Source organism: Falco peregrinus, chromosome 11 (genome assembly GCF_023634155.1).
Source record: "Falco peregrinus isolate bFalPer1 chromosome 11, bFalPer1.pri, whole genome shotgun sequence".
Classification (NCBI taxonomy): domain Eukaryota; kingdom Metazoa; phylum Chordata; class Aves; order Falconiformes; family Falconidae; genus Falco; species Falco peregrinus.
In genome coordinates this window covers 7053114-7125202 of record NC_073731.1, presented here as the reverse complement: position 1 = coordinate 7125202, position 72089 = coordinate 7053114, and the positions used below count along the sequence as shown (strand labels likewise).

The window sequence follows — 72089 nt, the reverse complement described above, 5'->3', positions numbered from 1 at the left end:
AGATGACAAAATTATCACACCTTCCCTGGTACTGGCAAGCAGAATGAGGGCTGAGTGCTTGCACATGTGGCTTACTTGCATTAGTGTGAAAACCAGTGCTTTGGGGAAAAAATACTGTATTTTATTATTCAGATTGGATCCTTTTTTCATGTCAATTCATAACATGACATCCATTTTTGTGAGTCTTTCCTGTCAGGACTGAAACATGCTCACATGTATCTTTGATATGGTTTTATTTTTTCAAATTGTCACAGGACAAACAGCGATGAATACCATCCATACAAATGTGCTGCGTTTATATGTGCTTACTTCACAGTAAGTGAGAAGACGGAGAAAACCAAACCAAACAGACAGAAAATATACAGAGCATGACTATTTGTAACATATATGCAAAGAGTTTCATATAGCAGACACACCCCCCCAGGCTCCTTGCTGCGCCTGTAATACAAATAAGAAATAAATAAAGTACCTCATAAACCAGCTTGTTGGATTTTATTGCAAGAAATCCATCAGGCGTCATATTACCATGCAAATCCTCTAATTGCATTGTCTGACAACAGCATTTCAAATACACAATAAAAAATAATAATAAAAAAACCCCAAACAAACCTAACAACCTGGCAATGAATTCATTCTTTCATGCGTGTCACCAGCTCCCACTAATAGTAGTGGGAGTTTCTCTGCAGGGGCCTGTCTAGGTGAGAATGGACCGACCACCCACCTCCCCTGCTCAGCAGACTGAGCTGTGAATTGCTGCATATAAATTCTTTTTCTCTGAGCTATCAAAGCAGGAAGCCAGGAATAAAAGATATTTTAAAAACCCAACCACCCAAGAATCAGGACACTTCCATAAAATAAAGGTGCAGAATTATGTATCTGCTTGCTCTTTGACAGCCTCCTGAATGAGAGAGACCAAATCCCCCCACTTTCCTATGCCCCGCGGCTCTCAGGAGGTGCCCGCCAGCCCACATCTGGGCGGCAGGACAGAGTTGTAGCTCGTGAGTGGAATACTGGAAAGTATTACAAAATTTGTATTCATTGCTTTTTATAGAAAAATGTAATTTCCCCAAAAATGTAATTTCCTGATGAAAAATTTCAAATCCTTTCCTCCAGTACAAACTTTCATAAAACAGCTCTCTCCTGAATTCTGCATTTAAATCTGAATCTGTCAACTCCAAATAGCTTCAGAGATAAAGGCTATTTGTGCTCTTTTCTCCTTTCTTTCTATCCAGAAGTCTTCATAATGCCTTTCCTTTTTAAAAGCAAAATAAAGAATGCCTGTCAACATGAAACCCCATCACTTAAATATTACATAAACTATCAACCCTAGAGGTCCTCTGCCTTTTAAAAAAAGTTAGTATTACTTTTTCATGTTTTAGAGTTTTCCTATCCTCTGCCATTACTTGAGACACCCAGAAGAATATGGACAAGGTTCAGTCTAATGAAAGAAGCTTTTAATTTCACTGAATCTCATAGTTCAAGATGACAGGAAGAGTCAATCCTACACTACTTTTCCCTTTCCACACCATAAAAGCAGCTAAAAAGTGGGGTTGGTCTCCAGGAATACAGCTTCTGGTGCTAAGTGCCAACATCAATTATAATTGGTAACAAAGATTTCATGAGCCTACAAACACCATGGGAAATAATCCACTAGCTGCACTGACAGGCTCTTCTTCAAATGGCTTGCCCCAAGCAACCTTTGCATGGATCTCCCTGCTGCCATGGTATCTTAGACCTTGCAGTCTCTGGCACGTATATCTTCACCACAGTGCTACAGGTCAGGGAAGTAACATTCTCTGCATTCTGCAAAGACGAAAGGGAGGTGCACCAGCAATTATCTGCCTCATGCTTTTGGAAAATCCTACTAGGAATTTAGGCACCAAAAGCAGTGACTCCTCTGTCTCTCAGAACTTTGGCCTCCACCACCAGAACAGATGGTATGGAGACTGAGCTTGGCTGAAGGGGGCATAGGGGGGTGTCACACAACCACTCTTATCCCCTCCACCTCCAGCAACTAGCCCCGGCCACAGATCTGGAGAACAGACGTGTGTCTCATTCCTTGGGCCTCAGCCGTGGGTATCAGTCTTCTGACAGAGAGCATTTCCACCTAAGCAAGACTAGGAGGAGAACTGGCCCTAGGAGAAGTCCACAGCCTTCCTCCTTCCTCCGAGCACCTACCCTGAACAAGCTGTGGCGTGGCTGCCACCACCACCAGCAGCACCTTGGCCGCTTCCCTTCCTCCCTGTGATCCAAACTGGCAGAGCTCCCCTGCCCCTGTCCTATTAGTGCTGTATGTGGAGCCTTCGTTAATAGTTCATATTTGCCAACTCCTGCAGATCTATATAAACAAAAAAGAGCTTTTTAATCCCATGCTGCTGAATAAACAGAGACAGTAGAGGAAAAAAAGGCTTGCTGCCCCCCCTTGAGTGCCTACGGAGCTAGAGACCATGCAGAGAGGTTTGGCTGTCAAGTGCATCACAGGGTTAAGCTGCATTTTGAATTTATCCTTTCAGTAGTGGCAGGAAGATAAAAGACAAAGTTATAATGTCATGTAAGATATAAGAAAGTTAAATGGTGCATAAACAAATGTGGTGCTATGTTTGACCTGTGGGGGAGGGGAAGAGCCGGATATACTGCATGCTGTACATCTTCTAGGAGACAAATGAATTGGTGATTGAAAACTTACTCATATACTTCTTAGGCTTCTGCCATTCGCTAAATGGTAGGTAATAAACCTTATTGGATTTCATATTTTGTGGGAAATGACTCTTTCATAGCTTTGTCCCTTTAATGGGTACTCATTTAAGAAAGTACTATATAGGTTTTATTGCATCAAAAGGAATAAAAGATTTTAAATGATTCTTAATGCTCTCTCAAAGTGCTAGAGTCAAGCTAAATTCACATCTAGAACCGGAATCTTTCATAAGCTTTTTAATGTACAGAAAGAAAACCTCGAGGATAGAAATATTTTATTTTAGTAAGCCTTAAGTCTCCTTTCTTCTTTGATTTACACAGGTAGCCTCTTTCACCTCTCCTCGGTTTTCCTTGTCTTCAAGTTTCTCTTAAGCCTCCTTACTGTCCTCCTCTTCCCCCACCCCCGACTGCTCTTGCCTTCTAGCCAGTATACCAGCTCCTGCAATGAACATACTTTTTTCTTCCCCTCCCATTTCAGAGTTGTCTCTCTGGAGCTTACTATTTGTGTATTCTCATGTATTGTTTTCCCCCACAGGCCTTTTATTGACACAAACGGGAATCATAAAAAAACCACAGCCTTTTTTTGTGGCATTATTGTTCCTGAACAATGGAAACGCCATAAAAGCAAGAAAAACCTTCTTGCTCCCCTGCTTTCTGAGGCTCACAACTAAGTTCCCTGAAGCAAGCCAAACTGACAACCTCACAAAGGTGTCCCACAGATCTAAAGACATGGTCTGCTCTAATACTGCTGACTACAAAGACACTGCTAGCGTCCAGAATTTATTTGCGTGTTTGTTACAATCTTATTTTTTGTAAATATATTTTGCACAGGCACCTACTTTCTGCACTTCCTTCCTTGCCGTGCCTGGGATGCTGGGAAAGACCAGGTATCCAACATGGATGTACCCTCCCCAGGTGGTGTCTGCTCCTCTTAGGCTATCTTATTTCCCCCTTTCTAACCTGATGCCATTTGTAATTCACTCCTAATTCCTTCTGCAAGTTTTCCTGCAGAAAATTCAATCCCTCATGTTGGCAACAACTCCACCTTCCTCATGCATTCACCTAACCTCTGGGAGCAGATCATGGCATGCAATCAGCCAGTACCTCTGAGACACACAACCTTGGGTAATGCACAGCTGAGGAAAGTAAGGTCTTTCTGTTAATTTCAATTTCTCAGGCCTGCGATGTAATCTTAAAATATGCTAGGTGCCTATGAAATGGGTTAATCAGAAGTGAGCATGCCTTGTAGGACTGAGACTAGTCATAGAAAGATCTTTGAACATGCACAACGTCCCTGGGATTTAATCATACAAAATAGCATTTTTCTGTTTCAAGATATGGGTATACAACCAAGAGCAATTTAGTCACTAAGGTGCAGCAAGTTACCATCTGTTAGATGAGCCTTATCTGTTAACTGAGCTGTCTCTGGAGTTTGCTCCAGTTAAGGAATAAAACATCTTCGCTTAAACCACTGTGAAATGCAACAAGTTCAGAGCACACACCTCTGCCTGTATATACCAACTTCACAGCTGAGTGGTTTTAAATGGCTCACATAAGCAGCTAGCAGTCAGCCTCCAACTAGGTGATGAAACTGCTGATTTCTGTTCTTGTTCAAATCTTTTAATTCCAATTCAGTAATAAACTTCCCTTTCAATGACTCAAGGAATGATTTGCTTTGTCTCGCATATCTCAGCATCTAAAGAAACTTTGACAAAGAGCATACCTAGAGTTTCTGATATAAATATATAATAAATCTAATGTTGTCAAGCATGGTGGCATTTTTATTCTATTTTCAAAGAGAATTTAATCTAACTTCCCAGGGGATTCTTCTCTTGTGTCATAACAAAGTCTGGCTTGTAATGGATTTCCCATTTTTCTTTCTATCTTGAATAATGACAAAATTGCTGCGCAGAGAAGTAGCGTTCTACAATATGTCACAAAATGCAAGGAGGAAGTGACAGTTGTCTTTGAACGGCTGGGCTCAGCCCAAGCCCTGGTTTCTAGAATGAGAGACACTAAGTTATTTAATATCATCTCACAGTCAGTCTCCAGCCACACTTGGAGCACAGGGGAAGTCTGTATGTAGTATGAAAGAAAACAGACGAGGGGGAAATACTAAAAAAAAATAAATAAATCAATAAACAGCACTTAAAGGCCAAACTTTCAAGTGATGTCATGTTGATATCAAACGGCCAAGAATTTGGTTCATAAATATCCATCTCTACATGTCATTCTAAATAAAAGGCTTTTTATATTAAATTTATGGCAAGTAATAGGATGTAATGGAATTCATGTATTCTTTGGGGAAAAAGGCCTCTATTACACTGCATTATAAACCCTTATGTATCAAAGGACTAAAAGCCACTTCTCTCTTCAATGCCACAATTTTTTCAACAAATTCTAGAATCCTTTCATTGCTATTGAACATCCTCATAAAAGACTAATATCTTCTACTGTACTTTGGATGACTGGATCTATTTCGCTAGCTCACAAATTGCATTGAACTTCCCTGGCAGAAAGAGCTGGAGCTCAGTGTACACAAAGTTATATTTGCCACAACAAAAAAAAAAAAAACCCAACCATTTTTCTAGTACATTTTGCACTGCAGACATCAGGCAAAGAGTTCAGAGCACAGTAGTACAGTAATTAGTGGGTGAGCAACCTCGTGCTTATGGTACCTTGTGTTCTGTAACATTTATTGTAGTGAAAAGTCGTCATGGGAACCTGGACGTAATACTCCTGCTCATGTCCCGATTGTGTTTCACTATGAAATTGCACAAATGCTGATTTGCTGTGTTGGCCATACCCTTCAAAGGCACAGACCTTTTATTTAAGAGTGGTCTCTCCCTAACAAGCCTGGTCAAGACCAGAGGTCCTTTATACGTTACTCCTGGAGGCTGCCGCCTTTTCTCCCTGCTTAGCATTGATGATACCTGCTGGTATCCTTCTCTGTAGCTGATCTCAAAGCATTCTGCAAGGAGGTTGGCATGAAGAGGCTGAGCCACAAACAGATGACTTGCCCATGCTCTGCCACATGTTGATGACCAAAAGAGATGCAGAACTCAAGCCTCTCAAGGACTTAGACATCTGCCCCAAAGCCCATACGGACAATGACAGGGACTTTCTCCAATGGCCTTTAATTAAATATCTCACTTTAAAAATTTCTAGCCTGTGTATCCCATTGATCAGGTCATGCATTGCACAGCTCTCCTGTCTTCTCTCTCCTCCACACGATTCAGCCCTACCCACCTGGTGTGTGAGCTCAGGGGCCCTGCAGGATGCCCCTGCTCTGCACACTGGGAGGACAGAGACTCCCATCAGAGATCTGCCACAAGGTGGTCGGTGCTGAGGCTCAGCAGCTTCACAGCTGAGCTGCTCTTGATGCTGTCGCAGAAAGCAGGAGAGGGAGTTGTGTAATTGTTCTGAAAGCTTGCCAAGCAGCTCGTTTACAGAATTAAACAGTCTGTAGTATAATTAACACAGGGAGAACTGTACAGCCTTTGTTACGCACCACACAAGGTAGCTCCTTTCTTCATACTAACAGGATAGGAGGAAAGAAACTGTGCAGACAAGGCAACCACCGAACACACCTGGACCTCTGTTCTGCCCCATGCCTCCTGTTATTCAGAAGCATTTGTGTCCTTGTATAGATACACAAAGTCTGGGCAGATAACTCGTGGGGCTCTAAAATGTAAAGAAGGAACTGGGACTGCAAAGCCAGTCACTGCAAGACCCAACTTCAACATGCCTCAGTACAGCAGTAGCAGTTTAAGAGCCCAGCCTCCCCTTCACCATACCATCCACCATCCTCCCCCTTCAAGCAGCACTGAGCCACCAATTACAGCAGCTCTGGGCTAGATTTAAATACTCTCAGTTTTTAGCATCTACTTCTGTAATGTTTGTGGCAGATTTTTTTTCTGTACCAAGGAGCACAGAGTTCTTCTGAAAATCCAGCTATCAAGCTGGTTTCTTGTTCCCAGGAGCTACAAGATCTGATATAAAAAGTAAGAAGGAACTTTCCACAGCTCTTGGCAAACACTGGGTCACTCTGAGCTCATCCATACACATCGTCCCTCTGCAGAGAAGAGCTATCAGGAGGAGGAGGAAGGGAAGCCAGCATTATTGAAAGGGCATCCCATCAATGTTTGTGGTCCACAACAGTGCTGTGAACAGAACAGTTTCTCTTCATATAGCCTCGCATTCACCACACCACAGTAAATTCTTTCCCTTTTCCCACTCCAGCTACTGTATCTCCCTGCCAGCTGCTCATCTCCCTTTTCCACCCCTTTGCTGGGAAGCCAGTCCAGCCACAGTCTCATGCTGGGCCAGCTCAGCAGCAGGGAAGAATTTCCTCTTGCCAGGGGCTGCTGGAAGATGCTGCTGGAAGATGCTGCTGCAAGTGGTTTCAAGCCCCCCTCCTCCTCCTATCCCTCCCCACCCCCCCCACCCCCCAATGTCTCTTTTTATTTTTGAGAGGCTGAAACATCACAGTATAAAGGGACTGCAGCTGTGTTGGGGAAAAGAAACCAGTCACGCCTCAGCAATTTATGGACAATTTCCCATTAATAAGAGATAATGGAGTGCAGCTCAATGGATTTGCAGTTGTAGACTCGCTCTCTGAGAACATGGAGGGGAATCTGACAGCAGTTTGTTCCTCTCAGAAATGGCATTACCACAATTTTGTATATCCCATTATACACAGGGAGATTTGGACAGTTTGAAATGGTTTAACAGCCTGTTCAGAAAAGCGCAGGTGTATCAAGTTATTGAAATGACCTCACATTCTGTTACTGTGAGGGAAACATCTGATATAAATTAGCCATGGGCTTACACCTCCCACCTGCACGCACCCAGTGGGCCAGGGCACTGTGCAGGGGCAAAGGTCTTTGTGAATATGGGACCCAATTCAATTCTCCTTGCACAGGAGACAAGGGAAACAACATGACAAGGGATGCTCAAGGAGACTTTTTAAGCTGCATGTTTCATGGCAGGTCAGATTGCTTGACTTCCATACATCCCATACAATCTTTAGGGGAAGGCTAGCCTGATCGCAGGCTCTTGCTACCCTATCTTCATGATGGTGTGAAGTTTTACTGCCACTTTATGCTGCAAACAAACAGGAGCAGCAAGACTCAATTACTGCAGGGAAGCAGAGTCCTCAGCTGGGAGAAACATGGGTGTGCAGAGTCACAAAACAAACAGGAGAAAACTGTACAAACTGAATGTTATCACTGAGTGCTTGATTCACCATACCCAGTCCTATAGAACCAGGGACCAATACTGCCAGATAAATCTGCTTGCCTATGTAAAAGGTTATTCCTCTTCAGAGTTTCTCTAGAGCTGTATACACAGTCCTGGAGAGTCACACTGGTTAATGGTGCAGACAGTTCCTCTCAATTTCAATTTGTTGTCCTCCAGTATAATTGACTCCCTCTTAATGCCTTATGAGCAAGGGCAGGCAGAAGAGCACCTTCCCCGTCACTCATATTTCTACACAGACCCTCGGATACATCTCCTGCTTAAAATTGACTTTTCCATCGCTAAGGCTAGAAACAAGCAGAAAATTTACATTTAAAATTCACATCTCCAGATCCTTGCTCATTCTGTAGTACTGTGCTATATTGGAGATAATATAGCTTGAGTTCCCAATGAAGCTATATCATCAGTTATTTACAAGGGTGTGATTATACCTCATGTTTTATTCTAGTCTCTCACTGTAGTAACATTCTGTTTGCTGCAGCTACATGACTGCTAAAACATTTCAAGCATCACTCCAAAGTGACAGCACTGAAGCACAAGACCCTTTTTTCCTGCATACTGATAAAGCACTTGGTTATGGAGACAAAAGTCCAACACAGAGGACTATCCAAAAGAAATGAGCCCCTGTTTCCCCGCCGCCCTGGACTTATTGCATTGACAGATAACAGCAGTTCACCCATTAAATTTGTAATGAACTGGAAGAAATTAGTTTCAAGTCACAACCTTCTACAGTGAATCTAAATTTTGTCAAAGTTGGCAGGCCAAAGTTTTTGCCAGAATCTTTAGAGTCAATTACTATTTTCTAGTTTAAAATAACAAATAAATAAGAATAAAAAAGAAAAAAGAAAAGAAGGAAAAGAAACCATGGGTACACCAGTACTAAGGAAGAGCACCAGCTCCCTATAGGACTTCCTTGAGAAATAAACCAGAAGCAACCAAAACAGCATCTTTTCAGATCCAGGTATAAGTGGAGATGCATGCACATGGTCATGCAAACCTTTAATTTGAAATCTCAAAGCTCAGGACAGATTCTCTTCACAATTTCCCAACACGATCTAAGTTCACAGCACAGCCTGAAATGAGTCACATTTTACACGGTGTCTGGTTTTAGCGTAGGTCTCTCACAGTTATAGGTTTTTTTTCTGAAGGACACAGACCATGGGCTATACCACAAACACCCAAGTGCATCTCCTGTGACATCTCATCCTTAAACCACAACACTTTCCTAGACAGAAACACTACCTTCCACTGGGAAAGTTAATGACCATAAATATGTCCATTTTCTCCAAACTGACAAGATCCCCTCCTCCTTTTTCCTACCTCCTGAGGCCAAGGCAGACACTGTCCAGCCACTCAGTGGGAGACTGATTGAGCCTTCCTAAGTCTTCGTTTTCAAAAAAGACAAAGGACAACAGTATTATCTTTCATGGTGTTGTGTTTTAACCCTGGCCACCAACCAAGCACCATGCAGCCACTCGCTCACTCCCTTATCAGTGGGATGAGGGAGAGGATCGGAGAGTAAAAGCGAGAAAACTTATGGGTTGAGACAAAGACAGCTTAATAGATAAAGTAAAACAAGGAGTTCATTCACCAATTCCCATCAGCAGGCAGGTGTTCAGACATCCCCAGGACAGCAGGGCTCCATCACTTGTGATGGTTACTTGGGAAGACAGATGCCATAATGCCAAATGTCACCCCCTTCTCCTTCTTCCCCCAGTTTATATACTCAGCATGATGTCCCATGGTATGGAATATCCCTTTGGCTAGTTCAGGACAGCTGTCCTGGCTGTGTCCCCTCCCAATTTCTTGTGCCACTCCAGCCCTCTCGCTGGCAGGGCCCAAGAAACTGAAAAGTCCTTGACTTCGTATAGATATTACCCGGCAATAACCAAAAAAAGTCAGTGTGCTATCAACATTGTTCTCACACCAAATCCAAAACACAGCACTGCACCAGCTACTAAGAAGAAAATTTACTCTATCCCAGATGAAACCAGGACACATGGATTATACAAAGGAGTCTGGTGATCCACCCCAGGACTCCTCCATCCCTTTGGAGAACTGACCCCTGTACTAGCCTTTCTTCAGCCACCCACCCACCAGCCCAGCCCATCCTTTTCCCATGCAGAAAGGGCACTTAAAAGTAGACCAGGATTCTAGGGCTCCCCAGTAATGCAGATGCAACAGTCCTGTTTCTTTCAGATCTAAAAATACCTAGCATACACCATTGCACAGAATTAAGCCCAGACAGGTTAAAGTTCACTGGGGAAAAAGATGTTTTTTGCATTTCATAACTTCCCTAAGACGTCTCATTTACTTCAAAAATAGCCAGAATTTCAGGAGGCACCTTTTTAGATTTTTAAGTAGCTCAGCTGAAAACCAGCTCTCTTAATGAAAAACAATAGCAAATTACTTAGTTATTATTAATGTCATGCACAGAGGCAATTATTTCCCAAATGAGACTTTTATTTAAGAAAATAATCATATAGATTATTTTGGAAAGATGAGAAGTCTCTTTCTTGGCCTCCCCTTCTCTTGCTGTGTTTTTAATTTGCATAAACATGACATTAAGAACTGAATCACTTGAAAAAACAATTACTCCATCAGCAAAACCTGACAGTGCAGAATTCAATGGCACCACAGAGATCATCCTGGTAAAAAAAGGTAATTTTTCCCCTTTACTGACATTAAAACACCTCTTGCTTTTTACAGGACTGCAGTTCAGATTTATGTTTTAGAAACCTTTCATAATTGAACATGTGTAAACATCATTATTTTTAGATGCACTGTGGCAGATAGTGAAGAAGTAAAAATCTCACACTGAGCACCTTGACAGGGCTGTTCAACCCAAGTCGGGGGAAGAGAGGAAGGTTTATACAAGATGTTGCCATGTTGAGAAGAGAAAAAGTAGACACCTTCCTATTATCATGCTGTGCTTGTCTCTGGGAGCTTTTGTTGCATTAAAAACTTGTTAATTGCTGCCTTAGTAACAAAGGAACAACGTGCTGTGGTGGGACTATTAGGAGTCTACATTGGCTTGTTCACCCTTAGAAATGCAGAGAGGTTTAATTGGCTATGTATTCTTAGAAAATGCAATAAACTGGGATAATCAATTGGTGTCAGCATCTAATAATGGAGATTCTTTACAAAATGGAAGAGAAAACCCAAACCCTAGTTAATCAAAAGCTATAGCATCCAGGGCTGTAAAGAGTGAACTGTGTGTAGAATTTATGAAGTTGTGCACAGCCAAAAACAAACAAGAAGAATTTTAAAAGGCCATCATCACTTCATCTATCTGATGAGGCTATGCCTTCAGCTCATCAGAAAGGAGGTCTGCAGACTCACATGCTAAATAACTAATTGTAAGTCAGTTTACTCAGAACACCCACTGCTCTATTATATCAGCTTGCTAATAAATAATTTCCCTACTACAGCAATGCAAGGACTGAAATACTTTTTCAGTCCTCCTTGGCAAAACAGTAGTTCCCTGTAGATCCCTTTTACCTAATGCAATATATTCAGAACCGATGTCCTTAAGAAACAGCACACAACATACTCAGAAAGCTTCAGACCTAAGTATCTTTAAGTTTTACAGCATGGTTTCATGAAAAGAAATCAAATGGCTCGCGCCTATATGGTGAGTTTGCATGAGGTCTGAAGTCTCCAGAGCTTTCCCCATAAACGTTTGACTCTGCTACCCTTTATCAACTCCAAATAGTACGTACCAATGCTGGTTTCCTGGAGTTCTGTTTCGGCAGAGCTCCATTTCCAAGTGGGCAGTTAAACTGGTCTTTAGGCACCTATGTCTTCTGGGAGGCTGCCTGTCTGTTGGCAGCCTGGCATTGCCGGGCTGGGAGAATTTAGTTCTTATTCAACTGCCTACATTGGAGTAGAAAGTTCTGGGGGGAAACAGAGTAGAACCATAACAGAAGGAATAAAAACCTTTAATCTATTGGACATAATTCTCAAATTTACTAAGCCAGCATCACAGAACAACTGACTTAAAAAAAAATAAAAAATATTCAACCACTGCACTCGCTGCATGGGATTGTGGTTAATGGTTCCTTTTAGCTTGTTTATGAATTACGTTTTGGCATCCAGAGTTGAGTGGACAACACTGGGTTTGCCTTGCAAACACCAAGTAGCCTCCTTCTCATCTTTACTAACGTATTATCTCACAATATTACAATTGCAAAGCAAGAGTTCCCAGAATTAGAGCGAGATAATCAGCATAATTTGTTTCACTGTTTTTTAAAAAGTATATTGGTTTTACATTTTTAAAGTAACCAATAGCCTTTTCAACAAGAGACAGCAGACAACAGATCTTGTGGCCTTTCCCTCACCCTTGCAGCAAGCATCCTCAAACAGAGAACTGTCAGATGGACTCAAAATTAATCCTCATCTTAAACAAATACCCTTTGTTTATTGACAAGTGGACTCTTTCCTTGTTTGTGTATACTCCCCAGCGTTTGGCATGCAGCAGGGAAGCAGAAAGGGATAAAGATGACCACAAGAACCAGCTTTTCTTTTTCCACAACACAGACCCTTTGTGCAAAGTAAATGCCAACTGTAACAACAGTTGTGATCACAGCTTGTTTGCGAACCCCCTTCTCCCCTCCGAGGCCCCGTGGGGTTGAAAGCCAAGCTGCAATATAGGTAGCGTTAGCTGGGTTGATCTGGAGAGACTCCAGCAGGACCAAAGGTACTTGCCTATGAAAAGGAGTCCAGATCTTTGGTGGGAAGAAAAAGGCAGTTCAGCAGGCTACAGATTTACCCTGCGGACCTTGGGCCTGGCACCTCCCGTGCATTACTGAATAGAAGGAACATTTTCTGTTTGCGTCCTCATATTAATTCAAATCAGTAATGAAGTTGGGAGCATCACAAGGTTTTAGCAGTATATGGGATTAGACCAGGCTTAGATAACTGAATAAATGAACTGACTTAATTAGCTCTCCTGAAACAAATTATTATACAGTGCTCATTTCCAACTCTCACATGAACTCCAAAGAGTTCTAGAAATGCATTAATTCCTTGAATAATAAATCTTATATTTTTGCATACCTACTGCAATTATGATGGATAATGAGATTTTAATTAATCAGACCCAGATTTTTTTAATGCTGTTGAAGAATGTAGCTACATTAAAGGCCTATTTATTTGCTAAATCTTGGAGAAAAAAAAAAAAGAATGGAAAGCAACAAGAATAACAAGAAAAAATTTCTATGTTAAACTAACATATATCTAACAGGCTTCTTAACAACATCCATCCTGCAAACATCCTTATCTTGAATATGAACTCTGTAAACTGTCAGATCCTGGTCAATGTATTAACTTCAGTACCTCTCTAAAGGCAAAACACAGTTATTAAATATTATGCCACCCAGAATACACTCTTGGTTTTATGCAAATAAGATCTTTTCAGCTGTAATTAGAACACTCTATGTACAAAGATTATTTTCTTGCTCATATATTCTATGCTTCCAGGACCTTATGAGGGAGAGCCACTTGTTATTATTAACATGGCAAAGCAGCCATTAAACATTTCTCTCATGGTTTTCATTTTTTTCCAAACCCTTCTGAGGAGATAGCTAAAGATCTCTCTCATGCAAAGGTAGTAGCATTACAGATGTCATTAATTATAAATCAATTTCTAATATGACTGAGAGCACAAAGATTGTAGGGGGTCTTGTTAACATGAGATTAAAATTTTCTTCAAGTGTAATTATTTTGCAAGAGAGTCTCGGGCTGGATTTATGACAACGTATTGCACCTCTGCACTTACTACATTGACAAGAGACATTTTTGTTCATACCAGGGAGAGTATCAATGCACACCACTTACCTTGCAGAAACTAGCACTTGGAAGGAAAAACCTGAAGGAGAAGGAACTAATACTAATGCCAGGTTTCTCACAGGTCCCCTTTCTTCTTAGCTCCTTTTTGATAAAAGGAAAGTTGTCGCTGGAGGTGGCTGAGCAAGTCAAGTGAACATCACCCTGGCAGTGCAAGGTCAACGCTTGCATGTGTTTGGAATGGGGAAAAGGGTAGCGCTTCCAGTTTAAACAAAATTGAATTTGAAGTCTTAATGTGAAATTAAGGTTTCAAATATTTTTCCCTTCTTCAGTGAACCTGAACAGCTGGATTTGACATGGGAAATAGGTTTGGGTTTCCCCTCCCTTTCTGCTCCTTGAAAGAACTCTGAACCATTTCCTCTGAAAAGCCACTTTCCTTGGAAAAATGAGGTCAAAAGAATTTTTTTATTAAACCTAGCAATTGGTAGTAGCTTATTCAGGCTTCCTTTCCCTCTGTTTGAACTGTTAACCATTGCACTTAAAAAAATGTAATCCTTACTGAGCCACAGAGAAGGGAAGGGGCTTAGCAGACCCCTCCATGGCTATGGCACAGCTGCAAGAGTCTGATCTCAAACTTTGAATTTACGGAAGCAGTTAGGTGCAGAAGTCCCTCTGGCTTGAGGAATTGGAAAACCAGGTACTTTCAGCCTAGAGAGGATTTTGCAATCTGCACCTTTTGGGCTCTTGCGTAACTAAAAATCCGGGCCCTGTGAGTGTGTGCCTCTTAGAAGACAGCCAGATGTGTTCACCTTGGCATTTCTGTGGGGAGAGCTTAGGTTAAAGGACAGATTTTCCTCTGTTCCTCATTTCCACAGAACTGCTCACAAATGAGAGCCAGCTCCTAGCTGCACTGAGCAGGTCCCTGATTTGAAAAGCGACCACCAAGCCCTGAGTTGCTGTCAGATTTCTGACTGATCTTCTGCATTGCTTCTGGTTCGGCAAATATTGTGCCCCATGCCAGAAAACCTGTGTCAACAAAGGGCCAGAACAACAGGGATACAGAGAATGCTAAATGCCATTTGACCCACAGCAACTGAGGACACAGTGGTCAAATATTGCTAGGAAATTTTGTTCTGTATTTGCAGAAATAGTTTTTGCTCATGTCTCTATGGGAAGAAACTTGCTATTTATTATTAGCATCAGTGCTGCTGCAACCCACCTTGTTAATTCAAAGACTCATTTATAAGCTGCTTTGATACGTTGCACAAGCTCTGAGTACTGAAATGCTTTTTTGCGCAGTTTCCCCCACTCTCCAAGTTTGGTTGCCCTCCCCACCACCAATCTAAATTTGCTTTTATGTGCTAGGAAAACAAACAAAAAAAAAAGTGTGAATTTGCCACTTCTGAACATCTTGTCCTCTTAATTTGTACAGTGCTGGTTTGTTCAGCACAGAAACAGTACTAGGAGCAGAATAAATTTAGCTGCAAGGCAGTGGGGGACTGCAGAGCCAGAGAGGGTAAGCAGAGAAGGGCTCTGCAACAGTGCTGCTCTTCTCCCCTTGCCCTGTGAGCAGGTTTCATCACGTCCCTGCCCTCTTCCTGCAACTTTGTCTCTGCCAGCTGCAGACATTCAGGTTGGAAATGCCACATCCGTGCACATCTTCCGCATCATTTTCCTCCTTTCTTCCCACTTTCCTCATAAATTTGCCTTTCTTCAAATCAGCTTTAGTTTATGATTCCTCCTGCCCCCCCCTCCTTCCAGCTCTCATTTCCCTGGACACCACATTCCTTCTCAGGGTCTCTCACCCTCCTTTCGCACCCCGTGCCCTCCTCCCAGTTCATCCTCTCCCTTCCCTGCTCCTCCCTGGGCACAGCTCCCTTGCTCTTCCACTTGGTTTTCTCCTCCAGACTCTTTCTTTCCCCTGTATTGCTCCATCCAGGTTGTCTCCCCAGAGTCCCCCACTTCTCCCTTGCTATGTACTGCTCATGCTTTATGCAGGAGACAGCCAAGGAGGTCGTTGAGCCTTAAGACCAGCGTTATTGAAAATATAAAATGAATATATATGCCAGAGCCCCTCAAAAAAAAAGTGGGGACTGAAGTGAAATGGAAAATTAAATGAAAGCAGAGAGCAAATCTCTGTGCTTCTGGGCCTAAAGACTACTCCGGGGAGCCTTGGCAAGCTGCTCTAGGCAACATACAGGCAGCTTGGAGAAAATGAGTAACAGCAAATCCACAAGTTAACCTAGGCAACTTCTTGAACCTCTTGCCCATTCAATTTGAACCAACATTATGGTTGGACTAAATAGCAAGTTTTCCTCTTTTGAAATACAAAGGGCAACTGGAAACCTGATGTGATTTCAGAATATCAGGTCTTAACATTCGGTAATATAATCAGTTGATGGCCTTTGAAAAGGAGAGGAGGAATGGCCAGCTTCATCTTTACTTCATTTATTTTATGTAACAACTTCCTCAGCCGAGATGAAGACAGAAATGAACAGATCAGACATTAGCCCAAGAGTATCAAGTCTCCTTACACTTATGGAATAGAAATGGGCATGCAAACCATGATATCTTCAGCTAGAAATTTAACACCAGCTACAAAGAGAAAGCAGACCAGAATCTGCACCAATAAAAGGCATCTTGCAGTAGTTGATGATCAGCACCATAATCTGGGGTGCTTAATCTTTTTTATTGGAGTGAGAACCTGCCTGTTCTTCAGGGTCTGTGGAAAAGCAAGGATTGTCACACTTGTATCAACAAATAAAGCTGTTAATTTAGCACCAGTGATACCAGAGCACAGACCTTCACCCCAACAACAGGAGTGACCGTCTGCCTACCACCGCCTGCCAAGGAGATCTTAGATCACCCTCCAGTGCTCTCCAGAGCCTGAGGTGCAATGTGCAATAAGCAGGTTTTGCAATCAGTCGGAGTGGCCTGAGGATTGCAGTAATTCATGCCTCCTCCAGGAAGCCCCCCCACGGGGTCGGTTGCACCAGGAAGCCTCGGTGCCAGCCTCAGTAAGGGACGGGTGCTGGAGCTGTGGTGCCAGTGCAGCCTGACGGCTGGGGTTGTCTCCAGGATGTTTTTCCCTAAGCTTTACAGGATAGCTGAGGAATATCAAAGGAAGGCTGCATGCCAAGGAAAAAATGCTTTCGATAGCATGGCTGAAGGCTATCCAGAGCAACCCCAGAAAGTCCCAGCCAGAAACCTTTTATTTCACTAGCACAATTATGGCCTAATGAATCAGTACGATTACCGGGCATATATTATTAAAACCACTTCTGAATCTGTGCAAAAATATACACATTTTCTCAGAGCGTGTCTACAGCAAGAGTTGTGAGGGAGCAAATGCATTTGTGTTATCAAGCTTCTCTCATGGCAGTGAATGGTACTGGGCTTGGAACAAAGGCATTTTCTTTTTATGTTTCAATCATCTCCAGCACCTGTGTGAATAACATAGCCCCCAGCTATAATTCTTTGCTGTAGCCAATTCTGCAAGAGCTGGAAGAGTCTCTCCCTGAAACAAGTCCAGCATGTGGACAATAGGGTTTTATTGCCAAGTACCACAAATATATTCTATTTGGATACTTGCAAAATAATGTCTATCCGGAGATCTCTGTTACCGCTTCGAGAGAACTTGTACATAACTGTTCACATAGGGGCCACTTTGCTTGTAAAGCAACCTCTTGGTCAATCTCTCTTTCTCCTTCTAAGAGATGCAATGTCTCCTGGTCCCACCAACCTCATGCAGATGGGTAAGAAGGTTAACCTACCAGCTAAAAGCATTTGCTCATCACGCAAGACCTGCTCCAGAAACTTCTATACCCAGCCATGCTCCCTGACAAGCTGTGTCCCCTCATACCCCTCCTGAGGAAGGAGTCTTCTCAATCACAAAGGAACAATTAATGACTGCTGTGAGGTGGAATATGACCGATACTGAATAAACCCAGGTATAGGAGTTCTGGTCTATAGCGGATTGATGACATGATACAATTTTAAAATTTTCTCTATAGAGACAAACATATGCACAAACCATGTTTATTTCACTATCAAATATAATTTTAACAAACATGACACAATTTTTACTGTGTAACAGAATGTCTCTGTTATAATATTATAAGTTTCAGTGCTTTGTAATTGTATTTCAATAGGCACAAGAAGTATTTCACCGCACAGCGAATGCATTTCATTAAATAGTATAAATTTACACTCTGTTGTAAATGAATGTTCATTTTACATTGTAATTTTTTTTTACTGCAGAATGTTGCCATTTTAGCATTCACTGTAATCACTCCACTGTGTTGCAAGCAAATGTCATTTATGTGATATGTAAAAATTCAGAGAATTCAGTTTAAGAGATCTCAGTCTGAACTATAAATACATGCAAGCCACGTAACACAAATAAACTTACTCCAGATGGTTGCTTATAGCAGATAAAATCAGATCTCACCATCCTAAGAAATTAAATTCCCAGTACAAATATAGGCAATTCAGTACCCTTTCTGCTGACCAAGATGGCCAGAAAATTAGCACCAATCCAAACATAATAAATGTAATGAAGTTTTTGCCACTAATAAGAGACCAAATGTAATGTTTTCTAGATGGTTTAACAGCTTTTCTGTCTGAATGTTTTTGGGAATCCACATGGATTCCCCCAGCTATCTGCCCCAGAAAATACTTTGCGTGTAAATATCTAGAAACAGAAAACTATTGATACAATAAAACAAACTGTTCTAAAAGCAACAATGCTTTATTTGCTCCTCTACCATTACAGCTGCCGGGAGTACTTACAGTACAGCCCAAGAGCATTAACAAACAGCCAAGCTATTTCTCCTGTTGATAGCCACCTTATTGCTTTCAGCAGCTAGCAAATTAAACCTTCAAAATAATTCTCATGTGCACTGACTGTAAAGTGAATTTAAATTAAAGTAATACATTACAAGAAAAGTGAGTACCTAGCCAGAGTTCTCGGCAGCCTCTTTCTTCCTCCAAAACCATCCTCAATGCACACAAATATAGTTACACAGTTCACACCTGCCAACATACATCTGCACATACCATATGGTGCAGGACACACCTTATCCCAGCACTCACACACATATGTGTTTGCAAACACTTCCTGCCACTGGGAGACAGATAAATCCAGCCAAGTGCTACTAAAACCAAACAAGAAATGCCTCTCTGCCCATTTCTCCTCTGTCAGGCACCCACATATCCTCCCCAGGGCAGGTCAAGCACAGAGCAGGCTTTAAAACGGCAATATTCCCTCCAGCCACACTGAGCAGATGAAGGCCTGTGCCTGTCCCTTTACAGATGGATATGAAGCCAAAGAAATTAAGTTACTCACTCAACATCACAGAACAAACCTACATCAGGACAAAGACTTGAAGAGAAATCTTGCATAGCCCTGCTGGTATCCCTCTCATTGTATTTACCTATAATCTATACTTAGCTCCCAAGCTTAGTCTGGTCCTGGGAGCAGTCTGCAAGGTTGTCTCATACCTTTCACTTGCTGGCTGCAGTGTAGAGCTTAGAAATTACACTGAGAAGGTTTTAATTGATCTGTTTTCCTGAGGTGGTGCAAAAAGGATGGAGGTGAACTGATAGATCTGAAGTGCTCCAAAACAGGCTACAGCCTCCAGCACAGCTTCTTTGCTCTCAGGTTGCTGGAGAGATCCAAGCCTCTGCACGTCCAAACATCCCAGTGTGAGCGAGCTGAAGTACATTTCTTAAAGGCAGTTATTCTGCTGAAAGTCATCTTAGATGAGAATTAGGGAACTCACTTATTACCAATTTATTTATTAAATAATAAATTATTTGAAATCCTGTTCCTTTTGGTTCTGTGCAGATACTCGGTTCCAGCTTCTTCTGCACCTCTTGATTGAAGATTTTAGCTTACACTCAAGAACAACCCTAAAAATATCTGCTCTTATTCTAGGTCAAACTTAGTTAAAGTTAGCTACGTGCAGGTAACTCCCCGCAAGTGTCTTAACAGGATCATCACAGCAAAAATGGCCCTTTAAGTCAGGTACTAGACACTGTCAAGCTGGGAAATGGATAGAAGATTTTAAATAGGCAGAAAACCTGACTGCATCAACGCTGTGAAATCCAACAGGCATTTAGTACAAACACACAGCACAAAGTAGAAGAGAAAGTCAGTAGCAAAATGAGAGCAGCTCTTCTCATGGCAGGTATCATTCTTCCACAGGATCACAGAAATACCAAAAGAGACATTTTCCTGTGTGGCTGCCCAGGCCCTTGCAGAGCAGGGCAAACACCATTAAGCCTGCTTTACAGTGGAGATGCCACGAGGCTCTGCAAAGCAGCCCCAGAGCCATTCAGCAATTTGCTGGAGATAGATACACAACCTACAACTCCCAGGACCCTACCTGTTAGCAGACAGCCACCTGGTCGCTGTCTCCAGATGTTCTCAATCGAGTCTGTGCTGGCTAGGGACACTCAGCTGGGAAAAGCTTGGGGCTCTTCCACCACAGCTGGGTCAGGATGTTATGCTTAGTGCACTTGCACCAGCTCTGTATCGGCAGTAAAGGCCAACTACTATAACACTCTATTCTGATGCTCACGCTTTTCCCATCCTACAAAAGCGTGTCTCACCTCATCCTCATTTACACCCCAACCGAGCATGGCTTCAATTATCAGCTCTTTTGGTCTGAGAAGTGCAGGGTAACTAAGCAGCTTTCTTCTGCAACCTCAGACACTTCAGAGGATTGGAATTTAGCACCGCAAACCTTAACAAAATCAGGTCTAGCTTAATTAATTTTTAATATCCCTTCAATGTCAGATAAGGAATTCCTTCATCACAGCCAATGCGAGTCCTCAAGACTCCTTTTCATATAAAGTTGTATGTCATGACTCTACTTACCCTTACGGACTAACACATACAGAGCATCAGCTCATTTATTCCTCTGTGCAGCGCAGCTTTGATTACCACAATCTGTTCTATACATTCTTGAGAAATGTCTGGTAACTGCTGGTATTAGCTCATACTTCCTTCTGGATTATTCCTCAGCATTTTAAAGCTGACCATGGTGTTACTTGGTACAAGATTGGATTTTCTGGCATTGCATTTCCTAATTCAGCCTTCCAGGTTGGAAGTTTCCAACTACAGTCCCTTGGAAGCCTGTCAGTTGTGTATGCATCTGGCATTAGGGCAGTTTAGGTACCCTTCTATTGAAAGAGACCGATCTCGCTGGACAGGAACGGCGTTATCTGCACTGCAGGTCACCGAGTACTCTGTGTTTCCTGCTAATTAAATTCACTGCTGGAAGCTCCTTACATCTCCATGTGATACGTAACTACAGAGCTGGATGTTGCCCCTAATTGCTTTCTGTAACAAGGTTATAAAAGTCATGCTGTTACGTCCAGATATGTCAGGGCCCTGACAAAAGTACATGATTGTAAGTGACATTAATACCACACAGTATTGTACTAAAATTGGACATCAATGAGGACATTTCAGTCCCCTTTTGGTATATTCTTATTGTGGTCTTTTAGAGCTGTACATACACAGGAGCATTAAGGACTGTTAAAATAAAACTCAAAGTAAGGTTGGGGTTATATATATGTAATCTAAATGATGTGTTAAGTTTCAGACAGAAGGTAGGCTGTAAGAGCGAGATTATTAATTGCCAGGTTACACAATTTCTCTAACAGCATAATACTCTATTTTCTTCAACTGAACACTGAAGGAAACTGAATGAATGAGTACATACCAATGCAGCTTTCCTTGCAATGACCGATTCCGTTACTTAGCAAGGAGCTAAGTGTCAAGTAATCACTATATACACAACAAACCAGTTGCCTTTCCCCTGCTAAGAACGAACTACTGCAGAGCCTGACATTTGAGCAAAATGGATAAGAGGGACAGAGCTGAAGCTGCACAAAACCATCCCAGATATCACTGTTTTTACTCTCAACCATGAATGAACTAGGGAAAAAAGGCAAGTTAAACCAGCCTGAAACAAGCCTCTTGGCACCAGCATTGTTGCTATTTACATCTAAAAAACACATTCCTTGGGAACCCGACTCCTGTGGAAGCCGTCCCTGGGCACAGTCTCCTGTGCTACTGGGCAAAAGATGAGAATTAAGTCTTGGATGATTCACCCAGGCCAAGCAGCAAAAAAGCGTTCCTAATAATCACATTACCAATGGGTACATTCTGCCACTACTTGTAGTTTTGCAGACTCACCAGACGTCAGGCAGAATTCATCTACACAGGTTTTAATACATGAACTAGAAGTCTGGGTTTGCTATATGTAGGAATAGATGCTACTAGATGACGCAGTATTGCCTAAAATCAGTCAGGGAAATTGTTCCTTAGAAGTGCTTATTGCCCACTTCTGAAAATAGAGCACCAGCTACCAGTCCAGATGGAGCTACCTCCATTGCGAAGGGTAGAAGTGCCATGCTTAATGACCCTTGCAAAGCAAACCCATGTGGTACAGGTTTGTCTAAGACCAATAGCAATTGATTATTAGTTAATTAATCAGTTAATCACATTCCAATATGCATTTGGCCTAGAAAATACTCACTAGTCCTACATATGTAACATGTTTACATTAACATTTTGGAAAGCTTAGGAGCTTCCAAGTTCTTTTATGTTTGCATACAGCAGAGATCTCTAGGAAAATCTGATCAGGAGGCATAGCATAACTACATTATTGTAACAGACACCTCAATGAAAACAGCCTTAAAGCTAGACAACTACAATCACTTTACACACAACTTGCTTGCTGCTATCTCATTATATTCTTCATCTATTGCAGAGTCAAGAATAAAATCCAATTTTGCCAAACGTTTCAAGCAAAAAATAAAGAACAGGGAACAGTCCTTTCCCAAATGGCTTTTTATTTAGACATGCCCTTATCCAGGACCAGGGTAATAAAACATTTTATCCCTTTCCAACAGCCAGATCTCAACAGAATCGAAACCATCAGCAGCACATCTCTAAAATGTGCCACTGAACAAAGCTTGCCTGGCTCAGGAGCCATAGCTCACACATTATTACATCAAGTTTTTCAGCTTACAGACAGAAGAAAAGATTAGTTATCCTGTTACTTTGCATGTCTCCTAGTCCTTTATGTTTCCACCAGGAATCCAGGTAGGACTTCAACAGGTTTGGTTTGTCTGAAGCATATTTTCAAAGGCGGCATTCAGTCTCATTCTGATCATGAGAATGAGGCAAAGGGGGGAACATTCACATGACTCACTGAGTGCTTCTGTTTCAAATGCATAGCAGAAACTTGTTAAATGATTTCTCAGATGGCAAAAAAGAAAACTCTGGGGGATCAAGGCATTGTTTGTTGTTCTGTGCCTGGAACATCTAAGAATTCCCTGTAATGGAATAGAAGGCCACGGGGAGCTGCAGATATTCCTAGCAGCATCTCTGCAGCAAAGGCAGTCCCTTCTGGCAACTCCCAACATGACAGCTGTGTCACAGAGGCCTCGATGACACTAAAGCATTAAGATCCCAGTTGAGCTGCACTGGCATTCGCCAGTACACGAGGTGAGAGAATACCCAGCTGCATAGCACATACTTAGAAGATAGTTGTAAAAACACCAAGTACTTAACTCTACCAGCAGCTTAGCACCATTTCTTAGACCACTACTGGTTTCTTATCATAATATAAAAGATAATAACTGCTTGTATTCAGGTGTAAAGAGACTTTATGTTAGGGCTTCTGTCAGAGACATGTCACCTTGGCTCTGACATGATGGGTATTGTGCTGATACGAAGGTAGAGCATCTCCGTTGCAAGAGTCTCTGCAAGTCAGAAAGCACCATTTTACTGGGGACAAATTACATACAATTTCACACATTCTTACATTTTGTTACTGGCATTATAAACCCCTACCACCCCAAAAAAATTAAGAAAGATTTCCGCGTGTGAAGAGTCATATGAGAATGAAAAGCTCAAAAGACCAGCATTAGAGGTTTGTGGGAACATGTTTACTGAGCTGGTTGCTGATTCTTATTTGCAATTCAAGAAGCCTGTGATTGATCATGCCATTGTTTCTTCTCTGACTGAAGTCTTTTCTACCCTCAGGGAAATAGAAAAGAACAATTAGTGACTAATGACTTAAGGTATAAAACTCTGGTGTTTGGTGGATATTTTAACTAATGCTGGCATTCATTCAATGATACCAAATAAAGAATTAGACAGACCGATTTCCCTCACACTATTCCAATCAGCATCAATTGCAGTCTGAGTCTCAGGATGAAGATTGTATTTGCAAATTAGATTTTGGGGGGTGGGGGAAATAAATCTGTGAGTCCATGGTTTGATCAGAAGTTTGAAAGCTAGTCTTATAACGAAAGGGTGAAATCTTGGCTGCAAAGTCAACATGAGCCTCATCCAACATTTCTCACAGCTCTTTTAATAGCATAAATGTTTCAAGCTAGTACATCTGGGTCTCTGAAACAGTGGCAGCAGTATTTAAAATATTCTCGAAGCCAGCTACTTGGATGGGCTTGAATTGGTGACAATAATTGCAAAGATTAACTTCTCAGGCCAAATAGAAACAAGCCAGGGCCACGCAGGCAAGCTTAGTTCTCCCACAGGAAACACGTGAGCAAAGCAGGATGCCAGGGGTCCAAAGAGGAAAAGCTGGAGGGCATACCAGCACATGTGCCGAGTGGCAGAAAATTAACAATTTTGATACTGCAGCTACTCCAAAACACATATCACTGAATACATAAAGGCAAGGAGTACAATAGTAGAAATCAGTGCAAAACTAGAATATATCTGGCATGTTTTGGACACCAGTTAATCAATATTTGTTCCCCAAATTATAACTGCTGAACCAAAACTTCATTTAGGCCACAGAAGGTAACACAAGGGACGCATCAAGCAGCATTCAGCAAAGTACCACGTACCAGACCTTTCCCATTAACAGGATTCTGCAAACAGATCATTTTAGGCAGGACACAGAAGGGCAAGTTACCAGCTGTTTGCATTTACTTTTTTCTTGTTACATCTCTAAACAAACTTTTACTTAAGACAAATCCGACTGAATTTAGATACAATGCTGCCTCTTGCTTTAGCCATTTTAATCAATTTGATAAGCAAGCCAGATTGTATGCCAATGCTTCCAACAATTAACTTGCAAGAAATCCTGTGATGAACCTTAGTCTCTTTTCTCGCTGATTTTATTATGCTCACAGATCCTTACACTTGTTCATGTACAATTTGAAAATAAAACACTGCCAGGCTAGCAGACAAATCAGTGACCTAAATGTTCCAGAAAATAAAATGATGTATGTCTTAGCTGTCCTGCAACGCTTGCAGAAGCAGGAAGGAGTATCACCAAATAACTTGAATTCAATAATTCCCCTGAAGCACCAGTTAACCTAACCGTAGGAAATTCTGATGCAGCTAGTAAGAAAAAAATACATCTCTCTGGCAGCTGACTACAAAAGAAGAAAGTGAGATTCTCAGGAAAAAGAAAACACTGAAAAAAAAAGATTAATACACTAGAAGATACATATGAAAAGAAAGGGCAGAAGATTTCTTCTCTGCCAAACAGTACCCGGGGCAAGAGGGTGACAGATCCATCCTGTGCTAATGCTTCCTTTCCGCTTTGATCACCACCACCTTTATTTTTTTATTTATTTTAAATACTGGCTTTGAAGTTGTCAGTTATGGGTATGAAATAAAAGGATGTGTTACAAAACATCTCTGATTAGTCATTTGGTCTGACCAGCTGAGCTTCTTTTAAAATTCTGTGAGAGAAGCTGAGCAGGCCCTCAAGCACAGGATGCTTGTGGCCTTACTGGAGCCCGATCAAATCATTATCTTCCTATTGGAGGATGCAGTCATGCAACCCTGCTGCTAAAATGGTGCTTTGATAATACCTTGTGGAAAATTGGCAAGAGCAACCATTTAATGTCACATTTCTGCTTTTACTGTACAGCTCTTATTACTTTATATGCATTAAAAATGCATGGCTACTCATAAATCTTTGATTACAGTACAGACTAGACCTGTTAGATTCTTCACCTCCCTTCCAGGATAAAATCTACGGAATGCATATATGCCATACAGGACATGGGATATTTTGCAAATTTGAACACAGGCATTCATTCAATGGAAAACAGCAGCTGCTCCCAGGAACAGTACCAAAAACAGGAAGGCAGACTTCAGCCTTTTTAGCAAATAATTACGTTGGAATTGTGACAGGCAGCCCCGGTGTTACAGGATGGTGTGTTTGGAGGCTGAGGTGCTTTCTTTTCTCATTGTCCACCCCCTCACATTCCTGCTGTGAAACAGAGCATGACTGGAGATTCTTACCAGATGAGCTGATATCATTATTTTTTACAGCTCCAGGCAAGAAAAATACCCCATGAAAGGGACATACCTGTCAGGAGAGCTGAGTTTCCTAAAAGTGAAACAGTGGCCTACAGAGCTACCTAGTACTTGGAAGGAATTGCTCATAAAAGATGCATTGAGTACATTCATTCATCCAACCTCCTACCAACGGCTACTCTGGACAAAGCCACCCCTGTATTGCCCTATATGAAAGCATTCTCCACCTTACCCCTTCAGCCCTACTCCTATCTTCTGCTGCTGCTACCCACTTCCATGTAGCCATCACAGCTCTGTGCTGTTCCCATTGCCACCCAGCCCTCAGCAATCAAGCACTCATCACACCACTCCTAGCAAGGCCAGTCAGCCTGTATTAAACTTGCTGCAGAGACAAGAGCACCCTGAGGAACCCTTACTCCCTGGGCAGTGAGAGGTGCACATCATCCCAAGGCCCATGAACCTACAGAGTCATCCTAAAAACCACTGTTTCATAACTGAGAGAATGAGGCAATTTGCAAAGGGAATGCTAAGAAGAGGAAAAAGCAAAAGTAAGTATGAACTTAAAAAGCAAAGAACGTGGAAGCATACATTGCACTGCCTGAAAGAGATCCCATTGTACTTCTTGCCATGACACCCATTGCCTTGAGACTTACCACAATAAAGTAGCTATGCTGTCTTCCAGTGTAAAGCTGATTTTGGAAGAAGGAATTTTTTCTCTGCCTATACTTATCTTTTTTCCCAACAGAGGTAGCTTGACTGGATTTTGAAGTCTGAAATCACAAGACAAAGGGCCACCACGACTTAAAGGAAGGGGTGAGGTGAAGTGAGATTTGCACCTGGGCCAATTAACCATTAGTCTGCAGCAGGTTCTGGTAGAAATGCCCCCCCTCTGCTCTTAACCCTTGCAGTACTGGCACTCTCCCAGGCCTGTCTGGTGTCACTTACAGTGTCCTTGCTGACTGCTTCACCACCCTAACACACACACACACACACACACATATGCACACACTCTGCTGCATTTCATGCTTTGAAATAACCTACTAGTGCTTAGGTATTGTACAGATTGTAGTTAGCAGGCTCTACTGTTCTTCAGACTCCTTTTGTTTTCAACCCAGTATCAAGACAGCTGCTTTTTGGAGCTGTCTGTTCCCTGTGTCAGGAGATTATGAAGAAAATGTGTTATTTTCATGAGGGCTGACAGCCATTTTCTCCGTTTATACTTACCCGTGGTTTTTTTCCCCCCTGATGTAGTGCTTTATATGAGCTCCTCTCTCAGTTTCACTTTTTTACAGTCATGTCTTAATATCCTTAAGAAAATGCATGCATTATTTAGCATACTGTAGAGTGAGGATAGACCAGGTGTGAATCATTTTACATCGCAGAAAAATAAATTCTCTTTTCTGTATAATTATAAAATCTGCTTCTACAGAGAGTGCTTCTCTACAGGTAGGCTACAACACTCAGTTACCTTATGTCACTTGATAGAAATCCAAAGGTGACTACACTAGGATTTCCTCTGAAAGGCAGAGTACTTAGAAATAGTAGTCAAGGTTAGGGCAAACAGTCCTATGTGAAGCTTGGCTTCTTCAACAGAAGACCAGTATTTTTCAATAGAGCTGAATATTGAGAAAAAGAGAAACTTTGCTTCCAGATCAAACATTATCTGAGGAACATCAGTTATCGAAGAGGGAGAAATACACAATTTTATCAGAAGTGATAATGTGTTTTAAAGTGACAACTATTTCCTGTTTTGGATTTGGTGAAACATAGCAGGTACAGAAACCATCTATGCAATGTTACGTTGCAGGCACAGTATCCCCCCAGCTGTGTCAAATTCACCTTATGTGACTTTCTTTCTCACAAAGGCATTGGAGCTTTCCCCTTAAAAATCCACTTTTTCATATTTTCCTTTCATTTTCTTCCCAATTAGTTTTTTCAATACAGTTAAACTGGAGGCTAATCTCTTTGACTTGAGGGTTGTCTACATGAGGGTACTTGAGATAAATAAATTCAGACCAATTAAGGGTTTAAATTCAAGGCAGAGGAATCAACCTGCTTGAGCCCACCTTACAGATACCTGTTCACAGCAGCCTGACCACAATTAAGCAAAGTGTTTCTGCAGTGAACAATGTAGGCTATGTATCTAGGCCACATCCAGTTTGTCTGGGTGCATTAGCCATCAAATTTTCACAAAACCTGCAATAGCACGTTTGCTCAGGACAACCTCCTCATGACAGCACAAAAAACCACCTAGTACTGGTTTGTGCACTCAATGCAGGCACACATGTCAAATACTTCTATACCTAAATCAAACTGTGATGCCTTTAGTTCCCCATGGACATCTACATGGAGCATTAACATGGCTTACCACAGCACAAGGCTTAGCTCAGACAAAGCACCCCTGAGCAGCCAGGCTATGCTCTCACGTGTCACTACTAAATGTGATCAGGAGCAGCTGGGTTGCAAACTGCTGCTTGCCATTCTCCTGACTCAGGCTGTGAGTGCAAACTGACCTGGAAGTTCACGGTCCTCCCTCAGATGAATAGGGCCAACAAGGGACAGATTGAAGATATTGGTCCATTTTCCTTGTCCATAAAGAAAACTCACTGCCATGTCCAAACTTGCAAAATGCCACTCCCATTATTTGCACACAGGAACCTAAATGACATGCACTATCTAAAGCTCTTCCTCACACTTTTGCTTTTGAGACATTCCAGCACCAGAGATGACCATATAAAGTGTCTTTCAACCAACTCCCCTTCTTCCCTTTACTGGGGAGGCCTCATCCCGGCCCACTGGATCTGCGCTTTGCAGACCACCTTGTTACAAACAGCCCAACAACTGTGTCTATACCTGGGGAACTTGGCTTTCAGCCTGTGCCCACAGCACTGCTTCCCTGCTAGTGCTGAGCCATGCGGACAAAATGATCAGACTGCTTTCGAATCCTGTCCTTCCCAAGTGAGCATCTTCGCTGCCAGGTTACAAAATCACACACCAACATGTGTCCTATTTTTGGCCCAGTGTACAGCAGCTGGGTTTGCACAAGAGGACAGAGCCAGAGCCTGCACACAGCCTGGGTACCTGGCTCACAGGCGGGAGGCAAGGGACTGAATTTCCTCTAGACACAAAGGGAAACTGGATTTAAGTCCTCTACCTCCTTGGAAAGAACACTGACCTCTGGGATATTTTTAACTGGAAAGTACTGCCTCCTCCATCTCCTTCAACAAATAATAATACAGTTCTATGTAATAATTTAGTGTAGTAATAGAGAATTTTAAAAATGCCAACAACTGTTCATGCAAGACCTCCTAAAATGAAATTTTGTGCTTTTAAAAATCAACAATCCACAAGTTAAATGAGAGGTTAGTGCACTTCCCTTTGAACAGTTGAGTCTGCTACATAAGCAAGTGCTTTGTGTCAGTTTTTTGTACCAGTGTAAACATATGGGATCAGACACAGATGAGGAGTCCTGAACTTTTCTGCAGACAGATGAATGAATTCAAGCTGAAGCGGCAGCACGGATCTGGCACTAGCCCATCCAAAAATATTAAAGAAACCTCTTTTCTCCATTTAGCACTATGTGGAACAGTTTATATGTTCATTGATGAGCTCCTAGGCTAGCGGAAGTTTTACAAGAGCTATATCTCTTTATTTTTACAGTGAAAAGGGTGTAGGAGTTTTGAATATTAGCATGATATTATCTCCCTTTTTGCTTTCACTGCATTCAGCAAGGCTGGCTCCACTAAATAACACATAAATCTTAACTGTCTGTAATCTGTAATAGGAAGATGTTTTTGAAAGAGGGTTTATTGGCAGACTATTATCCATTTTGTACCACCTCATCTTGCCTTGTTCTGTTTGTTTTTTCTTTTTGTGGTTGGTTTGTTGTTGTTTTTTTTCTTCTACGAAGGAAAGAGTTCCTCTCTCTCTCTCTTACCCCGTCCCCTCTTTTCCCAATCTTATTCTTATGGCTAATATATAAGTGCACTGATACAATGCAGTTTTTCATTTTGGCAGCTTTTTTAAAATGGATTCCATAGCATGATCAGACCAGTGACAAATGACCCAGTACTTCCACTTGGAATACTAACGCCGAATTATCTGGCTTCCTGGGGTCTGATGGAGATGCAGTGAAATTAAAAAAAATTACTGCACAAGAGCAGTGGTGACTGATGTAGGGTCTGCCTGCTGAGCTTTTGACCTCAACCGTTTCTACAGTAACTGTGCAATGTATTGTGCTTTCTATTCTCAGACTCACATTGGAAGCCAATTAAATTAAAAGGCTATTCATTTTGTTATATTTGTCTCCAGGATGCTCAAATAGAAATGCAAACGATTCCTGTTCAGAGTTCCCCACATCAGAGAAACCGATATTGCACTGCTAATTTGTGATAACAATATAAACCAATATGCAATCTGCACTGATTTAAAAGATGTGCATAGGATGTACACTGAACTTACAAAACACTGATTAGGGAGATAATGAAATGAAATCTTCCGAAGGGCACTTGTTTCAAACTCTCAAGGCAGCTCTTTTTCTTGGTTTAATCAGATAGCTAATCATTGTAACGCACACTTTCCAAGAGCCAGATTCATCAATACTAGGAAACATGGATTTGTCCTATTGAACAGTTACAGTCTCGGGAAAGCTTGGTGAAAATAAAATCTGTAAAAAGGTGGTCATAAGCACTTTTCTGCTTTAAAAAAGGCAATGGAGGAAACAAGAGAATATTTCCTATTTGAAATAAAGCAAGAATCATATGACAACTAATCCACCAATTTGAACAATAAACATATTCCCAAATACGCTGTTCTCTTAAGAACTGGTCTTATCTCCAGCTCAGTGAGAAATTAACATTTTTGTCAAATCATAGGCAAGCAAATGATATGGAACATTATTCTACTGCCTGTATTTTTATTCTAAATTAAGCTTCTGTTATAGTTCCCCATGTCACTCACAGCGATAACAATTTCTGATCTGGAGGAATGACCTTCACACTGAAAGGAAGAGAGAGGACTTGAACACCATCCTGCAGGATACAAAATAACAGCCTGCAACATGCCATTTGTAGATCATTTTTGCAGGCTAGCAACCACAAATTGAAACTTGCCTATCATCAATGGCAGAACAAATTTTAGGGCTTTTATAATGGTTGTGATACTGAAGGCCTGTTGATAGAGTAGATGTGGGCTTATAATGGAGGCAGCAGTCCTCATTGCAGTTTATCTACACATGGCTGGCAGGATATAATAAGCTAAACAAGGTTGAAATGACAAAAATGTCTCCAGGCTTCTGAAAACCTGGAGCACTATTTCTAGGAAAACCTGCCAGTTTAGACAAAATTGACAAAACACTTAACTTCCTTTTCAGATAGATGAAATCATTCTGGGCCAGAATCATTCACTTGCAGTGCTGAAACTCATGGACCTTCCCCTAGGGGTGAACTTGAAGACAATTCTCTGGTTTGAGAACATGAACTTGCTTCCCCCTGATTCGGTTAAATTAGATTTGTTTTCTTCCCCTCTGCCTCTCAGTAAAAGTTCAATCAGTTGTTGAAGTACTCAGGACAGAAAAACTTTAAGTGAAAAATTTAAAATAAAAAAAAAGGTTTCTTAAAATGGCTTGGAAATAGAAGCAAATATGAAAATTTCATGAAGGTCTCACGAGCATGTCTAGTCATCCTCTACTACAATAACTAGAAGGCACTCAATAAAATGAAAAGCAGCTGATTTAGACATGACTGAAGGAAAGGTTCATTTCAGCAGCGTATTATTAGCCTGACGAATCTATGCCACAAAGCAGCAAACAGGTCAGCTGTTTAACTGGCTTCCAAAGAGCGTGAAAAAAACCCACAGTGTGTTGCAAACTAAAACACCCAGAGGGGGTTTTGTATGTGTGCACACACGTGTATGTGCTTCATAGAACAGGTGGAACAGCAGAAAACAAGCTCTGTACAATAAGGGAGAGAAACTCTGTGCAGGCACATTTTTCTATAAATTGTCCTGCTGTAAAGTTTCTGGAACAATCTTCTGACATGGCTGGAATGGGCCCTGCTGAAAGAGAAGATACTCTATTAGAAAATCCATAGGGCTATCTGATATGAAGCTTCCAGTCTTTCTGTATCCTTTGTTCCTTAATTTCCTTGCTTTGACCTAGTTTTCCTTATTATTGTAATTCCTTTGCAGAACATTAACTCTGAATTTGATGTAACAGTAATGGGGAAAAACTTTTTCTTCCTACCCCAGTTTGGCAACTTGGATGATGAGGTGTCCAAGAAGGAAGCTCTGTCTTTGATAATTTGTTTTTGTTTGGTTCTCTAAGTACAACAACCACTTTCTACAAAAAGCACTAATAGCTTTTCAAAGCTTTTATCTTTCTGTATGACATCTTCCAGATTAAGCCTTTTCTTAAATGTGAGTGGATTTGAAAAATAGGACAGGAAGAGTCCATTCTGGAATTTTCTATTCATTTTTCTTAAATGAAAAAAAAAAAATGTTTCAAAAGACTGATTTTTCTTTTTCAAAAAGGAGTTATTTTTGGTGATTAGAAAAACCTGGAGGGAGAAACTCTCAGTGGAACTCACTGCTGCAGTGTCATTGTGGAAAAAGACTCAGATTTGAAGGACTTGATTTTGCAGAAGCAATAACATTCAGTTACAATAGCCAACGATAAAAAGAAGTATAACGGAAGGGAAAGAAAACTAGTTTCATGTAAGGACTTAACATTAAAATGTGTTCAGGAAAAGACCTGATCAGGACAGATTACCTCATTTTTCTTTTTATGAAGTGCTCTGCACAAACATTTCAGGCATGTTGTACTGTCCAGTGGTATGAGAAGTACTAGATCTGGAAGTTTATTCCTGTGAAAGTAACAGAGAAAATACACTTTTAAATATGAAATGTGTCTGGCTGTCTTGATGACTATGGATATTGACTGTTACCAGGTACTTTACCATGCACACACTCTGTTATTCAACTTTTGTATTTTAATTAGTACAGGAAATGAAGTACTTGTTGCATAAGAGTATTGAAAGAAAGGAGAAAAGGAAAAATAGATATGATTTTCTTTGCAAACATGAATATTTTTTTAAATGTAGCTCTTTCCAAAAATAAAAAGCATTATAAAGAAAACAATTTTTGGTGAAGAATAAATCAGTAGGAGTTCTTCCTGACACACTCCAGTAGAGTGGCTAATGTGCCCCAACTGTGAATAGACATTCAGTGTGAGATGCCAACCGCTCTACCGTAACCCACTCAAAATTCCAACATCACGGACATGGGGTTCCCAGCACTGGCAGTCTCCCTCCACTCAACCACTTCTGCTATGTCTCAGAACCTGCGAATGTGGGCACAGCCAAAAGTAAGGAGTTTCCATGATAGGGGCAGACAGGAGAGAAAGCTGAAGACAGGATGGCCCAGCCCAGCCCCACAGAATTTAAACCAGAAATCAGAAATTTAAATCAGAAAATCCACAAGACAAACCTGTGCTTATTCCTTAGGTCTGGGTTTGTTGAGTTTCCTCCTGCTCCTTTAATTCATCACTGCTGAACAGCTTGAAACTCACAGTATTATAGGGATTTTATCCTTGTTATCCAGGTAATATTAGGATATTTAGAGCAACATCTTGACTCAAAATTAAGTTGGCTCAAATCTCTAGGTATGTTTTTCTGCCCTGATCCTGATTTCCACTGCAGCAAAACCATACCCAGATGAAGAGGAGACCAACAGTGAGAAGCACACTTTCTCCATGGTTTGTTACATCCATTGAGAATGAGGCGGAGATCAGTTCTTCCCCACGTGCTCCCCAGGATGCTCCACCACCTTTGTATATTTGGCATAAAAGCAACTGTGAACATCAGGACCTGAACTGTGGGATGAGGGGCAGCAATCAGAGGGTTGCAATGTACTCAGGGAGGGGAGGATGTAAGATCCTTAAAAACCACCAGGAGAGAAGCACAAACAACTTACAGCATGGTAAACATATGCTGAAGGACAACTATTCCTGTGGATGCTTCCCCCTACCAAACCCCCCCTGAAAAACACCTACCTTTTATTCACTGAAACACAGTACCCCCCTTTTAGGCACTGTTGATTCACACACAACATACACAAGATGGTGCCGAGAGAGAAAACCTATTTCTCACTAAGAGTAAATTCAGCAGGCTATGCTGTCCAAAGCACCAACCTTCAGTGATACAGAAGTAGGACATCTCTAAAAATAAGACTTCTTGTAAGGAAGATTAAAAAAAAAAAAAAAAGAACCAGAATCACATTTTCCATAAAGGCTTACTAAAGAAAAAAAATCCTCTGGGACTTAAAACAGAACCTTATAACGAGCCCCTTCTTACTTAAAGTCATGGCACTTTCCAAAGAAAGCTGTGGAAATAAAAGGAGTGTCACTATAGAAGAAGTAATTTTTTTAGTTCATTTATATAATTAGAGGTTTAAGCCATGAGGATCAGCCATGTTCTGGCTTGAAAGGCCAAACGTAAAATGCTCTTGAGTATTCAGATTTTAAGAATAAGGCCCAAAAAAGTTTCAAAATGAGAGGGTATTTTGACCTTAGTTTAAAGTCTTTTTCAAGTAAGTCTAAGTGAATTAAACATAATTTTTCATGACTGATTAGAGTGTACATTTAACCATCAGTTGCATCTCACATTCTGCTACCTACCAGCTGGAACATTGATGAGACTTTTTATAATTTTGTTATGGCTACCTTGTGGAACAATTTAATCATATAAAATCTTATAATACAGATGCACAAGTAAAACAATACCAGCTGCTGGCTTCTGGTTTTATCATGCTGCTTTACCCCTTTCCTTCTCCCCATGCCGTAGAGCACCCCCCCCTTCACAAGGACTGCCTTTGAAGGATGCTATCTGCAGGAGCAAGCTGATTTTTTCATGCCTAACATCCAAGATGCGGAGTCCCTGAAGGAGCAGTAAAGACGCAGGGCTTCACAGGCCCAGATCTTACTGAGGGAACCTCCTGAGCAAAGTGTCTGATAATGCAGACACTTCTTTTTTTTTTCCCCCACCCAAAAGAGAAGTTAACACTGAGAGGACAATGCCCACCTATTTAACTGCTTGAAATGATTTTCAAAGAAGAATTCTGCAAGGCTCTGGCACAGGGTTGCCCTATCTAGACAAAGAACAGGACAAGTCTTGTATAAATCAAGGATTTTGATGTTCAGGATAAAATTGCTTAAATGTCATCTTTGTCGTTGGCTTTACAGCAAAACAATGGAAGATGAAAAAGCGTTGCAAACAAGTAAGGTGACAGCTCATCAACATGCAGCACTTCCTACTATGCAGCACACTTAGAAGTGCATCACATTTGAATGGTACCATTTATCTTTATAACATTTTCTTGCTAAACTGTATTTCATTTCTTTCTTTGTCTGACCTCCAACTCCTCTGCCAGAGGTGGTACAGAAAATATGCAGTAGCAATGGGAAGGAGAGCAGAGGCAGAGAAGTATCAATTTATACCACAGACTGTGACTAATCGCTGAGTAGCATCTCTTCAGAATTAACATAATCTCTGAAAGGTTCCCATATGTTTGAGGCTGACTGTGTGCATTTATGCTAATCAGCTTCAAATTATAATCAAGATATTAGAACACAACTTGGCTAAGCAAACACCAGAGAAGATCAGCAAATATGCATCAGTGAGAAGAAAACAGAGCTTTGGAGGGGAGAATCTGATTCCTATCAGCTTCTGGCTGGTAAGCCCACAGCCCAGGGAGGCAAAGAGTCCTTGCAGAGGGACCACTGAGGGCACTAGGCTGATGGGACCTCTCCCTCATGTCTGAGGAGTGTAGTAGCCAGGCTGCGTCTCTCCTGTTTCTTTCCAACAACTGCAAAAAATTACCTGCAATGCAGAATGGCTGTTATCTAGATAAAGTCCCCTTGCCACGACTGGTGAAAGGATTTTTTTTTTTTCTTCTTGCAAGCCCCCAGAATGAACCATACAAGTAGCCTCACACAGCAGCAACGTGCTGAGTGATTCAACTTTTCTGCACAGGAACAACAGGTCAGGGTGCTTCAGTCCTAACAGGCTGGCATCAATTTGTCTTCTCCTCCTCTATGCCTGAAGACTTCTCTTTCACAGGACTCCTCCAGCAACCCCGCTAAGTGCAGCCCATCCTGCCAAGGACATGCAACAACATAAATTGAGTGCACACTCTGCACGCTGTCTGGTCTCTGTTTGCAGCAGCACGTGTTTCTCACACGCACATATGCATACTTTACATGACGCAAACAGAGTTGGTAATTTAAACCTCATATTTTCTTCTTGCTCTCCACTTGGTCCCTTTCTTTGGTACATCCCAGAGGTCTCCACAGAGGAAAGAGCAGGTGTGGAAGTAGCTAACAAGATATTCAGTAAGACCAGATTTTGATAGACATGACAAGCCAAACCACCCCCAAACTTCTGTTTCTCAATGTCCAGCTTTAAGGATCACTTTATTTACAGCTAGAAAAATTACCTGCAGCAGTATTGTTGGGGAACTAAAGCCTACAGTAACATTTAACTTCCATTTCAGCTACTCTACATTGAATATTCCCTTTGGAAATTCAGAGTGCAGCTATGTTGTCTGTTACAGGTGTTACATAAAGAAAATCAGAATGAGGTATTTGGGCACTGACCTGCTTCATTCTATTTTTTGGCATTCTCTCCTTCCCACCCCCAACACATATTTGTGAAGCATGAAATACATTCACCCTTCCTGACTCGGTTCTATTCTTTTTCAATCCTGACAGAACACCTGAGGTTAGCAAGTGAACTGTGCTAGGCTGGGTCATGTTTTCAAATGAAGAAAAAAACCTGCAAGCCTGAGGTAGATTGATAAAATTTTGGTTTCATAGCTGACAATCATTTTTCATCATTGTTTCAAGCATGAAAGATTTAGCAATGGTTGCGTAAAACTTCAGTGGCACAAACCTTTGATGTTCTGTCAAGCAGCTTTGCTTTTCTCAGTCATACACACTGCAGCCACAAATTACTCCCTGGCAATCCTAGGTGAGGATTATGAAGATTATTAGAAAAACCTGAGGTTTAAAAAGTTATTAAAAGTACCTTTGCATTTCAGCAACACGCGAACAAGCAATTGTGTTCTTCACAAAAAGCCTGACTTATTTTAATGTGCTGCTGATTTTTCTCTCTCAACTGATCTCTTTGGCTGGGCATTTTCACCTCAAGTTCCAAGTAATCAAACTGTCATGAGCATTGCCTACTAAGAGAAAGCACTGAAACAAACAATAAAAGAGCATTAGCAATCTGCTTGTGAGCTGCAAGCACACGCACAGAAGCTGAGCAGAGCACATGTTATTCTGAAAGGCCAGTTGTGCTACTTAGAGTGTGAACTCCGCAGGAAAAAGCTACACAGCAATATAGAATTAGAATACAGAATTCTGTTTTATTTTCAACTTCCACCTTCAGGAATGATGGATGTACCATCTATTTCACTATTAATAGAACAAAGCAAAGCTATACACTCTGAATTCAGGACAATTTTTTGCTCTGGCTTGAGCTCCATGGAGCTGTCCAGAGGTTTCTTGGTTTTAAATTCAATTAAATTAAATTAAACAAGTAAAATGCAACTGGCCCATCACCACCAAAGCTGGTGCTTAAAAATCCACATCTTGTCCAGTAAAGTCTTTCACCTAAATAATGTGTACTCTTACCTTTTTTTTTGTTTGGGTTTTTTTTTTTTACTTGCAGTTTTACTTTATCAACAGCATCTGAGGATCACTGTGTTCTGTATTTTGCTGTGATACTGCACCTGTGGAATGGAGGTACTGTAGACACTTGGCACATGCATTCTCCTAACTACTATTGCAGATTTGGGGATGCAGGTCCCTCAGATTTTTGCTTCATGACCACAAGTGTTTTTTACCATCCAAAGAGGCTTTAGCTGTAAGATAGGGAAAATAGCACTTTTCTAAACAATTAATCTGCCCAAGGTAAAGTATCTGTGTAAAGGTTACACAAGGAGGGAAGGTTAAAGAATATCAGCATCTTCCTCAGAGCCTTGGAAGTTAGTACTAATAATCATTATTAAGATCTTTAAATTTGAGAATGATGCTTAGGTTCTATTGCACACATTTTACAAGAAACTGCCCTTTTTGAAGAAGCTTTACTGCAATCGAGGAGGAGCACAGCAGTTTAATGAAGGGATAGGAGGGAAGTAAGAGTAACAGCAGTAATAAGTCAAAGAAATAGGCTTTGTTGCCTGTACAAGATTTGCACGAAGTCATGTCCAGGCAGATAGGTATTCAGATCCCCAAATGCTGGGTTTATCCAGTGATGGTAGGACTGGGTAATTCAATCCAAATACCTCAAACTTCATTGCTCTCAAGATTTAAAGTGACCTCTTCAGAGACTAGACAGTGAGGAAAGATCAAATCAAACAAACATTATCTCACACCTTAAGAAGTCGATGAGACTATACATGCATCAATTATGTGATTACTTCTTGGTGTGCTAGTACTCTTGCTTCTTTCTCAGTATTTAATTATCAAATACCCAAATGAACTCCTTAGGATAAAGCTATAACTCAAAAATTATTCACTGAAAAGAGCTGTTGAATAACATGTGACACACACACAAATCCATTTGTAGATAATCCCCAATCAGCAAAATTCATTGACTAAATTATGTCTTTAATTATTCACTCATCTCTCACCACACAACTTTCCCCCTCTCCCCCTTGACAAATTTCTAAAATGATCAAAATGCTGATTACAGCCCAACAGTTTATACAGCCTCTCGCCTTTATGTCTCCCTTTGAGTTTCTTCCCTCCAGTCCTTTAGTAAGCAAACCCTTCTGGTTCAGTAATTTGGCGAACCAGTAAAATTTTTACTTGCAATTATATAACTGCTGCAAGGCACTCCAGTCAGCAGGAATGCCATCCAGGAGATTCACAGCCATAAAAATGCATAAACAGCCATCGTTCCCTACCATAGGACTTTTATTGGGTATGCAGTCCATAGTTCTGAATGCTTTGATTTATTGGAGTGAGAAGCAATGTGAAAACACTGCCAGGCTTCCAGAGCCACTGAGATATTAGGCTGCTCCATTCACATACATCATGCTCACAAAAAGCAGAGGAATCTGGTAGGCTATAAATTAGAAGATCCTGGAGGTATGGGGTGGAGGAGGAATCATGAGGGTAAACTTAGCTTGTGATTAGCTTTAAATCCTGAGAAACATTAAACAAATTCTGGGAGTTTCATGACTTACACCTTCCCTTTACTACTGTTCCTTTATTTATTTCCAGCAGAAGTGCAGACCCACACTGGCTTGCAGCCGCTTGTGCCAGCAGTATCTGCCTGTTCTGTTGAGCTCTTTCTGTCACAGGTCTTATTTGGAAATAACTTATTAAAGTCTTAGACGTGATGCATTTTTAATTCTGCTGTGAAGGCCTTAGAGAAGATGCTGCTTTGGCTAACAAGGCTTTCCACCCAGCTATGGCCCTGTACTGCTCTCCTTTCTTCCCTTCACAGCCACTGTAATCCCTCACTTTTTGAGGGATCCCTTTTGCACAAGAGATAGGAGCTCTTTTTTCCCACCCAGTCTGCACAGTGCCTGGCTTATACTATTAATGTAACAGCTCTCTAACTATTAAAGGGCAAACTGCAGCTACAAAATTAATTCTGCACAGATTTCTAAACCTGAATTAGCCTTCAGTTGCTCGTGACAATTTGTGTTAGATCCCATGCATGTTTCAAGGTTTTGTAGACCATTTTCAGCGCTAACCAGCCCTATAAATTACATCACAACTGATACCCTATTTCTGGAGTATAAGATTCTGTATGATATGTATCCTCCTCAACCCTAATCCTGTTTGCAGGTGATCTCCCGCTGCATTGATTCATTGCAATCAGCCTGAAAAAACAGCCAGCCCTCATTTTTGCTCACATCCTGCACACAAGCATGGAACAACTGAAATTCCCTGCTTTCTGGTCCCCATCCTTGTAAGCTTCACAGCCAGGTGTGAAATTTCCTTTTAGCTTACCAGTAACTGAATGGACCAGAACAGCTGGTCCCCTTGCAGTAGCACTGAAAGCTAATGGTACCAGAGATGCCAAACCAAAGTCAGAGTTTAGAGCCAGGATGCTCTACTATACCAGCTGCTTACACAAGCTTGTACAGCAAGGCAGGCTTTAAGAAAAAAAGATCAAAATCCCTACCAGTAAAGCATCATTTTACCTCATTTGCTTCCGATTTGTTTTAAGGTTTCTCCAGCAAACATTATAGACTATTTAATCCTGGGTTTTTTTCAGCTACAGAATATTCTTACAGCATTTCTTTTCTGACTGTAATTTTTTACAGAAATATCACCATTCTTTCAGCTCCTCAGACAAAAGGGACCTTTTAAAGAGTACATTGGACTAGACCTCCATACTGCAAAGTTGTTCTTTTAAGGTACTTCTTGGGGCTCGCTCCTGGGTTGATGAGGGAAGGGAAGGCAGGTGAGCCTGCATTTTTGGAAGGGGCAATTGACTGCAGCCTTTAACTAGTCATTTTGCAGCTAACCCTCTGTAAGGCAGCTCTCTTCCACATGGTAAACAGGCTTATTTATTTTTCTCACATCTCATGCGTAATGCTTTCAATGTAGCCTAAGTAGACGAGCAACCAGCTTCTGTCCTTGGATACCAGCCCAGTTCTCCTTGACTTCACCAGCATGTGTGGACTATCTGAAGAAAGAATCCAGCTCAGTATGGTATTTACACTACAAGCTAGTCATCAAAACAGCCACCAGCTCCTGTTTCATGAGCAAAGATATAAATTCCAGGTCATTACATAAACTGACTTTATGGTGCTTTTGCAGAGGCCATTAACTCAGCTACAGCCTTCTGCTCACCCTTCAGAGGAGGAACAGGGATGATATCTTCTGAAACAGCAACACCCTACTCTCCTTTCCTGTAGAGGTGCTGGTACAAACCAGGAGAAACATTGCACATCTCACTTACTGCGTGGTCCCCAGTGGGAACTTGACCTAAATTCTGTGGCACACCAGGAAAACCAATTTGAGATCTTGCAGCTAATCCAAAAAACATGAAAAGGTTGGAGAGTGCCTCCTTGTGAGTAAGACTGTGCTACGTAGCAGAGTCATTTCCAGGACTGTCTCAGATGTCCTGTGCTTCATTTCTCCATCTGTAAAATAGGGCTAAGAGTTCTCCCTCACACACAGGTGATAATGTGATGAAAGATGCTCAAAGATCAAGTATAGTCTATAAAACTTTGTCAAGTTTAATTTGGTATAAACTGGCAGCAACTTTAAAGTTTCAAAGGCAATTCAATTCAGTTTTTTAGTGCTGTTTCGAAACGTTAACGTCTACTCTGCTACTGCAGTTTGTTTTGCAAATCCACAGCTGTCAAACAGAAGTCATTAGAGGAAGGGGGAAGAAGCTGGTTTTGTAAAAAATTATTAGGAGCAAATTAATCCATGTTGGCTATGAATTTTGCATCAGTAGATTTCAGTGCAAATCCAATTGTAGTAAACAGTGTATATTCCCTCTAGCTCTAGCTGTTGTTTTGAGCTGTCTTCAGATGCACTGACCTCCCTGAATTGCTTTATAGGCCATCCACATTGCAGAGATTTTCTTTGCAGTTGATACCCCAAGGCTGGTATCTTCAGGCTAGAAGCTGACAGGGTGTAGAGCTTATGCATACCACCTCAGTGGAGCTGTGCTGATTGACAGCTGAGGGTCTGATTTATAATTAAAGAGTAGAAAAATTGGCTTCTGAAAAAAAGTTCCAGGATGAAGGTGGAGTCTCCTATGAGCTCAATGGCTCTGGGTTTCAGAAAACAGCTTTTAAAATTTTCTGTGCAGGGAAATAGCCTGTGCCTGTGAGAGGTACCTGCTTCCATCACCTAACCAGTCACAACTCATTGCCTACACAGCTGTACCAACAAACTGATCTCAGGGTGATCCTACACATGAAATCAGTAAAATATTCCAAGCTGAAATTAATTCTAGGTCATTTACCTAATCCAGTTAAAGAACAGCTCCAGAAACAATTTCATGAGTGCAGCCAAGGGAGCAGGAGTGTGTGAACATCCCTAAAACTATAGAGACTGCCTTTTAGGAAAATAGACACTTTTGGTGGCTTTCCCAGCAACCAGCCCTCACTGAAATCATCCTCACCTGCTACCACCAAAAAGCAATCGATAACAACCCTTAGCCTAGTAGTCATCTGTTCAAAAGGAGAAAAAAAAAAAAAAAAAAAGAGGCATAATAGAGGTCCTCCTCATGACACTCAGTCTTCAGGGCTTCATGTCCATTGCTAATAGCCAATAAAACATTTATTCCTAAAAGTCATTGTGCCATTTCCACTGTCCCTCATACTGCTGGTTGGTGGAATGCTGAAGACCTCTTCTTGCCAGAGCTTTAAACAGTGCACAGGCATTGCATTGTTTAAATGCAATTACTCCAACTTAGTAACTCTCAGTTACTAAGTTACTTAGTAAATCACTCCAACTTAGATTTGATGCTTTTCCTCAAGATTAAATGGGCTACTCGCAGACAGACTACTCACTAACTTCAAAGCTCCCTGTCTTAGCGAACAAGAAACAAATTGCTTCCCCAGTGACTCCTCTCAAGGGAGTAACGCAGGACGAACCTGTGGTATTTGCATTAATTCATCTTTAAACATAAAGCAGAATAGATTCTGTTTCTTTAATATATTTTCACATTATTTAAATGGAATTGTTTTAAAAGCCAGTAACGTGCTTGCTTTGGGGATATTTTGCATTTATATTTACCTTTTGGTTGGCAGTTCATCTTATGGGAAGATCTGTTGGAACTAAAGCAGTTAAGGCTTACAAAGATTTTAGAAAGGATTTACATCTGAGGCCACTTTCATCCTGATTTTCAGTAATGTAACTTTTCTCAGTTTAGTGACATTTAAGGATATTGGAAATCTTTCAGTGACAGAGCGCACCAGCGATCTCAGCTGCCTGAGGAAAGCAGGGCTTTACTGCGCTTGTCCTGATAACTGCTGCCTATAAAGTGGTTTTATCAGCAGATATCAAAGCACTTCGCAGAGGTGATCAATTTCATCCTCCCATTTTTGCAGTGGGGGAAAGAAATATGCAGGAGTGAACAGTATTGTATGAAGGCCAGCAGAAGAAGGGTTAATATTTTTTCTTGTTTGCTCACAACAAAAACTATAGATTACCAGATGCTGCTTGCTCTGTCCTCTCCAGTTACGTCAAAGTACTTTGAGACCACTATTAGGGCATTCCTGCGCTACCTAGTCTTGTTTTAGGATTCACTGTCCAGTTACCTTCACTTCCCTCTGCTGCTGCGGGAACTCTGCAGCAGGGCAGGTATAAAAAGGGACCACATATAACTCAGTGCTCAGTCAGCATCTTTTACTTCAATCTGACAGTAAAGGTGGACTTTAGTAAAACGCTGTCAATGGAAGGACCTGAAGCACGATTCAATTCTGATTGGAAGAGCGCATGTATGACCGAATCTGTAAGGTTGTGTAAGTTCAGACATCCATCAAAGTGAAGAAAAACCTTTCTGGGGCTCAGCCGCCAGCTTTTCTTCAGCCCAAAGAGCTTCCAGGCTCTAGGCACTCTCTAACAGGATTGCTGTCCTGAGAAAACGGAGCTGTTGTGCTTTCATTGCTGACCTAATCCACAGCAGCAACACTGACACACAGTGCCAGCAATGACACCCCATTGCCTGAACAGCTGCATCACTCCTAGCCTTTGTTTTATCTTCTGATTAGCTGCAAGAAATTAGCTGTCACACAGAAATCAGACTGACTCACATTGCATTGTCTGGGAACAGTATCTGTGCAAAGATACTCTTAAGGCAAACAGGAGGTTCTGTATTTTTTTTAATAACAGTTCACAGCTGAATATTATGAAGTGCTGGGGGGAAACATCAACACCTTGATCATTAGGTAAATGCTTTTGAGCTCTTTACTGGCTTTAAGATTTACTGTTTAGCCACTCTAATTCCTATCATGTGCAAATGTTTCCTATATTAACAGGAGAAGAGTGATTTGTGGCCAGTGAATGGGAAACAGAACATCAATTTAACGGGGCCATTTGGGGTTAGCACAAAATGACAGAACAGCAGGAAGCAGTTAAAAGCTTCCCCCTCAGCAATCAAAGCTCTGCAATTTTGAGTCTTTTCCTCCAATCAAGTAGTGTATTGATGAGAAACCAGTTCTGATAATGACCTTTGAAAGACCTCATTCTGGCCTTCGGGGGTAATGCATTTCTCTAACTATGGTGTCCTAACAGGAGCTCAGCAAAAGCACATCATCTACACAATCACTTGAGCAGCATGACAAATGGCAGAAACCAAGGATAGGAGGCTTCTTTGCCCTTAACTTGGCTGACTTTTTTTTTTTTTGAAAGGTCCTGATCTCACTCTGACTATGCTGGTGTTGCTTTTTCTATACACATCGTCCTCTCTCCTTACCTGCCTGTCTGAGCTCATTGAAATTACGGATAGACTATCCTTACTAATTCATCAGTCCTACTGTAACCCAATGTGCTAGTTCTTTCCTGTGTTGCATATTTTTAAATTTCATTCTATAAGCCTGACTCCCAGATCAAGTCACACTCACATTTTGTTCCAAGCTTTAGTTCAATTAATTTCACTTTTTTTGGCAGTGCTGAAAAGAAACTCTCCCTCTGAATGCCAGCTTTCCTAGGTGGGAAACAGTAGGTGTTTGCTCTCAGCCCTGCTAACATTGGGAGTCATATTTCATTACATCAAAATACACCTTCAAACAGCGACAAGCCTGCCAGTGCAGACTGCATTACAGCAAAATGCTAGGAAGGAATCAGAACACCACAGTATCTTTCAGCTGATTTTAGTGACCATTCCACAACTCGCCTTTAAAGCTGTAGTTTTCAGATTTAAGCCTCTGCCTTTTCCCAGTACCCCAGAGCTAGTAATACCCATGATCACAGTGACTGCCTTGTTGGGGAGTTCTGCTTGTAAAATGGGAACAAAAGTGGCTGCCATAAGCTGGTAGAACCTTTTAAGTATCTCATGTTGCACTTCAGTAATTTTTATAACTCCTAATACCAGCTCAGAAATGCTGTGAAATGCTGACCCAGTGTGAACTCACTCTGTCAGTTCATATTTGTTTGAAATATTAGCAGACTTTATGCCAGATCTGGGATCATCCACCCCCATCCCCCCACAGCTGGCAGAAAAGGGACACAGAAATCACAGAACTTGCCAAGGCCATCCTGCGTGCCCCAGCTAATTCACCAGAAAGGCATCAGGTTGAGCCCATGCCCAATTCACATCACATCAGTATATCTGAGAAGAGAACATAGCACCCTGCTACTGCCAACCTTGGAAACAACAGTGGGGGTGCAGGGAAAGCTTCTACTCCCAACTCCGTCTCGGGACTCCTGCTCCTTGCCATCTTATTACGAGCCAACAAAGACTGTGTGCAGATGGGTAAAGGAGATTGCTTGATATGGCAGTTACAGGTTATATTTGAAAATCATTTTCCTAAGCCAGTTTAGCCACCCTGCTCATGCCCTGGCAGAGGGGAGGAAAACCAGCTTATGTAGCATATACTGTAAAGAAATTACTATATGAAGTATGGAGGACAAAGGCAAAAACATGTATGGGCTTTATTCTAAGGTAGTAAAACAACCTAACCCTTTGGAGTTTCTAGGAAAGTCTTAAGCGTAAGCAACTTTTAAAAATCATTTAAATAGTTGTCTTGACTGTATTCTTACCTTATGCTGGTTGATTTGGCTCCAACGATGCCTGAAGAGTTCTCCTGAAGCCAGTTTACTGTCTATTGTCTGTGCCTTATGAGAGTTGGTATTTCTGATTATATGCTTTTCCTCTGTATCCTACATCTCTGACCTTCATTTCTTTCCCTCAGCATCGCTTCTCCCTAAGCACTAATGGTGTCTGATGCCAGTACTACTACTAGCATGCCCTCATCAATAAGAAAAAGCACAAACATGTCACACCTTAGTTTAAGAGTGCAACTAAAAGACAACTGCCTCAACAGCTGGATGTGTCTTTATATTTTGTTACCCCCGTGTTCTGGAAGTTCTGCAGGATTTAGTATTTCTAAGCTAAATACTGTTCCTTGGTTATTTAGTTCATAAGAAGTCCTACTAGAGAAACAAGCCAGACAATGCCAAGCTCCAGCTCTCTATGATTTTATTACATCACAACTTCCTAAGAAAAGGCATTAGAGAAGAAAGCAGATGTTTCCATGTATGCTTTTAAGGTAGATGTGAGTCCTGTCCCCCACCACCTCTCCTGAGCCCACTGGGACTGTCGACTTTGTAAATACAGAAGCATGAATTAGCCTTTGCAGAATCACAATTCTCACACCCTACAATAAAGCAAACCAATGCTCATCTTCCCTTTTAAACAAAACCAGCAATTGCCTGGAGAAAGTGGTGCTAGGAAACACTGAAAAACATGCACTCACATGCACACACAGAGAAGATTTACCCTGCCCTCTCCTGCCATGCTACGTCAGTGTTCAGCTCGCCGGGATGTCCCACTATCACTCAGCCACTCCTTTCCACCAGGCCCTCCCAGCCCCCTCAGTCTCAGCACACAGGGCATCGATGGGCTTCAATCACATGGAAGCCTGTGGCACAGAGCAGGAATAGGCAGCTCAGGGCAAAGGAGAGCTGGAGACTCTTCCAGAATAATACACTGCAAAATGGGATTCACAGCTGTGAAAAATCACAATCATGTGCCATTCAGTGGCTCAGCTATAACATTCTGTCACTGAGACCATTGTGATACAGGATCCCGGTTCTTTGGCTCATGAAATCAGCTTCTTTACAACAGCCTTGCATCCAGAAGCTTCCACTGCTGCCTTCATGCAGTGGTCCCTCATTGCATTTTATGCCTTCCAATTCCACATGGCTGCTGAATTATTAGACATGATGTTCAGCATCTGATTGCTGTCAGCATAAGGCTGCACAAGGTGTTTCCCCCTCAGGGAAATGGAAACTTTTCCTCTGTACTTAACCACAGCATCACCACTGAAGGCATCTTCCCATTGTAAGATGGGAAGCCCTTGTCTGTTGTTAGGCTAAAACCAGCCACAGCTATTCTTGAAATGCTGATGCTCCCCAAGTAGCACTTAATGCGACTGTAAAGCTTTAAAATTAGGTCTAGAAAATTGCATCTGCTAGGATCTGTTCAAATGTAAACCCCATTGGACCAGGATGGAGGATCCCTGAAGGCCAACTATATTATCTTTGTGTATAGAAAACAATTAGAAAGCTAACTTTAAAATGCTGCAATTAGAGGCTTAATATAAATACATTTCTGATGCTATCAACAAGCTTGCAGATTTCAAGAAGCTCTTTCAAAAGGGCCTTCAAGCAGAATAGCTGGTTTTGTTTTTCCTTCATGCTGAACATACTACGGGCAATTTACACACACTTTCTAATCTTAAAAATACTTTATCCATACTATGCATCTTATTTGCTATGAATTCCATACAGACTGTAAAAATCTACATAAAGCCTTATACAGATTTACTGCTCTGCCTTTAGATTCATGGCTGAAGATAAAGCATACTAGTAGAAAACCTCGGGGGCAGGCACATAAAATCTGATGAGCAGGAGTTTTGTAAGATTTAATAGAAAGGTTTCTACCTATACAGATTACAGTAGGATTTCAAAATTAATTTCCCTTTCTTGGGCAGTTTTATGTTTTGTTTTGGAAATAATCACACAAATTGAACACTGCAAATGAAAATCTTTGGTTTATTAAGGTCACTAGGGCAACTCCTACAGATTTCAATCGGGCTAGGGCCTCACTTTATGGGGAATTCTTGGGAAGAAAATAAAATCAGACTTCTGCAAATGGAGCAGCATGCCAAAAAGCTTTTTTATTTTGATTATGGTCATACTGCCATGTGAGAAAGCAGCTCCTTTCATTGCCTTCAGGAAATCATCAGGTATTCCTGCTCCCACTGATTGCTTGCAAGCATGGTAGAATAGGCTGGTAAAAGCCGCTGCTTTTTCACAGTGGCCAAATACTGCTGGTGAGCTGAAGATCCCATCTCACTCTTGTTCCAGGATCTCAGCTTCCACTGAGTACGGAGCTTAGGAGGTCCAAAAAGACCCTCCTGTTTACAGCAGTACCAGTCAGCTTCCTTAAGGAGATACAGGGTTGTCCTGGACTGTAGGATAAATAGGCTTGCCTACTACAGGCTAAGAAATCTTGGGTTCCTGCTCCTGAGAGTCGAGCACTCAGAAGTGTTTTAGATGGGACCCTGCTTTCGTGACAGGCAGTGGCTGTCAGCTCTGGAGGAATTTCCAACTAAGTGGGAACCGAGTCCTCCATCAAGCAGAGTTTTACCTGTGAGATGAACAACTGAATTCAGCTCTTGGCGTCTTCTTCCTCCCAAACCTAGAAACATCCTATCACGTTTTTCTTTCCACTTCAAACTCCTTTTTTTATCTGGTGTGAACACACACATGCTTCTCTGCCATCACTGAACACAGCGCAAGGGACTGACACAGCTCTACATAACAACCATTTCCAAAGCAAGTGTCCTGGTACTTCTGACAGACTTCAGCCAGAAACAGAGATGAACATCCCTTCCTGCACCAAATCACACTGACACCTACTGCACATTTAAGAGCTGGTATCACTAGTACAGAGCAAGGCATAGGGCAGTTCCTGTATGAAGCCAGTTCCAAACTAATGAGAAGCACTGGACATGGAAAAGAATTTGGATTAAAAAAGTAGCAGTGTGGTACCAAGTATTGCAGTAAGAATTCTAGAAAAACAACTTACCAAAAGTGACAAGTTTGATGCCTGTAAACATGCTTTAATCAGTATTTTGGATGAAGTCTTAAGGCACTGTCTTTATTGGGGAACACTTCCTCAATTTTCCATGTCTTTGTATCACAGTGTGGAGTATTTATTAGCTAGTAATATCTGAAAGGTCTCGGAGATAGGCATGACAGAAGTGGGGCTTCAGCTTCGCTGACCACAGAAGTATTTAAAATGACGTTTCAAATCTACTGGAAGAAAACTGTTGAGTAAGAAAATAGTCAGAATTCTGGATAATATTACATATTTAACTTTTCAGCAGAGAACAACCTCTTGGCACTAACCATGTCCTTTATTCTGATAGATCAGAGACTGAAAACCATGGCCTTTCCTGTGTCAACTGTCTTTTAGAATTAACACGAGGCCCTCCTCCTTCATCTCCACATGCTTAATAATATTAATAGAACATTAAAATATTAATACTAGTAGACAAGGTCTTTCATAAAGCACATAAATGAATTCATTCACTCTAGCTCATTAGCTTAATCGTCAACCTTTTTACAATGTAACTGATTAACATTTTCATTGTTCTTGTTTTATCCTTAGACTTTTACTTCTTCATGGATCAAAAGATCTCTGAATACATAAGCTCAACAACTATCTGTGCACAACTGTACCACAATAGACGTCACTGAAAGAGATAACTAAGCAAAGGCTCATGCTTCAAAGATACTGCAGGAAACAACCATTTAAGAACCATTTTTATTTGTATGTTTAATGTGATTATACACATTCATGAGTCCAACAAGATCTGCACTGTGACATTAAAGATACAGTACAATAACATTCAACATGAGGTACTTCATATTTATATATATCTGTCCTTTATAAATAATGCTGTAAGCCTGCTAAGGTCAAACACTGCTCCAGCACAAATGGGTGCTGGGACCTGAAGTTAGCTGTTTGTCACAACAAATTAAAAAAAAAAATCCCAAACCAGTTCAGTGCAATATGTATGTAGAAATTAAAATGTTTACTTAAATACTATTTTAGATATGCAGAAAGTATATTACATTATACTCTCTTATCACATATTCTCCCCACCAGGAAAATCAAAATACAAGTAGCAAGGATGGCCAGGTACAGTTTAAGACAGAATCTATGAACGGATCTCTATTGACATTATGCTTACATTCCAGGTTGATATGGCTGATGCTTGCAAAACTTCAATCAATGTATTCCAGCTTGGATGCTACTGCTAAACCAACCAAGTCGACATTTAGACACCTATTTAAGTGCCCTGATGTCCTAAGGTGACTGATCCTTGCCACCTTCTCACACACCAATACCGGTTAGCATCAAGCTGTGCTGAGACTGAAGTCGCACTGTCAGCATCAAAATGTGTTTTGGGGTGCTTACGTTTGTTCATCCATACTGAAAAACTTTACATGCACCAGCTTGTAAAGCGTGGAATGGACTCAGAGGAATTAGGTTGCTTTCATCCTACCTCGTCAAGAAGATTTCATAAAAGTAGCAAATAAAAACAATAATTAAGTAACAGCTCATTTTCTACATATTACAACTACACAGTATTATGATCTCCTAACTTCCTTTCTAGCCACTGAATGTAGTAGATACCTCATCATTATTTGCAGATAAATAAAAATAAAAAAAATAAAGTGAGAACCCAAGTCTAGTTATACCAATGCAGTAATGATCTGTCCCACCAGCTGACACACCTGATTTTTTTCCAAACAACTCAGAATGCAGCTTGCTACTGCAAGCAACTTGTCAATCTGATCATCACTCAAGAGTAATTACATCTACATCAACTGCTTGCTGTAAGAAAACTTAATCAGCTGATTAGCATCTTTCTCTGCTTTCAAATGTATTTAAATAAATAGAACTGCTGCTCAGCTGTCTAAAAGTAGATGACCATTACCTCATCACCATCTTAGATTCCTTTTTGCAGTCTCTTCAGCAACTCTTCCTCCAGTCCATACAATTTATACTCTTGTCTATTTTAGGCTGGAGATCTAAATATAATTAACTGCAGGTTCTTTAAATCACTCTTTGGGAGTTTTCCATGGAGCATTCTGCTTAGATTTCACTAACAGTTGGATTATGTATATCTGTTAGAAAAAAATCAAAACATATTTCTACATATTTTGAGGGTATTTACATTTCAGACAGAACACTGCTTACACACACACACGTATGTATGTATGTATACAGAATGTTAAACACTAAGATGGGTGAAAAGCATTGATCTTGCAGGGGCAGTCTTTTACCCGGCTCTCCTTTTATTACCTAGAGAGATCTGGGTTTTGGCCATATACTGTTTGATGTCTACACTCCAGTTTTACTTACTTCAGATGGTACTTTGGACACTGTAAAGATGTATTGGCACTTTACAATGGCCAGATGCCAAGATTCCAACCGTCAAGAAACACTTAGAGTAATAGTATTAAACTGGTAAGAAATCATATGGCAAAAACATTTTTATTACAAAACTGACAAGTGAATTCAGGGTTGTGCTACATTAATGTGCTGATATACCGTAACATTAATCTTCAGTCTGCCTAAAGAATCATTTGGTCCTCTCATTTCCGTAAAACATATGCAACAAACAGAACCCACTTCACAGGTGGAATAAGAATAAGATGCTTTACAATAGGTAGTGTGTCTCTGAGAAGCAACTGTCCCAATGCAATAGTGAAGGATTTTCTTATGTTCAAATAGTACCTGTATTTCTTTCTTATACTGGTTTCCTTCCCTGATAAAAGGAGTTATGATCCCTAACGGTTTTCCAAAAATGATACTGACATATAACAGGAAGTTTGGGAAAAAAAATTAGACAAGGAAAAGGTCTGTACCACAAAATCCTCTGAGTGATGTGTAATCATAAGCAGTTCAAGAGATCCAACATTAATACATTAGAGAAGACTTCCTCCTCCTCATTATCATCTGATGATATACACCAAGTGTAATATGACCACAGTTGGGAATCTTGTGTCTTTGTCTAAACTTCCACTGATAATGTATGGTAATAAAAGAAGAAATCTCGTACTACAGGAAAAAGCCCAAGTCAGGATTGGTACGTTCCTTTGTTCCTCTATAATCTGCCTCTACCATGTTTAGGAGGAAGAAAAAAAAAAACCCACCCAAAACAAACGAAAAAATATCCTGCATTGGATGACAGGTACTAATTCCCACTTATTTAGCAAGGGTTCAAAGAAAAGCCATTTAAATAGCAAATGAACTTCAATGTAGCAAAAACTAGGTCACGGGAGTAGAGTTTCAAGAGCTGTGTATACAAATGGAACATGTGTAAGTACTTTCTTGCCTTCATGGTGGGATTCCTAGGAAATAGACCTCTGAGGGTAACCTGCCAAGCCCATATCCCCTCCTCACTGTGAACATGTCCACGCACTGGGGACATGGTCAGCACGCTGTATAGCTTCCTGAAAGCTGCTTCCTTCTCTCCATCTTCCCCTGTAGCTATCCCCAACAGCTGGCCACAGGAGAATCTCACAGGATGAAGGCTTAAACCCATGCTTTTTCTGCTTACATCTGAAACACTTCTTTCAGCCCCCATTATCAAAAGCAGCTCAGTTTACTGTAATCTCTTAAGTCTGAAGAACACACAGAAGACACAGCTATAAAATAAGGCTCTTCGTTTTCTACCCCTACCTCCCCAAATAACTACAAGCAGAAAGCAAGAAATGGAGAAAATGAAGACAGCATCAGACAAGAAGAGGGGACATCCTCTGGTGATTCACAGGTGCATCAAAGAAAGGGTCAGCACCACCAGCAAACAGGCACCCCTTTAACAAAGCCTGTAAAACTTGCTTGTTCCTAAGAGCTTCCAGTTTAAACATTACACTTAAACTTTATCACCAACGATGCTACAAGTACAGCAAGCCAGTAACTTGCCCACAGCATTTAGTTACATATTACCTGTACTGGTCACATATCTGTAGATAAAAAGCTAAGCGGCAGTAGGCCTGAGCCAGACAGGTTCTTCATAGCAAAACGCTTCATCTCCACACACTTCTATTCAAGCATAAAATATGAGTTCAGGAATTTGCCCTCCCTGTACCCCAGTGCCATTTGTACTGTCCGAAGAGCACTGAAACTGAACAGTCACCTTCCCACACTGAACTTCTGTCATTCCTTCTTGTCCAAAATAGCTGAGTTCGTTACCATCCAGAATCACACTAGCTGTGTAGAAGGTGTCGGGCTCAATCTGCACCGGATATTCAAACCACACAGGAAAAGTGTTACTAGAACCATCTGAGAAATATTTACTCAAGTTCTGGCCTAAGATAACTCCTTGTCGTTTGAGTTCAATCTTGGCACTGTACTCTGCTGATCCACAGCTGGAGCCGTACAGCCCAAAGCCAGCAATAAACACTCTCTTATCAACAGCAAACTGGATGCTGTCACAGCGGCCCCTGTAGCGCCACTGGTTGCTGCGGTAAGCACAGGACTGGAAACGGTGGCATCGCTGAGGAACGAGCCCTTTCCGGGGCTTGCTTACAAACTGTAACTCTGGCTTTTTGGCAGCTGTATACCAGAGGAAGATATCATTGGTTTCGTTCAGAGTCAGAATCCCAGACTGAGCAGCACCATTTGCGAAGTCGTCGAGTGCCATGGTAGGGATGCGTATCAAGTACAGAGCCTTCCCGAGGACTTTGCGCTTGTTCTCTATGGTAGCTGTTAGCTCTTGTCGCTGACATTCCACTTCGGCCCAGTTCAGAGCTGCTTCGAAAACAACAATTTCTTTGGCATTCAGAGTCTCCCTTCGGAGAATGCTTTCAAGTGTCTGAAAATCAATGTCACAGAATCCCTCAGACTTCAAAGCTAGCTCAGCTTGGGCATCAATCACTTCCCAACAGCGCTGGGTCAGGTCAGGTTCCTCAAATAAGCAGCTCTGGGAAAGCAGCACACAGGCATTCTTTGCGCTTAGGCTTGTCTCTAGAAAGTTGACGCAGGCGCGGGCAAGATGAGGGACAATATACTTCTTGGCAGCATAAAGAGTGGCCAGTACGGTATCTGCAGCCAAATCAATTTCATCGCAATATATGTATCTGAAATAAAACACATGCATGTAACATTGCTGCTTAACGCAAAAACGTGATTTGTTAACTACATCTGAAAATTATAAACAAAGAATATTTAAATGGCTCTACATTAAAACTAAGCACTGCTTTTGGGGAACATTGATTAAATCCAGAATGAAAAGTATAAACTAAATTCATTACTCATGTAAGACCACGGAAGAGAACAGGCTTAAATCCAAGCAAAACTTTGCATTTGGGGTACACACTATGCAGAGAAAGGTTACATTTACAACTATGGCCCCTCCAGCTCTGCATTCCCTCCATACATGCTTTGGCTAATGAGAGGCTACCTGCCCCAGGCAGTAGCTCCTCAAGGGCTAACAGAACAGTCTGGAACATGTCTTACAAAGAGCACTTGGACTGGATACTCCGTGAAGGTGAATGGTGATTTGACACGTATATACAAATACAGGAATGAAAACAAGTTTATTGGGAATAACTTAGTCTAAGAGGACAAATTCTTTCAAAGTATATCAGGTGCTATCCATTTTCGTAACTACTGGGGTGTGGTTTTTTAGGGGGGTGTGACTTTTTTGGTGTGTCATCATCGCGTCCCGTCCCGTCCCCCCCGCTTTTTAACAGGCTGATGAAGCATATAGAAAAAGTTAAAAGCACAATTTAATTCTCAGGTTTCTTAATGCTTACAGCATTCTAGCTTCACTAGCACGGTGTTTTTTCTCAGTCTCATTGCATAAGGAGGAAAAAAGCTTTACTGCTATGCTGGTGCGGTGGAAGAGATGAAGGTGAAATTCTGTTTATGTGACAAAACTGCTGGGATTCACTGCTCAGAGAAATGAAGCATTGTACAGTTTGTTCTTTTTAATATCTCATGCTTCAGGGCCCCATTTGCAGCTGGTGAATGCAATGTGCTAAAACCATGCCAAATGCAATTTTACTCTTCATAGGGATAAGCAAGTCTTGATGGTTATGGTTGATAAAAGTATCTTCCTCCAGTAAAGATGAAGTTGTATGTGACCCTGTACTAATTAAAAAATTCTAGTTAGCAGGTTTCCCAACACAATGAATTTTTTGCAGAACAGATGTGCTTGTAAAGTGGAATTAGTACCTAGACTGGTCTGATTATAGTTCAAAATATGTTTATTTGTATTTTGCAGGTGTATGGTACTATCTTCCAAATCACACTTTAAAAAGATGTCCTGAGCAGATACTGCTCAAGCAATATAATAAAATCTAGGAGGTTACAGAGAAAAAGAACACTTACACAGACCCCAAACCTTTTTTTTTTTTTTTTTTTACCTTTATTACTTTGTTTCAGCTGGTCTATTTATAACAACAAAAAGCAGATCTATGTATCACTGGTTACAGGCTTAGCTCCTTTACTGTCCAAAAAATTTTCAATGTATCAATTCATTCGTTTTTATGATTCTGTTCATTGCTCTCCAACTCTTTTCTCCCTTCGATTACTTCTATTTGCCTGCTAGTACAGCAGAGAATGATGACATCTGTTTTAAATTGAAATAGTACAAAAGTCGCTAGTTTAATATTCATGAAAGTGAAGAACTAATATCACTGATTTACAACAGACACAGCACAGATCGGCTGCCAGCAATATTCCACACTTCTCACTCTGCCAATGCACTTCAACTCTGGTCTGCAATTACTGATATTCCAGTTTCACCCTGTTCTTGAACAGAGAATTCTGCTAGACCAGAGGGTTTGATGTTTGGTAAAACATTCATCCTGGGATGAGACCAGAGTTCTGACTTGAACTGTTGAGATTAAGATAAGATACAATACATTAAAGATACCAATTCAGTGTGTCAGCTAGGCTATTAATTTAACCCTATTTTTAAAACTGTAGATAACAGCCAAAGCAATTTTACCGAGAGAGTAATTAGTATCTACCATTCAAGGTATTCTTTTCTGTGTTACACCTGGCAATACCTTGTCTGATGTTTGTTGCCAGAATGCCCATTACATAGCAAAAGATAAGAAATATTTAGCTGTAAGAATTCACTGTCCAGGGGAAAACCAAAAACAACCCTACCACCCTCTTCTAAAAACCAAACGCACCGCTCCCTCCCCCCCAAAAAAAACCCCAAAAAACCCCAACCAAACAAAAAAACCAACCGCAAGAAACTACAAAACCAAACTCAATCTATTTTCTGACAAAGCTTTGATGCGTCCGTCCTGACTGCAGAAAAGTAGTGTACGAAGGGATATGAAAAGGAGCTGCTTTGGGATAGGTAAAGTCTTTTCCTTCTGAAGCAACAGCATCATGAACCTTCTGCCATCCACTGCTCACCAGCTGCAAGCAACACTCATGGGGATGATTTCCTACTGGGAGAGGAGTGAAGGGGACTGTGGCTCCCCCCATGCTCCACCCAGTGCAGCACATGCACTGGATCCTGCGATAAGGGGAATGCTGCACTGCTGAGCAACATCCCTTTCCCTTCCCTGCACTGTCATGGCTGCAGTCCCAGTGTTCGCAGACACAGGAGCACTTTGCACGTTCAAGCCCATTGCACCAGTGGAAGTTAGCACTGGCAAGGTTAGCTCAAGATCCACACAAAAAAAGTTTGTGGTCTTTTGATTCTTTACATAAAAGCTGAGAAGGTGAAGAATCCCATGGTCCTGGCCATGCTCTCAAAGATAGTCTCCTAAATTGCCATGGGCTAAACAATATGCCAAGACCTAGATGCCAGTATTAATACTCTCTTTTCTAGGTTTGCTCTCAGAACACATTTCTTAATGATAAATTAAGAAAGCATTCAGTTTTTATATGGCAAAACATGTTTAGCCACAGTGAAATAGATTTGCTGTTCAAAAAGAAAGGGCAGCCAGGGGAATCCAAGTATCTTGTATTTATGCCTTGTAAAATTCTGCGTGAAAGTAAAGCACAAGTCTGAGCTCTGCAGAAAACACAAAACCATAAAGCCCCAAAGCAAGGATCCACAATGCCTACATAATGTCTTATCTTAACTTTACATTCCAGGTCTATAGAACATCTGTGTGACTACAGCTTCTCCTGGCAGTTACTGATATTTGCACAGAACATTTCTGATGTTCATGATAACCTACAAAAACTCTACATACAACTTTGAATGTTCATCTACAGTGCCACTGTAATGTAAAAGAAAGAAGGAATTCATTCTGTCGTCACAAGCTAGTCAAAACAATCTATGAAATACAATAAATTGCTAGCTAGTGATTACACCATTACATGTAAGAAAATCTGCAGCATATTAAAAGGTTCACTATCAGGTACTAATGTATATTATCAGAAAGCAACAGCAGTTACTAACGCTGAAGGGAAAAAACCCTCAAAGCCATAGCATTTCCATAATAGGGCATTTCTCTAATAATCAGAGCTTATGGATACATTCAAGGACAATTCAGCAGCAGAGCTGCTTCATTATGCTCCTTCAGGAAAAGCTAGCATTTCTTACACAGTTTGCAAGAAGAAAAGTAATGATCATGTAAACTGACTGTTTTTCCTCCGTTAGGATAAAAAAACCCTATCCATGTAATCAGCCTTTTTATCACTTTCCAAATGCATCCATATGATAGATGAGGAGAAATTTCATTTTCAGAGGCTGTATTCAATGACTTAGGGTTGTTTTTCTAACACAAGACCTGCATATTGCAAGTTTATAAAAGAGCTGGAACGATACCAATATACAAATGCAGCAATGCTGGGTTTGGGGGGTTTTGTGTGCGTGTTTTTAACTTTTCACTATGCTTGCAAAGAAGAACAGGGTTTTTTTGTTACAGCTGACAATTCTTTTTAGTAACTCCATTCCTTTGTGTAACTTGTAGTGACAAATCAGATCAATAGGCATTACAGTATACAATGTACCCAAAGATCCCCTGTCAAAGTCATTATTTATAACTGCCTACATTAGTCTAACATATGCGTGCCCAGGAAGTAGAGGGGGAGAGCAAAATGAGGTAAAAGTTTAAAATACTTGAAACACAAAAAGAGGAATATTTTAAGCAACTGCTTTCTTTCTGTTTATACAGAAGTTTAATACTTTAACTACGACATTACCAGTGTATGTATACATCAGAAAGGAAAACATATCCAGCAGATGAATGATGCTTACTTCAGCATTGCGAGAAAAGCAGCAGGCTCAACATCTGGTATACGGATTTCATCTTTGTCCTCAGCAAGCTCTCCGTAAAACATCGCGTGGAATACAGAGCTCCCAACAGCCAGGACATACTGTTGAGAAAGGGAAATCTTATTTCATGCTTCAAACTGAAAGCACTGCCAACAAAAACAATGTGGGAGAGTGGGCTTCACTGACAGACTCTATAGACACACTTCAGTAAGAAATGAAGTCAAAGTTAAGAACAGACTTACACATTTTCCCTGCATTTTACTCTCATGGGCATACATGCATTAGCTACTGGAAAATGTTCATATCCATCACAGAAGTTAACTATTTCTAGAAAATCTCAAGAGTAACATTAATCAACAGCACAAAGCAGTATTCCTAACTTTACGATTGCCTTAGCACAAGTGTACTGTTTAACTGAAAACACAAAGAAAAGCAAGGGACAGACTATTCCACTGCATGTAGCCTTTTAAAATACAGAATTATGCCTGTCCCAGAAGAGCCAAGTCTCCCATGCTACGTCCTGGTATAACCATGTTCGCTCTCTGGCTATCCCCACCCCAGCTGATAATGCAGCTGTTGCTTACTTTGTGTCCTGGCAGCCGCTGGGTCCCACCTGGTGGCCCGACCACAAAATGAACATCCGCCATCAAGTCATTGTTGAACATCACTGCATTTCTACAAACAGAGGTAATGTGTTAATTTACGGCGCCTAGGAACTCTCTGCTTGCCCCACACCCAAGAAATCTAATTTCTTAACAACTTAAAGTTGCATGTTAGTAAAGAGAAGCGTGTCACGCTTTGTTTTAAGCTACTTTACAAATCATCACACGAATATACCAGAGCATAAACTAAGGGTGTGTGCGTGTGCAATAAAAGAAACCCCAAACTTATGAGAAGTTTTCAAGAAGTAGAAATTAAAGTCGAGAGTATGTATCACTGAAAATCCTCACTAAGGTCCAAAAGCAAATCTTTACGAGCATGCTACAGCTTCCAGCAACAATTTTATTTACTCAAGACAAACAGCTGCACTGTCTGGAAAAAGATACTAAAATTTCCATTACCATAACACTTGTTCCACGGGGAAGGGGGGCGGGGAGGTGGGAGTTTAAGAAAAAAAGAGAGAACTGTGTTTCCTTCAATAAATAAATTAAAAACTAAACATATGTACTACAAACACTTTGCTACTTTTCATCACTCATTCAAACAGCAAAAATAAACTGCCCTGAACCTACCTCTCTCTGATGGTTGGATAAAGTCCTTGCCAATTAGGTGCCGGAATAGTGTTGTTGTTGTTGAGATTTTGCTGGTGGTACTGCTGGACAGCAGTTGTATTAGTGTTGGCTGGTTTCTTTCGGGGAAAAATATCAGCAGCCATCTTCTTCTTCTTTTTGGTCTTCAAGGTAATGATTTCATAGCAAACTGGAGGCAATTTGCTGTTGCTACTGCTGCTGTTATTCCCCTTCTTAGAGCTCTTCTTGGACCTGTTCTTGACCGTCTCTGGAAGCATCAAGAAGAAGGTGAGACATTTCATGTTCTTTCCTTTCTCATCTACCATGAGTATACTTGTCTGTAAAGCTAGATAGCCTAACTCGCTAGGAACATTAAGAAATGCACGTGGAAGCTGTTAACAGAGCAGCAGAGCTCAGAGTTTGCTTCTTTTCCAGCAAGGCAAGGTGACCTTTCCAGTGCACCGAGTAAGAAACTGGCTTTAAGTTTGATCCAGTACTTGAATCGTTAAAAACATCCCCATCATTCCTGCCAGTTTTATTTCTTTCCCGATTTCCCGATAAGGAATTGCCAGAAAGCACTGCAGCCTGCGAAGAGGGTACGTGTGTGGCTGCAGCACCGGCTTTCTGAAGGGGGCTAGCAAGATGCGCTCGGTAGCCCTGCTCGCCTGCTCCGCAAGCTGAACTTGTGCGTTGAAGGGAAGGGAACTGAGTAGGTATTGCAGCCCTGCAGATGGAGTCAGCCGGCGTTCGGAGCCAATAGCTGAAGTCACCGATAACGATTGGACTCAGCCGCACAGTGACACCTATTGTAACGTACGCCGCTCTGACATTAAAGCGACAGCAGTCACACTCCTCATTCCATACGCAGAGCTAAGTAATAAAGTAATAAATGGCATGCACAGTTGCGTAAGCACACGACTGGCCAGAAGCATGTGTGTTTTAGCTCTCCTTGATGCTGCTTGAATTTTCACCGGGGAAGCAATAAAAAGTTGCAATCGAGTAGAAAGACGTATTTGAGCCTAAATATTTCCGTGGGAGCTATTTCCACACGCAGTCGGTATTCGCATGACTTCATCTGCCTCGAGTATTCCCACAAATCCCTACCGTAACAGTTGTTCAGCAAAAGCACACTGTAGATACCAGAAACAAATTAAAGCAATCAACTAGCAGCAGCAAAGACAGCGATGCAGTTAAACAATCCCTTTCAGCTCGGCTTCTACTCCAGTGTAACATGAATAGAGATGAGGTCACAGCTTTAGCTTTAACTCCTTGTGTTTCTAGATAATGTAATAGCCTTTGACAGGGGTTCCAAATCACTAAGCAGTGCTAATTAAGCCAGCTTACACCAGACATGGTAGCACCACATCAGAAGAAAACTTCTAGATGTGCAATCAGATTAAAGCAATCAGAGTGAATATACTTAATCAATATTTCAAAGCATTAAATGAAAAAGTCTGAATGATTTACAACAGTCTCAGGCAGAAATCACTCCTTGAGATGCAAACACACTGATTTTATTCACAAATACTTCCTGAAATAAACAGGATATAAACTATGCCAACCAAACCATTTAAATAGGAAAGATGACTAGTTTTCAGGCATTAGTTTACTTAGAACTTAAATTTAGATCAGATTTCCTTAACGGTAGGTCAAAAGTATTAAAAAACCCATGCAAGTATAGCCACTTAGAAACAAAAGCAGGGAAATAAAAAATGTAAGATATTAGGTATCAACATTACACACCTTCAAATAATGGGGATATAATTAAACACAATTTCATAATTATTTTCAAGTTTTAAAGAAAAACATCCTCTGCTTTCAAAGCAGATTTAGATCTTTTTAGTCTTAATTAGTTTTGCTGGACAAAAGTACAACAGTGAAATTAAAGTGATCAAGGAATGGTGGAGAAAAGGCTGACCTTGCTGAAATCCCTGACAGAAATCTGCCACTGACTTGAACCTGAAGCACAGAAATATTACTCAGGCTATTTATTGAAACAGCATCACAAGTGCTTGAATCACAGTTATGGCTTTGTAACACAATCTCAGAACGTCTTTAAACCTGAAACTGTGCAGGTAATTTAAAAAATTATCTGGTCTCCTTGGGAGACAGTCCATATTAAGCACCAACTAAACACCCTGGCAGTTGGCCATCTAGAGACTTTGCTGCAGTGGTTTGGGATGATACCATTTCCAGACACACGTCTGTCCTCTCTGAAGTCACTACTCACAGAAGGGGGAAAAAGAAGAAAATGTGTCCATGCCTCAATGCTACACTGCACAACCCAACATCTTAGTGCAAAATCTCCTTCACCAGTAATTTAAAAGATGGTATGTTACACCTACTGTGGCTGAAAGGCAGAGATACACTCCTAAATACAGTGAGAGGCAGGGTTATGTAATTTAAAAAAAAAATCTAGCAAGCTCTTCTTTCTCTTCTCCACCCCCTTCCCCCATTTTTTTTTTTTTTTTTAGTTTTTATCTGCAGCAGATTGTTTTGGAAGGGAAGCTAACAACCTCAGCCATACTGAACTGCAGAGAGGTAAAAGAACGGGTAAAGGAGAAGAAACTCATCTCACAGATACAATGTTTGTAACTGCTCACAGCTGAGAGTTTCTAACAGACACAGGAGGTATTCTCAGCACAAAATTTGAGTTTGTTGAGTTTTCATGTTTTTTTCCCCTCTTTATATAATTTTCCAGCCCTCCTAGTTACAAAAATAACCCTTTTGTCACTGCACAGGGCAGACATTTAAAAAGGAAGAAGTTTTAAAAAACCTCTTAAAGATAAAGAAAAACCATGCACCCTTCAGAAAATCTGGTTCTCAGCACTGCAGTTGGCAGAAGGTAAAAGATAACAAGGGTTTGGAGATTCATATGAGAGATTTGATTTTCATCCCATAAATCTATTTTATAGACTACCAAAACACATAAAAATCAAGGTCCTCGCACATTTTTTCAAACCGCTTGACCAGTACAAATCCAAAGATTACACACATGCACCCCAGATAAGGTCACTGGGAGGATACAGAAGAGAAAGAGAATGACAAACAGACTGGCTGGTCAACTCACTGTGGGAAAGACAGATTGTAAACATGAACCTGTAGAAGTCCACCATACCTCTGACTTGTGTAGAACACAATGCACGTATAGCATGATGTGCTTTCCTGCGAAAGGAAGGGAGGGAGAAGCTACAGCTGAAGCATGTTCTGCCTGAATCCAGCTCCAGCAGCCAGACAGACACACACACCCCAGTAGACAAGAAGTATCTACGTGACAGGCTAAAAGTCCACCCCAGTAAATAAAAAGCCTAATTGCCATATTGCTTGTTCTTAGGCCAAAATCTACTCTGCTGTAACTGGAAAATAGTGCCCATTCCAAAAGACTCCAAAAGTTCCTACGAAAAACTACAAACCTATTACAGCTTTATAACACCTTCCATTGCTCAGAAACTGTCTCATTAGATGCATGTGAAATGGAAAAAAATCACCCAAAGAATTAGTGCTAGTTGCACTCACTCCATTTAGGCAACCACTTCCATTTATTATCCTATGGTTTTCTTCTCTTACCGTACACACACTGTTAATGAACTTACAAATCAATGAGTTAGCAGTCAGGAAAAGCAACCTATGAACTGCCCCCCCGCTGAAAGACTAGTGAAAACCCCAAGTTCAAATCAGTCTGTCTCAGGAAAAGGATCAAGGAAATCAACCTTCTCTCACCCAAAGATCAATCCATTTCTGAAAGCTTATTACGTGTTCCTCACCTTCTTTGGCAATTCTCATTTTTCTTCATTAATTATACATTAGCAGAACCAAACTTGATATATACAACTTAGAAAAGGGAAATACAGTTCTTCAAAGGCACATTAATCTTTATTTGATAAGCAAAGCAGTCAAACCAGAAATATTTTAACTTAAAGGGTATAGGAAATTCCACGCTCAAATCTGAACACTGGCCTAACAAAAATCTAAAATGCCAGAGATGAAGAATTAAGCAAAGGACTATATTCTGAGGCTAGATACCATACATCAAGTTACATGCCCCTTTTAAATTTCTAGGAGTAAGTTACAAGCCCTTGGAAATCAGCTCCTGGCTAAGTATTGTGAAAAAATGAAGCATCAATTTTGCTGTTGAAATCCAAATGTGTGCAATATACCTGCAATCAGTTTGATTTATCCCTTAAGACAGCAATATACCTTGACGCTATTATGAGGGTTGGAACAAGAGTTGTACCAACTCTTGGTACAACGTTTAATACTATGTTACTACTATAATTATGCCTTTGTAAAGGTAACTTCCAATTGGAAATGAAATGATTTCTCGGGGTTGATGAGCATACTCTTCCTCATATTACATCAGTCTCTCCTGCTGCAATAGCAAGTATAACCATGTTTTCCTATTTACTTTTTTTCTTCTTCTTCTAATAAGTTGTGGGTTTCTGTATCTCTTCTTTACAGGTCCATTCTTCATGCAGTAACATGAACTGGACAATTATATAAAAACCCAGCTTTCATCAAAATCTCCAGTGTTCTATTACAACCAGATACTGAATAAAGGCATGAATTCCAAGCAGGCAATGAGAAAATACATATATTTTGTTTTGTAAAGTTGCGAAGCCTCTCACTTGACAGATATTATGCCTATGTATTATTAACATTCTTTGTTTAGATTCTGAAATTCCTCTTACATGGAAACAAATTTCATAACATGTATCATAATTAACCAAAATAAACACACAACGCTACTTGTTCAACAGCTCTACCTGTCCACTGCTAATTTCCATTGCATTTAAGTTGACTTTAGGCACTCATTTAAAAATTTAAAAAAAGTTCAAAGAACAAATAAACAAAACACTCAAGAACCCCAACCCACACACCTGAGGAGCCTAGTTCTGTTTACCTATCTATGAATTGTTTAGTCATTGGGAAGAATCCTTCCCAATCACCATTCCAACCCTTTTGGTTTGTAAAAACGCTCATTTGGAAAGGGGACTGACAGCTCTACTCTTGCTTTCCTCAAATAAAAAATGCATTACAGTTGACAAAATCTTCCAACCTCCTCTCTCCTAAGTTTCTGATTGGCAGCACTGAAAGTAATCAAGATTGCATCCACTTCTGCCTGTTGCATGGACAACTTGGGCCTGAAGTCTTACTAAGTAAGGTCTTCTACTGGGGGGGGGAGCGGTGCGGGGAAGGGGACAACAAAAAGCAGGAAGAAGGATGGGCAAAATTGTAAAGACTCTCAGAGAAACCAGTATACAGGGTAAAAAAATAGAGAGCATTTATTTCCCAGAATAGCCAAGAGCTGGGTAAGAGCAGAACAGCATCAAAGTAGAACTGCATTTTGAACCAACACTAGAAGCTTTCAACCAAAGCCCAAAATAGCTGAACTGTATTTTGCTATAGGTCTTACACTACACTAGCAACTTAGTTGTTGGCAAATCCTCTTCTCAACTGCTTAAGTTTTTAAAGTATGAGGATTTAAACACTTTGCATAATAATATCCACTGAGATAGTTTTTGCTTTTTTTTTCCTAAATGCCCTTAACTCTTTAAAACAAAAGCAGAAAGCCCTGAACAGCCCAGTCAACAGGTAAATACAAACTTACACAAATTAGAAGCTTAAAGAATGATTATTCAGATATATTTTACTCTTTCATTATTGTATTATTTGCCAGCATATACGCTGCGTCTCTGCATGGCACTTCTTTTTGGTATCCCTACCAAAGCAGCCTTAATCTTTTTAATATGTCCTTTTTGTATCTGCAATCATTTTCATTTTGGGGTTTTTTTGGTTGGTTTTTGTTTTTTTTTACAGCAATATCTTTTTTGAGACAAAGTAATCAAAACAAAACATCATATTTAAGAATAACATTTAGCCTTATGTTTACTTGCGAATAAACATCCACTTTCCTTCTGTGTGGATTTCAATTGGCTCTCCACCACGCTATTCCTACACGAAGTGCAACGTCTCCCACTGTCAGTTTTTTCCTATTTCCTTCTTGCTTGGCTGCTTGAAGTCCGCATTTTAACCCCAAACACAATGTATCACAAAAAAACTTCTCTAGGCTGTTGGAGTTTTGTTTCTAAAGGTTCTGTTCCCAGCTGGGTCAAAACAAATACAGCTAGTGTATTAAAGTAAGAAAGAAAAAAAAAGTTTAGAATTCTTTGTTTTTCGTTATGATTTCAATACTATGCTTGCTGCATGAATGACAGTCCATATAAACCATAACTGCATTAAGAAAGGTTTATATTTACACAACCTACAGTGAACATATTTGATCCAGTTACAGTGAATTATCACCCAAACCTTCTGTTCTGAGCACATGGAAAGAAATAATGTGAAATGCTTCACTATAACACAAAATATATGATTTTACCAGCCTGCTGAGACATATTGCCCAATATCATAGTTCAGGAACTGCAGGTAGAAAATATCCCAGAGCAGAATTTGCAATTTATTCAATAAACATTAATTTGCTACTTGATAGTTCAAAGTAAAACCAAGAATTATAAATGAGCTGAGATGAGAAAACCTGCAACTGCAAAATGAGAATGCAATTCAAGGTTACAGGAGATAAAACTTTTTCTACAAATTTTAAACTGACAAATTATGCATTTCTTCCCCATCACTACTACCCTAGCTTGTTCATTTCACTTCATGTTGAGTCTTGCTCTTGACAGCCTGTGGGGTTAAAAAATAAGGTCTTGCTTTTTTTATTTATTTCTAAAGATGATATTGCAAAGCCGAAAGCATTCAACCCTTTTCCTAAGACAGAGGTCAACTTCGACTCTACTCCACCTCTTACCAAAACTGACTTACAAAGGAAAGATCAGATAGCTCAGGAAATTGGTAATGAGATACAGTGGTTTTCATCTCTAGGTCACTAATTCTAAATTGACCAAGGTCAACAGTAATCAAAAGTCATTAGCATTTAATGATCATTCAGTGCCCTGTGAGAAAGAAGCTAGTGATCTTAGTGCACTTCAGAAAAACCACCACTACAATTAGTACTCACATGCTGCCTATTTCAAGGGAGAGATCAGGATCGGATGACTACAGGCAGAACTTCCTATCTTACAGACAGATCTTGCCTATATAGACAAACCTTTATACAAATTTTAACTCAGCTCAGAAACTATTCCTTTTAAATTGAATAGCTAAATTAATATAGGGTCTATAAAGGGCAGATTGTAAGGTGACTGGGCCTGCTCCTTTACATCAGTGGTTCCCAAACGTCCTTGTCCCCCTACACACAATAGGTCTGCAAAAAGCCAATGCTAACGCAGATAAAAGACACTTCCTCAGCAAGGCATCACTTGTGAGAACTGATGGCACTATAAGAGTAACTACTCCATGAGTATCCACAAGGGGACTGCATTAGTTGATTATATTGGCATATAATTGTTCAAGGACTACATTTTTCATGTGCACATAACCTACATTCACCACGTCAAACCACAGCATTGAAGGACCCTGGGGACAAAAAAAGGGGCAAGGATATTGCTGTGACCCACAATATACTTGTTCTGGGGCCTGCAAACTCCTGGGACTGCCAAGCTACAGCACCTTCCAACAAGGCTGCGAAAAACAGAAGGGACTTTTGAAAAGCTTGGTTAGCTGTTTGTAATGTCAATGTCATTAGGGTCAGTCATGGGAAAATTACATCATGCCAATCCGTAGTTTTACACCTAGTGAAGTTTAGGGAACATGTGGCTTAAAAACCCAGAGCCCATCAGCAACTCAGCATATGTGTTTACAGCGGAAAAACATACATGGAACCAGTCAGTATTTAAAATGGGGAACAACTGGTACAGCTTCTTACTCCCACTGCATTTTAGCTGAAGAAGATTACTTCAGTTACTGAAAGAGAAACAGGTCAGTACATTGGCAAACCAAGCATTCGATAAGAAACGCTTTGTCAAACACGGTGGCTCACTTCTCAGAAGTGAGAATCAAAACCCATGAGTAACAACTCTTGCAGTGTTTTGACAACTGTTTAATAACCCCAGTTTTTAGATATGAGAGACTGATGAATGCTAACCTGAGCTGCATCCAAATAGTTCAAGGAACGGAACCAAACATTATATGCATTAAACTGCACTGAATTAATCTGCCTTTGCCACACATCAGAAGCCGTGGATCTTGTTACTTGCCCTTAACTTTGTTTCCAGACTCTCACAGCACAGGCAGCCTCTGTTTGAAAGGCGGTTCCACAGGGGTATAAAGATGTCAAATTTTCATCTTATCAACTGTTTTAGAAAATCAGATCTACTTTCCTTTGCAGCAAATATTTCAGTGACACTTGCCTATCAGATATTACACTTTAGAATTTTGATCTGTTCCTCTTCCTCTTTACAAGTGAATGGCAGCTACTTTACAGTAATGACTTTTCAAGACTAACATACACATACTACTCAAATTCTGGTTTCAGAATATATTTTTAAGCATCAAGATCTATTTGTCTAGTGATGTTAGGATATCCTAAATGCCTGTTCTCCTTCACAATAACTGTTTCAGAGACCCCACGACATGTCAGAACTGCAGTAGAAAAGAAGAAATCAAGGAAGGAGCAAGTGAATAAACATAGGAGCATAATTAAGGGGCTGTGCAAGGTAAACATACATACGCATTAGCTTTCTGTATTACAAAGTTTTATATAGTATGAAAACCCTCACTTCTTCTTGGTAGACAGAGTAGTATCACCTTGGTCTGACAGGAGAGCATCACCAAAACAAAAATCAAATTGCACTATGAAATGGAATGCACCTAGCTGCACTTTCTACATGTTTATGTGTATATTATTACCCTACCATCACATAGTATTCCTTTGAGCTACATTCCTTGACAGAAACTGAGCAAGCTGTCAAACAGGACAGAGATTTCTTTCATCTCTGAGTTGAACTGTATGCTTAGGACACCAAAGGCAGGCAAAACACTGCAACAAAGGGATAGTGTAAGCCACTGCACACATTTCCATTGTAAATAACACACAAGGTGACATGCTGTTACATAGCATGTGGCATATTATGTATTAGATTTCAAAGGGGTTGTGTTCTATCAACTATGGCAAGCCTACATACAAAATCTCACACCTATCAGGCACAAGCAAACACGCTACCTGACTGAAGAGTTGCTTTCTTTTCCAACTCTCAGAAAACCCTTGCAACCAAGCAAACTTTGAGCAAACACAGAGGCAGCAAAGCTGTATTTCCAGAGAACGTAGTTTTTTGAAGAAAATTACTCCTTTAAATTGCTTTGGATGGATGTGAAGAGGAGAACCTGCAGCTAGGGTGGATACAGAATGTAACCTGGTACACAAATACCCTGTTCACAGGAGGGTGTCATCAACAAGTCACTCAGCCCTGTACTAAAGTGGTACGTGACCCTCTAGTGAAATATTTATTCAGGATATCAGATAATCTCAGGATACAGGTAACAGGGCTGGACAAGTTGATGTCTCAAGATGCCTCCCAAATCTGTTTTCTGCAATTCTACACCCTACTTACCCAGGACAGCCAGCAGACATTCACAGTTCACCAGTGTTTTAAAATGCAAGCACTTTCAGACTCACTTGCTTCTTTTTAGCTTTCCGAGTTATCAACTCAGACAGGGCAGCAGGATCAGAAAACAGACAAACCAGGCTCAGAAAAGAGCAAGTTTGCAAATCTGAATTAAGTGACCTTTTACTTAAGCTTTCCCACCCCTCTCTGTTTTCTGACATACATACATACATATAACGTGGTTATGTAATTAAGGCACAGGACTGGAATCCAACTTCATGGCAGAAAACAGAATTGAAGACAACTTCCACCACACAAAGCTTTTAATCTTTTCTTTCCAAGATTCCCATCTCTTATTTCCTTCTTTTGCTTTATCTATCAGCTCTTTGAGACTGTTGCTTATCACTTATTTGTATAGTGCTTCACAAAATAGGGCTTCCACGCCAGCTGAGGTACCTAAACACTCGCCAACAAGGCCAGCAAGGTTCAAGTAGTTAGTAGAGAGTGCTATATAGGAGAACTCTTATCAAAGAAAACCAATGCATGGGGCTGAACTACATTCTGCTGCAAAACTAGCATCAATTGTGCAAGTTCACCCAACAGATGAAGACCTAAATTTCTTCTGACAACATAACACACAGCCTATCATTATCTGACCTCTGTTTTAATTGAGCTAGCACTGATACTTTCATCATAAGCATAACAACTGTTTGGTAACTGCAAAAAAAAAAAAAAAATTTGCTCAGAAGCTCTAACAAGCAAGTGTCCAAATAATCAAAACTACTGTTGCAACTTCCATCTTTTTTTCTCAGCTTTAAAGGGTGGCCTAAAGAAATTGCATACTGATTCTGAAGGGTGCTTCCTTCAGGGCAGAGCTCAGGATCACTGGAGGGGAAACACAAGGAAAGTTATTGTGCAGTTAGCTGCACAGTGTACTTACCATGGGGGATTTAAAAACAAAACAACAAAAAACCAAAACCCCACCAAACCCTGCACTCTACATTCAACTCTGTCAATCCTGCAGAATTTATTCAAATTAATAAGGCTCTAAGAGATTTTATTTGAAAAGTTAAATTACCCAATAAACCCAAAATACTATGCGTTGTGACACACTGCACATACTTTCTGTAGGAAACTGTGAGACCGGTACTTTCCCATCAATGAAAGTTATTTTGAGCCTAACTAGCAGAAAACTTAAAGTAGCTCTAACATAATACTGTATACCTATAACCCAACATCACCTCTCTCTAGAAAAAACATTCAAAAAGCCCAGGACACCAATTGAAGTCTGACAGATTAGACACTGAAAACAAAGACTAACAACAATGCAGAAAACCCGCACCAGCACTCCTCAGATGAGACACGGTCAGTCTGGTTTAATTAGGTATGTTAGTAACCATCATTTCAGGAACATATAAATACCGTAACTTCAATTCCAGCTTTTTTTCATTTTAAGTGAGAACAACCCGCTAGTCCCTCCTGGGTTTAAATGCGTGACCACTCAGGAAACAGTATAGGAAAATGGACTGATAAACCTGAAGGTTGCTACAGGTGGACTTCCTCGAAACAAACAGGGAAAAAGTAAACGGTAAAGGTGTGGGCCCTTAACTACTCAGCCTTCAGATACACGAGGAAGTTCGCCCAGGAACACGGGGAAGGGCAGTTGGTATTTACGTCAAACCGCGTACAATTATTAATTGTTCCTCTAGGAAGTTTATTGAATCGATAATTAAAGTACTTCTTTAAAAGAAGCACTGCTTTAAGCAGAAAAACAAAAACTCACACCAAAGCCCAACTTTCAGGTCTACCCAGGTCTGATTTTCGCCCAGCGCCAGCGCTGCCCCACGCAGCCCCGGCCCGGGGCTCAGCACAGCCGGGTCCGCGCCCGGTGCCCCCGCCCCGCCCGGCGCCTCCCGCCGCCCCGCTCCGGCACAAAAGGCAGCTGCACAGGCGCGGGGTGCACGGCCGCAACACGCCAAACGGCCGCGGGCACAACGGATGACTTGTAGCCGGCAAAGCCCGTTCCCCGAAGGGCTCTTTGTGCCGGGCGCCGGGGCGGCGGCAGCCAGGCCGGCCGCGGGGGGACCGCTCCCCCGCCTCGCTCTTCCCAAGTTTGGCGGCGGCAGCGCCCGGCGGTGCCGGCGCTCAGGTGCGGCCGCTCCGCCCCGTCCCTCGGGCAGGCGTCCCCGCAGGACGGCCAGGGACCAACGGCCGCCCGCCCGCGGCTCCCCCGCTGCCGCCGCCCCAGCCCGGCCCGCCCGCCGCCCCAACGCGCCCCTTCGCCCGGCGCCGCGGCAGCTCCCTCACCCGCCGCAGGACGGCCCCGGCCCCGCAACGCCTGGGGCCCAGCGGGGCCACCCGCCGCCGCCTCAGCGCCGCGCCCGCCCCGAGCGCCCGGTACCGGCCGCCGCGCGCCCGCGGCCCCGCCCGCGCCCCGCACTGACCTGAGGGCGCCCCCGCTCCCGGGGCGGCGCGGCCCCTCGCATCGGCACGCGCAGCCCCGCCTCGCACGACGCGCCCGCTCGCCCCGCGCGCACGCGCACGGCCCCGCGCTGCTTTCCCCGCGGGCGCGAGCGCGCAGCCCGGGCGGGCGGGGCGGCGGGCACGCGCGTGGGCTGATCCCGCCGCGCCGCGGCCTCGGCCCGGGCCCGCACCTGAGGGGCGGCGGGGCCCGCGCTGTCCCGGCCGCCGCGCGGCGTTGGCTGCCCCTCAGGAACGGGGCCGCGCCGTGCGGGCGGGCAGCGCGGGCCCTCGCCCCGGGGAGGCCGGTCAGGGCCTGGCCCCGCGGCCCACGCAGGTGCCGGGGTGCAGCCGGCGCCCGCCCGCAGCAAAGGGTTCAGTTTTCACCACCAGAAGTGGGGCTTTGGCAGGGGACACACTACCAGCGCCTTTTTTTTAAATTAAAAATCGCATTAATGCCTGAAATAGAAGCACGTGCTTGGCGGGTAACATCCAACCTGCCTGAGGCGGCACCTCAGAAAAAGCGATTTCTGTGAAGGAAAGAGCGCACTGTTCCCTATAGACAACAGCTTTTTTGACTTGCAGTTACAACGACTATCATTTTCCCACATAAAACATTGCTTTTGTTCATCTGCTCTCCCTCCACCTCTAAGCAAAGAAAGAAAATAAAAATAAACCCTACGGCAACATCTCTGGCCGTAGCGTCTGTGTCTTATCCCAGGGCGAGCAACAGGCAGCCTGAGGGATGAACCACCCTTCCCTCTCACAATTTTTAGGGTTTTTTTTTCTCCAAATAAACCCAATCGTAAATAAGAAATTAATGCCACACATCCTTCCTTGCATGAG

At 41.4% G+C, this 72089-nt stretch overlaps 1 protein-coding gene across 3 annotated transcripts; it reads right to left on the bottom strand.

Moving 5' to 3' along the window:
- Positions 1-49583: 49583 nt before the first annotated feature.
- Positions 49584-71324, bottom strand: BTBD3 (BTB domain containing 3). 3 transcript variants are annotated; one of them, XM_055816504.1, is made up of 5 exons: positions 71228-71324; positions 59284-59548; positions 58636-58726; positions 58034-58152; positions 49584-53933 (listed from the first exon to the last, which is right to left on the bottom strand). In XM_055816504.1, the coding sequence occupies exons 2-5, from the start codon at positions 59424-59426 to the stop codon at positions 52901-52903; spliced, it is 1386 nt and encodes a 461-aa protein (XP_055672479.1). In that variant the 5' UTR covers positions 59427-59548; positions 71228-71324; the 3' UTR covers positions 49584-52900. The 3 variants fall into 3 exon arrangements, with proteins under 3 accessions (XP_055672479.1, XP_055672480.1, XP_005238657.1); XM_055816505.1 differs by lacking the exon at positions 71228-71324 and adding an exon at positions 71091-71202; XM_005238600.4 differs by lacking the exon at positions 71228-71324 and having other exon boundaries at positions 59284-63676.
- Between the last annotated feature and the right edge of the window lie 765 nt (positions 71325-72089).

Excerpts from the sequence above, each read along its gene's own strand:
- BTBD3 (XM_005238600.4), bottom strand. The coding sequence starts at position 59,606 with ATGGTAGATGAGAAAGGAAAGAACATGAAATGTCTCACCTTCTTCTTG. Across the intron at positions 58,153-58,635 it reads AGCGGCTGCCAGGACACAAA|TATGTCCTGGCTGTTGGGAG; the intron begins GTAAGCAACAGC and ends CTTTCTCAACAG. Across the intron at positions 53,934-58,033 it reads GCTTTTCTCGCAATGCTGAA|ATACATATATTGCGATGAAA; the intron begins GTAAGCATCATT and ends GTTTTATTTCAG.